The following is a 63521-nucleotide window of genomic DNA, read 5'->3' on the forward strand; positions in this document are numbered from 1 at the left end:
AAGGCACAAAAGCCAGGAAGGGAAAGACTGGCAGGTCTGAGACCACGTTGGTGGCGAGACGATTGCATTTGGAAGAGGGAAGGAGCATCGGGTCAGGAAGGAAATAATCAGAATTGTTTGTGCAGCTTTCCTCTGGAGAAATCTCCCAACCAAAGCTCCGACTCTCTGACTCTCAGATTACAGAAGTCAAAGGGAAGGGCCCTTGGGCCGAGTCCCATTGGCAGCCCTCTCTAATGAGCTTTAGATTTAGGAGGGAAATCCTCCTTCCTCCCCGCTGTTTCTGGTGTGGCAGGTTGAGGAAGTCTCTGGCAGGCAGAGGGAATGCTGTTATTGGTTCCTCGGTACAGCCCTGGAGCCTAGTCTTGGCCGGAAGAACAAGGGGCTCTTTTCTTGTGATTTTCATATCTGAGCTGACCTGGGTGACATTTCCTCCAGCATTGGGAGCAGCTGGGAGCAGCTATTGCCGGCCAGGCAGCTGCTGGTCCCTGCACACCAGCCACCCATCCTCTGTCAAAACGGTGGTACGGTGTGGCTCTCTCTGGTACCTCAAGAGACAGAGCTAGAGAAAAATTTTCAGCACCACACCCAAAACTCTGGTATTTAGCTTCCCTAGAGATGTATGTAGTTTTATGGCCAAACCTCCAAGGAATATTAAAAATTCAAGTCCTAGCCAGTTTGGCTCAGTGGACAGACGTTGGCCTGAGGACCGAAGGATCCCAGGTTCAATTCTGGCCAAGGACACATACCTCGGCTGCAGGCTCCTCCCCGGCCCTGGGCCCTGGACCATGGGCCCTGGTCCGGAGCACATGCAGGAGGCAACCAATTGGTACGTTTCTCTCACATCGATATTTCTGTCTTTCCCTCTCTCTTCCACTCTCTAAAAATCAATGGGAAAATATCCTCAGGTGAGGATTTTTAAAAGGAATTAGGATAGCCTGTTTTATTTTTTTTCAGCATGACCTTGCGTTTCTATCTCCAATAAGGAATGTATCCAAATAGTCATGTCCTAAGAATATACATTTCTTGTAGAGTAAGGAACCTAAGAAAAATCTATAGGAAGGGCTAGGCAATGCTCTCTGCCACCCATTTGATAGCATAGCCACCTGGTTGCATGCTCGTAGTATCTCTTTTTATGGAATCAAAGACACTTTCCTTGAGAAGGATAGCCAAAGCCATGTAAAGCACTATATCAGAGCCGGTCTAGAGTGGAAAAAGTCAGAAGACCTGAGTTTGAGTCCCACCTGGGCAGTGCGGCCTTGGGTAGGCCGCTTGACCTCTTTGAATCTCAATTTCCTTAGCAGTAAAATGGGTATAATTTATTCATTCAACAACTTTTTAATAAGCTCCCATTATGTGCCAAATCTACAGTCTCTAAAAGCCTCACAAATTTTATGGAAGAATTACATGAAATGGCCCATGAAAATGCCTTGAAAACTATAAATCACAGTATAAAGACTTCATTAGTTATTGTTTAAAAAAAAAAAAAAAAAGACTAGTTGTTAAGACTGAGGCCAAGACCAAAATAAGGAAAATTTTGCCAGAAAATAGAACAACTAGAGGAAAAACCACCATTTGAACTCAAAAAGGGCCTAAAGGCTGGTTTGTAGGGACCACACCCAAGAAAACGTATATGCTATAGATTTAGCCCTAAGGTTACACTGAGAAGAGAACCCTGGGTGTCCACAGGGCCCATGGAGAAAGTGAAGTGATGGGAATTCAGACAGAAGAAGATGACCAAGTGCCCCCTCCCATGCCCGGCCTGGTGGCTCCTGAAGAGAAGACTCGGCACCCACCCCACGCTAAGGATCCAGGCTGCTGCAAACCCTCCCAGCAAACCCCAAGCCAAGGTTTCTACCTTCTTCTCCCTCTGTGAGCTGACGTCCTGTTGTTTATCTGTTCTGAGGCGTGCTATGCATCAGGACAGCAAGGAGATTTTTATTGAAAACAAACACCTGAAGAGAAACCCATTCTGTTCTCAAAGCCATTGTTAGCAACTGGAGACAAATATCAGCAGGAGCTGCAATTGGAATGGTTTGGGGCAAAACCCACTGGAACACCCCCCCCAACCCCCAGCGGGCCAATGAAATAATGGATATAGAACATGAATATCCCCGAATGACAAGAAAATTCAATAATTAAGTCTTCAAGAAAGAAAAGCTATGCTATTGCCCAATGGATATACAAATCAAGTTCAGTTTGTAAAAAAAACAAAAGGGGGGGTGGTATTTTCAAAAGAAACCAACAAAACTCATATATTTAAAGACAAGATTGGATGAGATCAAGAATAGAAACACAATAGCCATAATCCCCAACCCCTAGCCCCCAGATTACACCATATGTCCTGTGCAATATTTTCATACTCTCATCACTGCAAAATGTTTACGACTGGCTAAATAGAGGCCACAGCCTACAACTCCAGGGTTTAAAGCATATTATTTTATCATCAGTATATGTTCTACACTACTTCCTGGCCACACCCTGCCCCACCCTGAAAATAACAAGAGATTGAAAATATTTCCCTTTTGGAAATGGAGCCAGGTCTCCACTAAGGCACTAAAAATATCTCCAACCCACTGACACTGTTATAGGTATAGCCCATGGCAAGCCTCTCACCTCCTTTAACTCTCACTCACTCATACACCTTAAACATCTTGACTATATCTTTAATGTGCCATTTGCTCGGCAATAATCCGCTGTACAAAAGCCTGCTGCCTCTCCGATAAGTGCATCATAAATCAGCCGGCAGTGATTATTTTTCCCAGCTCATGCGCACAGCGAGCTGCTAACATTTCATTTTACTTCGTCTTTCCCAATGCCTCAGCAGTCCTCCCCTCCTCGTTCTGCTACGTCCTCCTGCCCATCCAGCCCACCCCGTTGGCATGGCTCCCTGCCCGGGTTTTGGGTTTTACCACCGCACTCCGCCCGCGGTGCCGTCCAGGGAAGGAGAGCAGTCAAGAGTCTGGAGCAAGAGCATCCTTCTGGAGACAGGCTCTAGCTCGACGGGGCGGAGGAAGGCACTCGAAGGCCTATTTGCATACGCTTTTATTCCATTTCCACACCCTGCCCGCAAACGCTCTCTGGAAAGTCCCTTCTGAATTCCCTCCTGGGCGCACCGAGGGGGCGGGGAGGGCAGGGGGAGGGGAGAGGCTGGACCGGAATAGAAGGTCCCAGCCTGACAGTGTGTCAGCGTCTCCCTGGGGGAGGCCTCCCACCCCCTCCGGCTGCCGGCCGGGTGCGGACACAGGGGTCGGACCAGGGACCCTCCCCAGGGCGCCCCCGGGAGCACAGGTCTGCGCGGGCCCGCGCGCTCTGGCGAGCTCTGGGCAGGATGCCCGAGCTGGGCTCCAGCCTCCCCCGAGGAAGTTCTGGTCAGGCGCTGGGTCCCAGGCTTCCTGTCTGTACTCTCCGCAGCCCCGCGGGGAAATCCCGAGACCTGCATTCACTGCCCAACGACCCTGGAGGCTTTTCAAGTGTGCGCAGGCCGAGTTTCGGTCAGAACCTCAATGTAACGTTCGCCAAAAATAAATAAATAGCATGTGCGCATGCATTTCTATATATTGTGGGTTTTTTAATTTTAAAAAGAATCGGCCTTGGGGAAGGGTGAGGGTCAGGCAGAAAGCCCTTTTTCTTGCTGCAGATCCAAGAGGCCTGGATCTGCTCAGCGTGTGAACACACAGATGCTTTGATCTGTACACAAGCTGCTTGAAGCGAGCGCCGACCAGGGTAGGCGAGAGATGCAGAAATTTCCTTCCCAGTGCTCTTCTCTAAAATGCGGCTATTCAAAGCAGCCTTGCGTCTCACTCAGCTCATGATAACAGTAATACAGTGGGGCCTTGACTTACGAGTTTAATTTGAGACCGAGCTCGTTAAGGAGCTCCTTAACTCCAATTACTCTGTCAACTCAATGCAAAAAATCGGCTGAGAGACAGCTGGTATCTCAAAAAACTCATTAGTCGGGACACTCGTAAGTCAAGGCCCCACTGTAGCTACATTTGAAATGGGCACTTACTCTGGGCCAGGCACTCTGCTACTTGTTTCATAGGCAAGGTCTTTCCTAATCCCACAGCAAGTGTGTCAGGTAGCGAGTATTATGATCTCCATTTGGCTGATACAGGAATTTTATCTCCCACGAGGGTGGGTGACTTGCCCAAGGTCACACAATTTAGTAACTGCTTTCATGAGGGCCCTTTGCTGCTCTTTTCCCCAAACTGGGAAGGATTTAGGAGGCTGGTGGAATGTGCACTGCAAATGAAGATGCCCAGACAAGATAAATAAAACCTCCCTCAGACCCTGGAAATTTACCCATGGCCAGAAAATAGCAGTTCACAGATTTCTGCTTCCAGGCAGAGTTAGCCTTTCCTGACCTTCCCAGAAGATATTTGTTGCTCACCTTGCAGGGCTCCCAAAGGGTTTGTTTGAACTTCTATTATAGATAACTTATTTTATTTTCCAACTACAGTTTACAAGCAGTATTATTTTGTATGAGTTTTGGGTGTACCCCACAGTGGTTAAACCATCATATGCTTTATAGTGATCCCCGATATTTCAAGTACCCACCTGGTACCATGCATAGCTACTACAATATTATTGATTATATTCCCTCTGCCATACTTTATGTCACCATGACTATTTTCCAACTACCAAATTGTACTTCTTTTCATCTTTTTCACCAGTCTCACCAACCCCCCTCCCCTCTGGTAATTCTCTGTGTTTATGAGTCTGCTTTGTTTGTTTGTTTTTGTTCTTTAGATTCCACATTTAAGTGAAATCACATGGTATTTGTCTTTCTCTGACTTATTTCACTTAGCATAATACCTTCTAGGTCCATCCATGCTGTCCCAAATGGTAAGATTTCATTCTTTCTCATGGTCAAGCAATTCAATTGTACATTTGTATCACTTTTTTACCCACTCCTCCATTGATAGGCATTTGGGTTACTTTCCATATCTTGGCTATTGTAAATAATGCTGCAGTGAACATAGGTATGCATTATTCTTTCAAATTAGTATTTTGGGTTTCTTCAAATATATCCCCAGAAGTGGAATCACTGGGTCATAAGGCAGTTCCATGTTTAATGTTTTGAGGAACCTCCATTGTTTTCCACAGTGGCTGCACCAATCTACATTCCCATCAATGGTGACTAAGGGCTTCCTTTTCTCCACATCCTCGCCAACTCTTGTTGCTTGTTGCTTCACTGATGACAGCCATTCTGACAGGTGTGAGGTAATATCGCATTGCGGTTTTAATTTGCATTTCTCTGATGATTGGTGAGGTGGAGCATCTTTTCATATGTCTATTGACCATCTATAAGCCCTCTTTGGAGAAGTGTCTATTCAGGTCCTCTGCTCACGTTTTAATTGCATTGTTTGGTTTTTCGGTATGAACTGTATGACGTTGTTGTTTTTTTAATAAACTATATTTTTATTGATTTCAGAGAGGAAGGGAGAGGAAGAGATAGAAACATCAATGATGAGAGAAAATCATCAAATGGCTGCCTCCTGCATACCGCCCCCCACCCTCCCCCCAACCCCCACTGGGGATCGGGCCTGCAACCTGGGCATGTGCCCCAACCAGGGGAAATCAAACTGTGACCTGGTTCATAGGTCAACACTCAACCACTGAGCCATGCTGGCCAGGCAAATGGTATGAGTTCTTTATAAATTTTGGGTATTAGCCTCTTATCAATGTACCATTGGCGATTATCTTCTCCTATTCAGCAGGCTGTCTTTTTGTTTTGTTGATGGTTTCCTTTGCTATGATGTAGTCCCAGTTGTTTATTTTTCGTTTGTTTCCCTTTCCCCAGCAGATATGTCAGAAATATATTGCTACGAGAAATGTCCGAGATTTTACTGCCTATGATTTCTTCTAGGAGTTTTATGGTTTTGAGTTTTACATTTAAGTCTTTAATCCACTTTGAGTTTATTCTTTATAGAGAACTTTTTAAAAAGCAAATACTTATTGAACACATATATGCCAGACACTGTACATACATACAGGCTCTTATTCAACCTTCCCAACAACTCTAAAAAGTAGGTACTATTATCATCCCTAGATTACCAATGAGGAAACCGTGGCTCAGAGAGATTTAAAAACTTGTGCAAGGTCACACAGCTAGAAATTCGCAGAAACAGGGTTTGCACTGAACTTTGCTCTCCTCCAATCCCTGACCCCCATACCCTGCGTTACTCTGCCTCTTCAGGAGGTCAACATCAAAACTGTTTGCTTGTGTGAGATTTTTCTCATGGGGAAGGGAGCTCCTTGGGGGTGTGGGCCAGGCGCCAGGCAACTAACTGAGTCAGCTCTCAGCCCCCCGTCCGGCACTATTCAACATTGGCTGAAACACTGGATGGGACGAGAAAGGATAAGGTGACCAGAAGAGTCAAGGAGAAAATGACCTATTTGAGGCTTTATAATGTCAATCAGTGACAGTCTTGTCTACAGAAATCCAAAGTCACGTGGACCCATTAACTGGGGCTGCTAGACTCAAATGGAACGAACAGGAGGAGCCCAAACCTGGCTGGTTTCTGCTAAGTTCATTACCATGCTATAGTTAACTTGACTTCTGCATTCCTAAGGGCTCCCTCACAACACTTAGGGCTCACGTGGTGGGGTTTTCCAGAAACAGGCAAGTGAATTCACAGAGCCAGGATTCAAACAGCTATCTGCCGCCAGCTGTATGCACCTCCACTGTCCGACTAGTGCCTCGGTAAGAACAGACCCTCAAATCTTGAGCCAGGTTTTCACGGATGATGTGGGAATTTAGCCTCCTCTTTCTATAATCAAAATTTATATAATTCTTTTTTTTTTCTTTTCTTTGCCTTCCTCTTCAGTGTAGATTTTTTTTTATTGTCTAAAGTTTTACATATGTCTCATTTTTCCCCTGATTCCGCCCCCCCCCCCACACACACACACAAGCCATTCCTACCCTGGGCAAGCCCCCACCGCCCCAGTGTCTGTGCCCATTGGTTATGCTAGTATGCATGCATATAAGTCCTTTGGTTGCTCTCTAAACCCCCACCACCACCACCACGCCATTTGTCTCTGGATCCATTCTTGTTCATCAAATTATGTTGATCATTATATCCTACATATGAGTGAGATCATGTGATATTTATCTTTCTCTGACTGGCTTATTTCGCTTAGCAAAATGCTCTCCAGTTCCATCCATGCTGTTGCAAATGGTAAGAGTTCCTTTTTCTTTTTACAGCGGCGTAGTATTCCATTGTGAAGATGTACCACAGTTTTCTAATCCACTCATCTGCTGATGAGCACTTAGGTTGTTTCTAAATCTTAGCTATTGTAAATTGTGCTGCTATAAACATAGGGTTGCATACATCCTTTCTGACTGGTGTTTCTGGTTTCTTGGGATATAGTCCTAGAAGTGGGATCACTGGGTCAAATGGGAGTTCCATTTTTAACTTTTTGAGGAAACTCCATACTGTCTTCCATAGTGGCTGCACCAATTTGCATTCCCACCAGCAGTGCATGAGTGTTCCTTTATCTCCACATCCTCGCCAGCACTTGTCCTTTGTTGATTTATTGATGATAGCCATTCTGACAGGTGTGAAATGGTACCTCACTGTTGTCTTGATTTGCATTTTTCAGATGATTAGTGACTTTCATATGTCTCTCAGCCTTCTGTATAAAATTTACATCATTCTTAATTTTGTTGGGGATGGATGAGCTTAAGCACCATTTCTGGAATTTATATGCCAGGCAGAGTGCTAGGCACTTTACCTACATTATCTCATTAACTGCTTATAAAATGGGTATTACCGTCTCCATATTACAGATAACTGAAGCTCAGAGAAGGTAACCAACTTCCCAGAGTTACAGTATTAGTAAGGCAATACCAGGAGGTGGGGAATTAAATGACTATAAGCCTTCCTGGGTTGGGAGCCACAATCTAACCACATGCCATGCTACGTTCTTTACAGGCGCTCAAACATGCAAAAATTGATGTGATTCCTGGGCTGGAACTGTTTCCTACCCAGTTACTTGGAAGGCAGAGGAACGACATCAGGGCAAAAATTTTTCAGCCCTGCATTATTTTATTTTAAAGCCAAGCAGGGCCACCATTCCTTTTGAATAACGCGCTCACTCCCTCCACCCTCTACCCTTGTATTAAACATTTCAAAACCCATCCATAGTCCACAGTAAATATTACATAAATGCAGTCCTTGATTTTGCACAGTACTGTGTTAACTGAAACTAATGTTGATACATGAGTTGAGTTGAAGTTCATGATTGATATACAGTTATGACGTTATGTTGGGGAGGCGCTTAATTAAAAATTGTATTAGCTTTGATTTTTATCATTTTCTTTTTGAATTTTGGAGCCAGTCAGCTTTTCCCCCATGAGACCTTGAAGAGCACATACACACAGCGTCTGTAGTCTCTGGTGCATCCGTTACCTGGTTCCATGTTTAAGAGATGGCTTTGCTCCATGTTGAAGGGGTGGCTTTGTCTCACAAGGCACTGGCAGGAAGCTTGAGAATCTTGTAACTATCCACCCTAAATATCAGTGTGGGGTCCGGGGTACAAAAATGTCAACCTGGAAAGAGATGATCTTCAAGCATACCCTTGTGTCCTATGGAAACGTCGCCACCTGAGTTCTTTGACCCTCAGACTCACTGGTTTGGTACTAGGAAACTGTGACATACACGGCTGTGAACACTACCCCCAAGGGTCATGATGATGCTTGTGTTTCCAGCCCACTCTGCAGCTGAAGTGCTAGGGGTTCTTGAACCCAGGAAATCCCCAGACAGCCTCTCTTGGGGTAAGAGTTAGAGCCATACCTCGGTCAGCTCACACTTCAGCTGAAGCCCAGAATCAGGATTCAAATCACACTTGTGTCTGCTGGCTCAGGTGGGGGTGAGCTGTGCCTGGTGGACCGCCTCTCTCCGAAAGAAAAGCCCCCGAAACCACTGCCCTGCTGCTTTGGTGCCACGCATGGGGCAGGGTGAGCAGCAGGAGGCCACCAGGGTCACCACCCCAGCTACCCCCTGCCTTCATCACATCACATTACTCTCTGGCATGCATGCCTTGTCCCATGTTTTAACTCTTCATCTGTGCACACTGGTCTCTCCACCAGTCTAATGCCTGTAAAGGACAACAGGGAGTAGCTGAACGTGCCAGCATTGGCCTCCAGCTGAGAAAAACTAACAGTGTCTAATTCATTTCTAATACAATGGGGGGAAACGCCTCCCTGACAAGGTTGCATGCAAGCTTACATTTACAGTGGGGCCTTGACTTACGAGTTTAATTCATTCCGTGACGGAGCTCATAACTCAAATTACTCGAATGTCAAATCACTGTGACGTTCGCTGTGCCAACTAGCAGTGGGGTATCTGAAGCTGGCTCGTAACCCGAATTTTTTTGAACTTGCAACTCAAAGCAAAAACTCGGCCGAGAGATGGCTCGTATCTCAAAAAAACTCGTTAGGACACTCCTAAGTCAAGGCCCCACTGTATTTTAAAATGCCAAACATACATGGCCCACAGCAAGCCCTGAGAATGACAGAGCAAAATGATCATCTATTAAATATCTTTGTGTTTCTAGTGCGGCTTTCCCCAAGCTGGACAAGGGCAAGAAAGCCTATTGAAGCCAGTTGTGTGCCTGCATTCTGAGAGTCTGTTCCTGGAACTGAAAATGTGTATGGGGAAGATCAAGCATCTTTGGAGGTGAGCCTAGAAGACATATAGGGCATCCCTAACTCTCAAGTGGACACCTGCTAGAATACTGACACTTCCCGACCCAGCAAATGAAGAAAGGCATCAATGATGTAGAGCAGTGGTTCTCAACCTTCTGGCCCTTTAAATACAGTTCCTCATGTGGTGACCCAACCATAAAATTATTTTCGTTGCTACTTCATAACTGTAATGTTGCTACTGTTATGAATCGTAATGTAAATATCTGATATGCAGGATGGTCTTAGGCGACCCCTGTGAAAGGGTTGTTCGACTGCCAAAGGAGTTGCGACCCACAGGTTGAGAACCACTGAATAGAGAGATTTAGCCAAATGGTGCTGATGAGTAAAGCTGTTTTAACATCAACATACTGTACTGACAACAAATCAAATTGTACCAAATAAGGAACTGGTTAAGGGGATTATGGTGCAATCTATCACATAAGCATGTCCACCGATTTAAATTGATAATACTATAATATTGAATGTCCACTGTAATTAAAAAATAAGTTTTTAAACAATGGTGACGATAAAAATGCTTGATAACACTTTCAAATCCTCTATGTATCTTTTAAAATGAAAATAATACTATAAAATGCTCGCTGTCGTGTGATTTCTGTAAGAAAAAAAGTGAAAGCAACACACCCCAAAAAGTAGTTACTTATAGGAAGGAGATGGGACCACATCAAGTCTTTCTTAGCTTTTCTCATCTGTGCTTCCATATCTAAAAAATAATCCTTTGACTTTTATAAAAGGGGAGGGGGGAGGTTGGGGGAGAGAAAGGGAGAAAGAGAGAAGGAAAAGGAAAAAGGGGAAGGTCAGGCAGGGAGAAGGGGTCATAAACTCCTTCCTACCAAGCTGGTTCCTCCACAAACCTTTCTGCTCTCTTCCTTCAAAGCTTCTGGCTGAGGAAAAGCAAAGCTGGCCATGCTGCTAGTAAAAGATGACAGATAAAAGACAAGGAATATTTACCCAATGCATTAACAGAGAGAAAATATTTAGAGATCAAAGATAAGTGAAACTTACAGGTACTTTAAGCAAAAATTACTTTGTCTTTCCCTTGTATTCCTAAAAGCCTGGAAGGAACTTCGAACTACCCAAAAACTTTCAACTAAGTGGAATGATCCAGAGCAACATAGGGGCATCCTCCCCTTTGAAAAGCACTCAAGACAAAATACAGTTTTCAGCAAATAATATGAGGGAAATGATTTTGTGGAGCAGGATTACATTAGTACCAACGTGGGTCTAGAAAAAACATGGGTGTGATGTCCAAGCAGAGAGTCCGGAGGCAGACAGCCTGGGTTGAATTCTTTTGCTTCCGCTTACCAAGTGGGCAACTTACTTGATCTATTTCTCTCTCTGTTGCCTCATCCTAGAGACAGAAAAAATAGTAGTACTTCAGAGGGTTTTCATTAAATGAGTTTGTACGTGTAAGATGTTTAGAACTATCGCCCTGACCGGTTTGGCTCAGTGGATAGAGCGTCGGCGTGCGGACTCAAGGGTCCCGGGTTCGATTCCGGTCAAGGGCATGTACCTTGGTTGCGGGCACATCCCCAGTGGGGAGTGTGCAGGAGGCAGCTGATCGATGTTTCTAACTCTGTCCCTCTCCCTTCCTCTCTGTAAAAAATCAATAAAATATATTTTTTAAAAAAAAGAACTATGGCTAACAGATAGTAGGTACTGCATATATAAATAACTGATTTTCTAGTAGACAGTTATTATATACTGGCGGCCTAGCATCCATTTCCTTCCGAACACTGTTCCAGATCTCCTTTATGAAATCACTACTCCTCTGTTCTCAACCCTGTTGTTTTGAATGGAGTTGATCCCACACTCTCCTCCAAAGGTGGTCTTCTGAGCAATGATGACCAGCTCAGGAAGGGACACATGACCCAATTCAGGCCAATGAGAGAGAAGCAATTCTGAGGCTTGTGAAGAGTCAACAGAAGAGACCCTCTCTCCCCCTAAATAATGCAGTATATGAGTGTGGGGCTGCAGCTGCCATAGCCACTGGGCTACCTTAAGGTGGAGTCTGCAGCTGCTAGAGAGCCCATGTAAGAACTGAAAATTAAGCCATCACTAAAGAAAGCACTTGATGATATCCCTGGAGTCCCTGGATGGGACTTCATCTGAGGCTAGCTCTACTGCTAAACAATTCAGTTATAGGAAGCAATTAACTTTCAGTTATTTAAGCCATTGGTTTGGCCATCTGTAACTTGCAAGCAAGAAGTGTCTATTTTAAAAAAAAAAAAAAGTGTCTATTGCTTCACTTCTCTGAGATGAGTCGTCCTTTGCATTTCCTTCTCTGGAACCTGACTGTGTTCTAGGCATTCTCTACATCAACAGAATTTGATTGAGTCTCAGACTCTCTTTCTATGAAGAAAATGAAGGAAAATAAGCCTTCAGCTGCCTATACCCTTTCCGACCTCAACTATTTCAACCCACCCCCATTTCCAAGCTGCCCTCCAAAACCAGCAGCATGACTTGAAAAATGGTCCAGGCATTTGGAATGAGAAAAACACAGAACTAAATCAAATGCATAAAACTCTATTGTGTATATGTGCCTTTAATGCGGTAACTACCCAAAACCAGAACTATGACTCAAAATGATATACTTAACCAAACTGATGAATTTTCACCATAAAGCTGATGTTTTTGAGATTTTGTGATGAGCTACTTGAAGGACGTTATCACACAGCTTTGAATCACCCCAGCACCTAGGCCGGTGTCTCCCAACAAACAGATACCAACACTCACTTGCCAGAATGAACTGCCATTCATTTAGGCTACACCTGGCTCAACTCACAACTGCAACTATTTATTGAACACCTACTTGTCCACCAGGAATTTTGTTAGTCAATTTTCACATATTCTCTTAGATAATTGACCTCAAAGCACATCTGCATGGTTAATATTGAACTTTCATTCCTATTTATAGAGGAGGAAAGAGGGCCGATTTGCCCGAGGCCACGCAGGTAGCAAATTATGGCACTAAGATCAGAACCCTGGCCTAATATGTAAGAGATACATCGACAGTGAAACATACATCACATGAGTATCAGTAGAAGAACAAAAAATCATGTGGTTGCAAGATGTAAAGGTCAAGGGCAAAGATATCTAAGCGGTGGGAGGCAATGTGATGTAAAGGAAAAAAGAAACAAGAGCTCACACAACTCCGCCACGACTGAGCTTCACAACATTAAACAAGACAAAGAATCCGTCCACGTGTTCATTCAACAAATACCCATTGAGGGTCGTGCCTAACACTCAGGAAACAACAGTGACTAAAACAAACACAGTCCCTCTCCTTGTGAAACTTGTAATCCCATGAAGATCCTATAAATGGAAGGGCCATTCAGGGTCACAGAGCCTAACTCTCCCTTTGACTGAAGGAAAGACTAAGACCCAGAGAGAGGGAGGGACTTGCCCAAAGTTACACAATGAGTGGGTTCCTGGCAGAGCTGGACTAAACCCAGCTCTTCATGTGACCCACTGCAATGCTTCACAAATGGGAAGAAGGTTGGCTGCCTGCCCCCACCCCACAGCACTCCCAGAGCAGCTGAGAGGGAGTTTCTGAAAGCAGTTGAAAGGCATACAAAGACACATGTGGTCACCCTGTCGGAAGCAGTGTACACAAGCACATGCACGCACGTGTGCGCGCGCGCACGCGCGCGCACACACACACACACACACACACACGCACGCACGCACGTGCGCACACACACAACTGAAATGTGTTCCGAGTAGGGAGTTGTTAAGGAAACTATGGCACATTCATATAATGGGTGCTTTTGCTACTGCTACTACTAATAATAAATACTCGTTTTGTTGGCTTGGTCTGGAGAATGGCATGGTATTTTTATGAACCATGAGGAAAGTTGTAGACCAATGAATATAACATAATTCCATTTCTTGGTCTTAAGAAGAAAACATAATGAGTTTAGATGTTTTGTACATTTGTGTTTAGACAGAGAAAGATATGAAAAGATATACATTTCTGGTTTCCTCAGGTGGTGGGACTGGAAGGTAGAAGCGGCAATTATTAACTTTTTCTTTATACAAATTGTACCACCTGATTTGGTACACATGTGTGTACTTTTTATTTTTTATTTTTTTGTCCTCACCCAACGTTATTTTTTCCATTGATTTTTTTTTTTTTAGAGAGAGAGGAGGGGGTAAAGGAGGAAGGAGAGAAGAGGGAGAGAGAGAGAGAGAGAGAGAGAGAGAGAGAGAGAAACATCAATGTAGAGAGACAGATTGATTGGTTACCTCCTGTTCATACCTTGACAGGGGGCAGGGATCTAGCTTGCAAATGAGGAATTGAACCTGTGACCCCTCAGGCTGAGGGCCAACTCTCTAACCCCTGAGCAAAACCAGCCAAGGCTACGTCTTCTTTTTGACCATACTCTTTTGAGTAGGTGGTATATTCACAGAGCTCAAAATCCAAGAGGCAACGGCATGGAGCAGGGGTGGGCAAACTTTTTGACTCGAGGGCCACAATGGGTTCTTAAACTGGACCGGAGGGCCGGAACAAAAGCATGGATGGAGTGTTTGTGTGATCTAATATAAATTCAAAGTAAACATCATTACATAAAAGGGTACGGTCTTTTTTTTTTTTAGTTTTCCCGCGGGCCGTAGTTTGCCCACGGCTGGCATGGAGGGTAAAAAGTGGCACCAGGCTCCAGAGTCTCTACGTTCCCACAAGCTATCGGTTCCCTAGGTACCTTTGCAGAGACGGTTCAAGCGAACACAGAGACATGATACAAACACCGTACCCATGCTTCTTCCCCTGACACGTGTTGGATTTCACATTGTCTCCGTCGGCTGCTGTAACAGAAGACTGTAGGCGGGGTGGCTGAAACAACAGGCATTTGTCTCTCACAGTTCTGGGGGCCGGAAGCCCGAGAGCAGGGTGCCAGCATGGGCGGGTGCTCCATAAGGACCCTCTTCCTGTGCGCACGTGAACAGACACCTGTTTGCTGTGTCCTCATAAGAGCAGAGAAGGAAAAAGTGAGTTCTCTGTCTCTTCTAAGGACGCTAACCTCACCACGAGGGCTCCGCCGCGAACACAGTAACTGGCGCAAAGGACGAGCTCAGCGAATGTTTGTTGAATGAATAAATATGAATGAGTTGCACATGTGTTATTTTATCGCACACATATTTTTAACAATTATAATATATTTAAGTATAAGAAAAAGGAAACGCGTATTACATTTGGAAGAGGGAGCAGGGCATTGTAGATAGTATTTATCTTTCAAAACAACCTCTACTTCAGTGGTTCTCAACCTTGGCTGCACATGACTAGCATCACCTGGGAATCTCTGGGCCCAGAAATCAGGATTTTAAAAAGATTCCCAGGTGATTCTAATGTGCAGCCAAGGTTGAGAACCACTGCTCTACTTATAACCATCCGGCCTATTTCCTGGGATTTGTTTGTATCCCTTTAAACACACGCCTTGGGCAGTTCTCACAATAACCTGAGTTAAGTAAGTACTACTTACCCCGTTTTAGGGTTGAGGGAACTTGAGCACAGAGTGGTACAGTGACTTATCTAAGGTCACACAGTGTGGGAGGGGGGAAAATCCATAGCAGAGATCCGAACCAGGCTCTCAGCTACCAAGCCTCAACTCATATTTCCACTCAGGCCAGTGGCCAGTGAAATCCTAGAAAGCGACTAATAAATCCCTGTGGTCCACAATTCCTCACTTCATTTTCACATGTGCACGCAGCACAGAGGGAACCATAAACCTCTCCAGGCTGAGGACCTTGAGGTTGAAGAAACTCAAGGTCACACTGCAGTGTGCAATGGCGGCATGTTTTGAATCTAGACAACCCTCATTCCTAAGCTCACCCTGAAGCATCACACCACACCACCCACACCACACTTGGGCCAAAATGAAGGAAAAAAGACATAGGAAGGTCGCGGGCATGTAAAGACTAAGGCGCTCCCAGGAGGGTCTTTGTCCCCAAGGACTCACATCAGCCACCAAAACCGCCTTGCATGTCCTCTGGAAAGTTTTGACTTACAAGGTTCTTTCGACAGGAAGTGTCGCCACTCAGATCTTACCTTGATCAGTGCCGTGGCTGGGAGCTGCATGAACACGGCATGAGAGGGATAAAACCATGGCAGCCTTGACATATTATCTAAGAGGCAGCTGACGGTCACCCCCCAGGCCGTGGGAGTGTCTGAATGATGGGCAGTGTCAGCACAATTAGGCCCCTGAGACCCACTGTCTGTTGCTCTCTGTGTCTCCTAACAGCACATCGTAAATCACAGTTCATCTGGGGTGATGCCTCCTCTCGGGGCGGGGCGGCCGACATTTACATGCCTTTGACCTAGAGCAGGCTCATGAGTCTCTAGACGCTGCCTGCTGGCACTTGGGAAACAGAAATGAAGCATGAGGGCTGCATTTATTTATGAGTGGCCGCCGAGGGTTTCACTTACTGAAAAATGCCTCCAGCCTGACAGTCAGGAGACCTGTGCTAAGGTGATCTCAGCAAGCTCCTGACTGACGCATGACGTCTCACTTGCTGGGTCTCGGTTTGTTCATCTGCAGAGTGAGCGAGCGGCTGGGACGAGGGCCACGAATCCAGGCCCAGTTCCACGCTGAGCCCTGATCCTGGCCAGTCCCAGGGCCTGGGGCCCACTTTTCCCCGTGTGGCTCCCTTTCTCGCTCCAGCTGCAAGGACACCAAAAGGAAATATTTAAACAGCAAGAATACATCAACCAAAACATTGTGGGCGACCAGCTAAATATTTTGCTAGACTATGACTGTTACTAATGGGGGGAACACCATAATCTCTCTATGCTTGTAATAACCTTTCAATTGACCCTGTTCTGAAAATGTAGAGGGCTTCTGACCTCCTCCCTTCCTCCCTCCATTTGAAAGGATTCCTACAAACATCTGTGTCTTGGTCTCCCATTTTTAAAAGAGGGGCGATTGCCCAAGCCCCCCACAGTGGCCCACATGTACACGGAGGGAATACAGACCACTCACCGCCAGGGCAATGGTGTGTGTGCGAGTGGCTTCCTCTTGGCGGCATTGTTCGTAACAGCAAAACAATCTAAATGGCCGTCGACACAGCACTCGTTAACCCCATCACAGGTGTATCCATTCCATGGAGCATTAAGTACGTGCAGCAGACCCGTGAGCGTGAAATGGAACCTTCTCCAGAACCCATTTCCAAAGGAAAGAATCGGGATGCCGGGCGATGCACCATGGCCCCCACCTGTGTCTCTTTTAAAGAAACCTGTACTCACCTATGCTGACTTATACAGGGACGATTTCCAGAAGGATACACAGGACGCTGTGACCAGCTGTTGCCTCTGGGGTTGGACTGGTGGCCGGAGTGAGAGGGAATGAAACTTCACTTTCAATCTCTATGTTCTTGTGCTATTTAATTTTTCTTATCACGCACGTGCAGAACTTCAATTTAAAGCAACAAAAGGGCCAAGTTATGTACCATATTTTTATCAATATTAATGAGGGAGCCAGGCCAATGTGGCTCAGTGGTTGAGCATCAACCTGTGAACCTGGAGGTCACAGTTCAATTCCCAGTCAGAGCACATGCCTGGGTTGTGGGCTGGATCCCCAGTGTGGGGCACACAGGAGGCAGCTGATTGATGATTGTCTCTCATCATTGACGTTTCTCTCTCTCTCCCTCTACCTTCCTCTCTGAAATCAATAGAAATATATTTTTTAAATAACATTTATCCTGTGCACTGGCCATGGAGAAACGCCTGAGACGGCTTTAGGAGGCCCAGCAGCCACCAGCTCAGGCTCTCGAGGGAAGCAGAGTACACCCAAGGCGCACCCGGGATCCACCACTTCCCTGCTGGTAACTGTGGGAAAATCAGGCCACCACCCTGAACTCTTTATCGGCACCATTAGGATATTTAAAGAGCCTACTCCACCCCCTCCCCAAAAGCTGTGATGAAGGATCAATAAGGCAGATAAAATGCTCAGCCCTGGCTCTTCGTAAATGGTGATGAGCGCAGGCCATTGTTACGACTGTGTCTCTATTTGAACGCTAGCTGCCTGCTCTCTGCAAACCAGTAAGCTCTTGGTTTTTGATAAGACACTATTCCTCCCTACACACACACACAAAAAAATCTATGTGAACTCAGGAACAAAACAGATTCTTAAGAAGCTTAGAAGAGGAATCTAAGCTTGTAAGATATGTAGGCAGGTCCAAATGGTAGGGGCTGGGGGAAGAGAAAAGGTGGGAATTCCTTCTGAGGAAGCAGCACGAATTACGAGAGGGAAGCAGTAAAGATGTCTGAGGAATGGTCAGGAGCCTGGTGTGGTCACCTCATCGTGAGAGACCAGTGGTGCGTCAGGGGAAAGGTCTAAACGCTGGGATGGGGACCTTCCAGGACAAAGTCGATACTGAAAGTTGAGGAGCAATGGAATCTCCTGACGAGGGCAATGGGAGTGAGAACGGAAATAGGAAGATGGAACCTAAGACAGACAAACCACCTGGATGTTTAGCGAGGGAAGGTGAAGCAGCAGCACAAGACAGATTCCAGATTCTAGTTAACGCAATAAATCTCATCTTCCCATAGCAGATGCAGGGAGAAAGGAGGTCCGTGTGAGTGTGCATCGCGTCGCCAAACACAATGCATTCCTCTTGTTTTCATATCCGAACTTCCAGGAGACCTGAGCAAGCTTCTTTTTAATTCATTCAATAAATATTTATCAAGCACTACAGTGCATTAACTACTACACTACGAGCCAGAATGTAACAGTAAAGAAAATACAGTGCTTGATCTCAGAGTCCTTAAACTCCACCGTGGAGTCCAGGCAGGCTAAGTGGACCACAGAACAGGCCTGGGGTGCTGGGATCTCGAGGAGGGACACCTGCTCCACGCTTGGGTGTCAGGGAGGGCTTAGGAAGTGACTTCCAAACTGGGCACAGAAGGAGGAGCTGGTTTTAGGAAGACAAATAACCAGGAAAGAATATCCCCAGCGGGGCAGACAGCAAACATGATGGTCAGCAGATCCAGAGGTGAGCAGGGGGCAGAGAGGAGACCACGGGGGGCCAGGTCACCACCTAAGGTGTTAGGACTTCACGCACAGGCATCCCTCTCTGGGTGTTTCTCAGCACCAGACCCTGCCCCTGCAGCTCCAGTCTGTACACGGGGTGGACTGCCCCCGGGCACAGGGGGCTGGGAGTCTCCCCCAAGGCCTGTGGCAGAAGCACAAGTCAGGCCAGTGAGTCGGAACCAAGTTTGGATTGGAAAACGATGACTTTGCTTTTGTATCAGATTTCTAAATGGGGAATTTTTTTTGTCAGCCCCAACAATGTCATGTGCACTGGTTCCTCCTTTCACGCCCTCTAAAAAAAAAAAGGCCATGCAAAATCCCCGTGAAGGTGGGTGTCCTGGTGTGATGGTGTGGACGTTGGTAAATACAGAACCTTGTCTGCAGACTTCTCCCATCGCCTCATCTGGCGATAACAATGTCCAAGGTCCTTACGACCATTATCTCACTCTCAGGACACAAAAAGTCAAGAGCCCATCTTAGTTTGCTGTGGGCTCTAATGCTTGGAAATATTTTGTAACTTGCCTAAGTTTATCTGGCAAGGCAGCTTGGACTAAGGGCAAGGCAGCTTGGTCTATTCCAGTGGTCGGCAAACTGCGGCTCGCGAGCCACATGTGGCTCTTTGGCCCCTTGAGTGTGGCTCTTCCACAAAATACCACGTGCGGGCGCGCATGTACAGTGCGATTGAAACTTCGTGGCCCATGCACAGAAGCTGGTATTTTGTGGAAGAGCCACACTCAAGGGGCCAAAGAGCCGCATGTGGCTTGTGAGCCACAGTTTGCCGACCACTGGTCTATTCTATTTTCCCACTTATCTTTCCCAATCTCTTCCTCCCCACACATTTTTCTCTTTCCTTTTACTGTTTGCCTTAAGCAATGGGGGGGGGGGGGGGCGGGGGGGGGAGGGAGAAAAAAATGCCAGGGAATGAATAAGGATGGTCATGTAGGGGAACTTCAGACCCGCAGTGGGGCAGTGGGAAGGGCTGGAGCATCCCACAGACGCTGGCCCTGGCTCCAAGGAGGCCCCAGGGACACTTGCCCTCGGGCCTCTGCCCCACATTCCTGTGATTCAGCTGTTTTCGGGGAGTTGGGTTCCTTTTTCCTCTCCCTACCAACCAACTTTACAGGAGTGTTCCTCAAAATGTGGTCTTTGGGACATTAACACATTAAGCGCCAGTCAGCCACCGGTGACTGACACTATACTTTCCGTCCGGAAGACAAAACAGGCTGGGCGCTTAACATGTTAAAGACACATGGCAATTAAGTGGAATTCATGGGCCGGATACAGACACTAACAAGGTGACTGATGAGATTAAAAGATGGACAGAAGATTAGATCATAGGTTGTATCAATGTTAAGTTTCCCAAATTTGATCACTCTACTGTGATTGTGTAAGAGAATGGCCTTCTTTCTAGGAAATATACTCTGAAGGGTTTAGGAATTAAAGCAGTTAATGTATGCAAACTACTTTCAAATAGTTCAGAAAAAAAATTGAGTGTGTGTGTGTGTGGAGAGAGAGAAGCAAATTCAGTGGGTGAATCTGGTTAAAGAATATACAGACATTCTTACAATTATTCGTGCAAATTATTTTAAGTTTGAAAAAGAATTTTTAAGGGGGTGGGAGGAGACATTGATTTGTTGCCCCACTCGCTTATGCATCATTGGTTGACTCTTGCATGTGCCTTGACCAGGAATCAAACCTGCAACCTTGGCGTATCGAATGACACTCCAACCAACTGAGCTACCCGGCTGGGGCAAAAGTATTTTTTTAAGCTAAGAAATAAAATTACAGGAAACAGAATGGACATGTCGCATTATTATCTCAAGTGACTCCTGTGCACCAAAGAGCGTAACCTGCACCTGTCGCATCAGGACCACTCCAAGTTCCTTACAGCTTCAGCTCTCTCATGTATTTCATATTTTTAACATAATTTTCTTTTTATGCAATATAAGGAAATCAAGTATATACTTGCCTTGTCCACACAATCTATCCCCAGCTAAGAAATTGATCTTTACTAAATCAATCTTCAAGCTCACCCTTTTCCCATTCTTTTTTTCTGGCATTTCTTTTTATTTTTAAGTGAATTTATTGGGGTGACATGAGGCCATGAAAACAAATGAGGCAGCCCCACATGTAGCCCAGCTTACTGCCTTCTGTGACCTTCCAGGCCATGACACAGACAGGGGCCCCCAGGCAGAACCTAGGGAACACCTAGAAGTGAGGAGACAGAGCTGTGGCTGCAGGTCACAGGAGAGAGTGCCCACAGAAGTTGCATGGAGAGAACAGGAGAGGACTGATCATGGCATGTGTGGGGGAGAACTATCCAGGCTGGGGTAAGAACCTCCTGAAAGGGTTTGAGGGAAGAGTATTGGCATGCACTTCAGGTCAGAAATAGCACCTGATCAAAATAAAAAATAAAAACAAAAACAAAAAATAAAATTAAATTTAAAAAAAAAGAAATAGCACCTGATTGCCCCAACCAGACTGGGAGACCTCAGAATTCATGGCACATTGGTAGAGCAACAAGAAGGGTCTCGGTTTAGGAGAGGGAAATGCTGTTCCGGTCCAAACAAATATTGAAATATCTGAAAGTTTTCAACTGCTTGTAATGTAACTGCATCCCAAAGGAGAGTGCAAGCAATTTCCTAGAGGAAAAGAACACTATCCAGAACCCCCCCAAAATTAAAATTCATATGTCTGGCATCTAGTAACAAACTACCAGGCATGCAATAAAGCAGGAAAACAAGTCCCATAATGAGGAGAAAGATCAATCCGTTCAAACTGGTCTAGAACTGACACAGATATTAGAATTAGCAGGTAAAAGTATTAAAACATTTATTATCTGGCGTGGCTCAGTGGTTGAGCATTGACCTATGAACCAGGAGGTGACAGTTCAATTCCCCGGTCAGGGGACATGCCCAGGTTATGGGCTCAGCAGCCAATCAATGATTCTTTTTCATCATTGATGTTTTTATCGCTCTATCCCCCTCCCTTCCTTTTTGAAATCAATAAAAATATATTTTTTAAAAAACACCCAAAAAACATTTATTATAATTATATCCTATATATTCGGAGTAAAGGAAAGTCATTGAATATATTTTTCAAAGACTCAAATCAAACTTCTAGATGTGAAAACTACAATATCTAAAATGAAAAATACACTGGATGGGATTAAAAGCAGACAAGAAATATGGAAGAAAAGACTAGTGAAATTGAAGACACCATAATAGACACCATACAAATGCAAATACAGAAAGTAAAAGGCTGGAAAAAATGAAAAGAGCATCCGTGAGCTACGAGTCCCCAAAGGGGAAGTGGGGCAGAAAGAAAAAACTATTTGAAGAAATAGTGGTTTCCTGATTTATGAAAAATAACTCAGTTATGCTCATCTAGCCCTGCTAGAAGGTTATTCAGTATATTATATCGTGTGTAATAAAAATTAAAAAGTAAAAAAGAGGAAATTTTCTTAATTTGATAAAAACTATAAACACAGAGGTCCAAGAAGCTCTGCAAACACAAAAGGACATTAAGAAAACTACCCAAAAGCACATCGTAATCTAATTGTTCAAAACCAGTGATGCGGGAGGCTTCTAGAAAAAAAAGACATTACCCATAGAGCAACAAGAATAATAATAGGTTTCTCCTCATTGGAAAAAACAATGCAAGAGAAGAAGTATCTCTAAAGTACTGAATGAAAAAAACTGTCAACCTAGAATTCTACACTAAAAAGTTGTTCAGCCATCCAAAAGCTGAAAAGATTCTTCACCATCAGACATGTTAAAGGAAGGTCTTCAGGCAGAAGGCAAAAGACACCAGGTGGCAATCTGGATCTACACAAAGGAAGAAGAGCACCAAAAATATTAAAGGTGTTTTCATATTAGTTCATAATCTCTTTAAAAGATAGTTAACTATTTAAACAAAAATAATGGCAATGTGATATGGGGTTCATCACATATTAGAAAGTACAAAACTTTTTAATGTTTTTATTGATTTTCGAAAAAGAGGAAAGGAGAGGGAGAGAGAGAAATATCAATGCAAAAGAAAAACCTCTTTCGGCTGCCTCCTGCGGGCCCCCTACTGGGATCAAGCCCATGACCCGGGTATGTGCCCTGACCGGGAATGGAATCGGTGAACTCTTGGTGCATCGGTCAACCCCCAAACAACTGAGCCATACTGGCCAGGGCAAAAGTACAAATTTTTGACAATAGCACAAGGCTGGAGCGGGGGGAGGGACAGGGGGAGTGTACTGTTCAAGGTTCTTACACTTTATGTGAAGTGGTACAGTATCATCTGAAAGTAGACTGAGATAAATTAAAGATGTGTACTATAAACTCCAAAGCAACCATGAAAAAAAAGGTTATAGCTAATAAGCCAACAAAGAAGTTCATTTAAAAAACAAATACTCAATCCAAAAAAAAAAGGAACAAAAAACAGATGAGACAAATAAAAAAAGCAAATAGCAAGATGATAAACTCTACCATATCAACAGTCAATAGTCAATAATCTATAATTTCTGTATCAATATTACAGAACAGTTTCAAGAATAGTACAAAGAACTCAAGTATACTCTTCACATAGATTTACCAACTTTTTTTAAATACCAATTTTTATTTATTTATTTTTTTTAGATACAGAGAGGAAGGGAGAAAGAAAAACATTGATTTGTTGTCCCATTTATTCATGCATTCTTTGGTTGCTTCTTGTATATGCCCTGACCAGGGGTTGAAACCACAGCTTGGCATATCAGGACAATGTTCTAACCAACTGAGCTACCCAGCTAGGGCAGATTCACCAACTTTTAATGTTATTCCATATTTGTTTTTCACTCTCTCTATATACACATTTCTCCGAACCTTTTAAGAATGCATTGCAAATATCATGCCTTTTTATATCTACACACTTCTGTGGGTATTTCCTAAGAACAAAGATATTGTCCTACATAACCACAGCCAAGCTGTCGAAGTCAGAAAATTGAACAATGATGCAATACTCATCTAAAAATAGTACATTTCCCAATCTCATCGGTTACCCCAATAGTGTTCTTTAGAGCGACTTTTCTCAGCCCAGGACCGAGTCCAGGACCACACGCAGCATGTAGGTGCCACATCTCTTCAGTGTGGGGCTCTTCCTCAGCCCTTGCATGTCTTCCATGACCCTGACATTTGTCAAGAGTACAGACCAGTTAGGTGATCTTTGTGGTTGTTGTTTACTTTTGTTTGGTTGTAGAATGTCCCTCAATTTGTGGTTCTCTAGAAAAAAATAATTTTTTACTCTAAATCAGATCACAAGGGCCCTGGCCGGGTGGCTCAGTTGGTTAGAGCATTGTCCTAATATGCCAAGGTTTCATGTTCGATCCCAAATCAGGACACAAAGAAGAAACAACCAATGAGTGCATAAATAAGTGGAACAACAAATAGATTTCTCTCTCTCCCTCCCCTCCTCTCTCTCTCTAAAAATCAATAAAAATTAATTTAAAAAATAATAAATCAGATCACAACACTGTCCTATCTATATAAATGGCTCCCAGGGGTTCCCCACCCCTTGCACTTAGAATAACTATGTCATTAAAAAGCCCTTCCCTCCACCTGCATCCTCCATCACACTCATCCCCGTAGTGTGCCGGCCACAAAGCCTTTCTTTCCCCTTTCTTTTCTTTCAGAGTTTTCACCATGCTAGTCCCTCTTCCCTCAGCTCTGACGCTTCATTCCCAAGTTCATGATCACCATCTCAGAAGCATCTTCCCCAAACTCCATGCCCAGTAGCCCTCCCCCGGAGCCAGCCCTGCCACTTCTCTGTTATTTCCTTCAGAGCACTGACCACCATCAGAAATTACCTTGTTGGTTTACTTGCTTTCTACTGAAAGAAGAGCCTTGGGAAGACAGGAATCTCATTCACAGATGAAAGACCACCACACCAAAGGCCTGCAGTACTTATTTTTTGGAAAGAATGAATGAAGAAGGGACAGGGGGAGACAAGAAAGAGAAAGAGAGGAGAGAGAAATAGGCTTTGGAAGAAAAGATATCCCAGTGACATAAGTAACATCTACTGAGAGTTTTCTACATGCCAAGCACCCTTCTGAGCACTGCATATGTGCCAACTACTTCACGGGACAGTCGGGACCTGTGTCAGTCCGTTTCTGAGACCCCAGGCCCTCTGTCAGTAAAATAAGGAAGACCTGACTTTCTGGGAGTATCTGAGCTGGTAACCGCAGCCTCAGAGAGACGCGGGAGGGATGCTCGGTTGTCCAAGGGCACCTCCACAGTGAGTAAAAGCGCTACGGAACAGCAGAGACCCTTTCTCCGTGGCATGAATGAAGGCACGGAGGCAGAAGCCACCCCTGTAGTGAATGCCTCGCTCCCCTTCTTGGCTTCAGGGACCCTGAGAGCCACAGGGCGGCCTCCAAAGGCCCCATTTTCGCCCTGTGATTTTTGCCCTGGACTGGAAAAATAACATGTCAGAACGCAGAGAGAGAAAATGAAGAAGGAGCACAGAGAAGCAGAGGTGAGAGCTAGAGAAAAAGTTCATTGATTTTCAAGTATCTGGGTCCAGGCCACGCCTGAGGTCTGGGACCCTCCTGCTCTTGGTTTCATAAAACACCCTGTACTAGAAGAGTCTTTTATTTTTTTATTGGTTTTGTTTGTTTGTTTGCTTTTGGTTAATCCTCACCCAAGGATATTTTTTCCATTGATTTTCAGAGAGTGGAAGAAAGGGAGAGAGGGAGGAAGAAAAAAAAAATCAATGTGAGAGAGACACTTCAATTGCTTGCCTCACACACGCACCCCAACCAGGGTGGGGCACAAACCAGCAACCCAGGTATGTGCCCTTGACTGGGAATTGAACCCACTACCCTTTGGTGTGCGGGCCCTACCACTGAGCCACACTGGTCAGGGCTAGAAGAGTCTTTTTTACTGATGCTAGCTGTGGCTGGTTTCTGTTCCCGCAAAATGTGTGTGAACTTTGGTGGGCTGCCTTCTATTGTTTGGGGACCACCCCCCATTTAAGAGTCTTGGTGGGGAGCAGAGCGCATCTCCCACTATAGAAGCTGAAGATGTCAGTCACTTGTTTTCCCAGCATTCCTTACACCTAGGATGGTTGAGCACAAGACCCAGTCCAATCAATTAGATTTGCAAGTGCAATGAAATGAGGCCCTAGAGAGTTCATTTTAACTGCAGTGGCGACAGCAACACCTCCCACTCAAGTCCACCAGTGGCAGCAGCGTGAGCTGGCTTTGTTTGATGGCAGTTGCATCGACGCCAGACTGGGGCTGCGTCATCTCTCACACAGCTGCTCTGGCTGAGGCCCGGCCCCCTTGCCGCTGCCCTTGATCTCGTGTCTGTTCTGCAGCTTTCCTGACGTTTCCATGAACCATCGGACATGCTTTCAATAAGCTCCTTTTCTGCTTCAGGCAGCTGAATTGGTTTCATTGCCAGCAATGGATCCAGATTTTCTACAAAAGAGTCCTCCTGCTCCAGCTCTGCAGGTGAAAGAACACGACTCCATGCTTTGGGTAGCAGTCACATGATCATGCCAACACCATATCCTCATCAGGAGAATTCTACCTGATCTGGAAGGTAGGTGTCTCCCAGCAAGAACAAAGCATTGTCTCCAGCCCAATGTGGACCCCCTGGGGCTAGAACAGGCTTGCCTTTGTGGAAGAGCAGATCATGGGCCACCAGGGGTTAACTCTGTCCCCCTACGGCTCCCCCAAACTCTCTCCTATCCCACTACCCACTTGCAGGCCTCTGTACCTACCAGCCAGGCACAGACGCAGGAAACCTGTGGGCTAGGAAGCCACAAGTCACTGAGCTAGTGCTTTTAAACAAAAATTTAAAAATTTTTTCAAACTCTTAAAACCCACACAAAGACACCCAGCCCTCCCATTACCACCAAGGCCATGGGTGGGTGGGACAGCCTTGTACATTCACATTCACCACTATCAGACAAGACCTCCCCTTCTTGGTGTCTATGGTATTCATTTCACCTGTTTAAAAATATTGGGGACAGGGCCACCAAACAGGGTCCCCCCATGGCTTACTCTGGGATACCTCAATTTCATTTTTTTTAAATCTTAGGAATCAGCAGAATAAGCAGGAGTAACTGCTAGCATAGGGGCTAGGCACTGTAGTGAGCACTTGACATGCATGTTATTTCATGTTCACAGTGAAGACAAACACTATGACTGTCCCGAATGTATAGAGAGGAACTGGGGCCAAAGAGGTGGAGTAACTGGTTCAAAGTCAGAAAACGAGGAGGTGGCAGAGTGAAGATTTACTAGCAAATCCGATCTCCTGGACTCCGGGGTCTCAGCTCTTAGCTGCTCTGCTGTTAGGCTAAATTGCCTCTCAGGAGAGAGGGTGCTGGTTGAGATTTCTGAGAATCTTGGCTTTCTCTAGGATTAGACCCTTCAACGGGTCTAAGCACAAAAGAGGAGGACGTCCTCCCAAAGACCCGGGTCCCCTTCCAGTGAGAACCAGGGCTTCAGCGAGTCTTAAACTATTAGAGCCAGAAGAAGGCCCTCATTTCACAGGTGAAGACAGAGAAGCCCAGAGAGGGCACGTGACAGGTGCAGGACACACAGCTAGTAAGTGGTCCCTTGATTCCAAGTCCAGGAAGCCACCACCGAACCAATGTCTCCAGAGTGAGGGACGTTTTGTCTACTGTTGTATGAGAGATGATTTTAGGGGCACACAGTGAAATCTTTGAAATAATGTGGATGTTCTTAAATAGTAAGAAAAATATTCCCACCCAGCCAGAGTGGCTTAGTGGTTGAGGGTTGACCTATGAACCAGGAGGTCACAGTTCGATTCCCAGTCAGGGCACAGGCCCAGGTTGTGGGCTTGATCCCCAAGTGGAGAATGTGCAGGAGGCAGCCAATCGATGATTCTCTCTTATCACTGATGTTTCTCTCTTTCCCTCTCCCTTCACCTCTGCAATCAATAAAAATATTTTTAAAAAGAAATATTCCCTTTCACTTTTTTTTAGATTACCCTCTAATTAAGCTAAGAGATACATGTTTTCCATTTATATATTAAAGTTTCCATTTAAACATATGCATTTAAAGAAAAATTTAGTCAATTTAAAGAAAAATTTTTAATGAATACGTATCGCTTGCTGTAGTACAAACCTCAAAAATAATTTCAATGAGAGTAAAACAAATATGTTACTTCCTAATCACTTTTAAAGCAAATGACTCAATAAACAAAACTAAGATTTTAAAGCATATGACTCTCATCGGGTGTGCTCATGTGCTAGAAACCTATCAAAATGACTTGAGGGTCAGCTCCATCCTCCGTGACTTCCTCTCTTTATACCCCACTTCCCACCCTTACCTCTCAGGGGACCTCAGGCAGACAATCATGCCACATTAGTACGCTAACATGAGGCCATTTCAATGGCAGAGGAAACAGGCCAATGTCACTGGATCAGACTGTGGGCAGTTTGCAGGCGTGGAAGAGGTATGCCGCCCCCTGGTGGACACTTTGGAAATTTGTGCAGGTGGCTTTTTGTGTGGGCAGACTTACATATGTATAAGTAAGTCTGATATTCAATTGTTAGTATTTCCTTTCGTATTATATCCAAGCATATCTAGATAGATGATGATAGATAGATAGATAGATAGATAGATAGATAGATAGATAGATAGATAGATAGATAGATAGATAGATAGATAGATAAGATAGATATATACAATGCCTTTGAATTTCACTTCAGAATAGTAAAGGGAGAGTTACAAAAAACTTGTTACAGAAAGGGGTTTTGTGTCTGGTAAGGTTGAGAATCACTGTCCTCGAACAGTAAGACCTGCTACCTGCTTAAGGTGTTACGATCCCCAATGGAGGCCATTTCATAGTACAAGTGTAATTCCCCTGCCTGACCAAACTCTCTCTGGTCTTCTCCTTCTGTCCAAATCCTGCCTCCAGCCAGCCCAGGCCTCTCTCCCTCCAGCTCACAGCCTCTGCAATCAGCACACCCCTCCTGGCTGTGAACCACCACCTTCTAGCCGGATTTTGCACCAGTTACTTAACCAATCAGAGCTCGGGTTTCCAGCTATTAAAAATGAATGCCCATACCCACCCCCCATGGTGTTGCTGAGATTCCATGAGACATGCACGTGAAGCAGTTAGCACAATCCTGACATAAAGTACATGCTCACTAAATGTCAGATGACGGTGGTGACACCCACAATCTTCCTCCCACCAACCCTTCCTGTCCCAGGTTCACTTAAAGAGGTCTCTGTAAATATGCATTGACTGATACAAACAGAGTTAGGTTTCTCGGGCCAAGCTTACCACACTCACCAAGCTGAGGGTGCCCTGAAGACATCATCTCAGCCAAAAGACCATTTCCAAATTAGAGAAAGCAGCAAGTGAGTGACTAGGAAGGCAGGAGGCGCCCTCTAGTGGCACGGCTTATGTTATCTCGGGAAGAAAAGAGGGTTCTGGAAATAGCCAAGAAAAAAGGACTTGGTGTAATTTTCAAGGAGAAAAACAAAACCAGGTGTGAAACTGAGGCAGCAGCAATGAGGCCTGAAAGATACAGGGGGAACTTACTGTCGCCTCAGTGGACCAGCTGGATGCCTTTATTACTTGACTTTACCCCACAGGAAGCGGCTTGCTCAAGGTCAGGTAGAGCTGGGAAGTGAACACAAACGTACCAACTACAGAAATCCGGAAATCTCTCCCCTCTGGGACAGTAAACCCCTTCAGAATAAGAACTGTGACTTATGCATTTCACATCCTTCACAGCACTTAGCACGGGGTTATGCATATACTATTATATGTATTATTTGATGAAATCAAATCAATTATTTGATGAAATAATCAACACTTATAAAATTATAACTGTGCCCAGCACTGTGCAAAATACTATTAACACATTCCATTTGTTGTTCACAATTAGTGTATGAGGTAGCCTAGTTTGCAGATAAGGATATTAAGTTCCAGAGAGGTTAAGTAACATCCTAAAATATAAAGCCTGGCCCGGCTGGCATAGCTCAGTGATTGAGCATCCCAGGAGGTCACGGTTCGATTCCCAGTCAAGGCACATGCCCGGGTTGCGAGCTTGGTCCTGGGTGGCGGGCATGCAGGAGGCAGCAGGTCGATGATTCTCTCCCATCATTGATGTTTCCATCTCTCTCCCCCTCTCCCTTCCTCTCTGAAATCATTAAAAAATAACAAAAAAGCAAAGCCTGGGTCTACCGCTAGCACATCTCACCCACTCGACCGTTTGGTCTCAGGGTTCCTTTACACTCTTAAAGCTTACTAAGGACCACAAAGAGCTGTTATTTATAAACTATTGAATACATATCAATAGTTAGAGTTATTAGAAATTAGCAGGTTTGGCTGAGAGGATAAAGCATCGGCCCAAAACTGAAGGGTCCCGGGTTCAATTCCAAGCAAGAGCGTGAACTCCATTGCAGGCTCAATCCCCAGTTGGGGTGGGTGCAGGAGGCAACCAATCAATGTGCCTCTCTCACAACGATGTTTCTCTTTCTCCGTCTCTCCCCTTCCCTTCCACTCTCTCTAAAAATCAACAGAAAAATATTATCAGGTAATGATTAATTTTTTAAAAGAGAAATTAAAATGGGAATTTAAAAAATATTTACTTATTTAAACATTGCAGTAACAACCCCTTTTAATGTTAATATAGTTAACATGTTCATGAAAAATAACTCTTTTCCCAAATAACATTTAGCGAGAAGACTGATATTGTTTTACATTTTTGCAGGTTTAATATCTGGCTTAAAAGAAAACAGCTGGATTCTCGTCTCCACTTCTGCATTCAATCTGCTGGGAAATCACATTTCACACAGCTCCTACGAAACTCCAGGATGCACTTGTGAGAGAAGGTGTGAAAATGGCAAATAACCTGAGTACTACTGTTGAAACAGCCTTGATGTCACACACCCTTTCAAGACCCCGGGAGTCTCCAGCCACCCCTGGGGAAGCACTGCTCTGTAACGCTGCCTGCAGGGCAAACGAGAAGTGCATCCAGATGAAACCTTCCTAGTGGCTCCGCAAACGCCGCTTCTTGCTCTTTTCCTCCATTCTTGTTCTTCTCCTGGCAACTGCCTGTCTTCTAAGCCACCTTTTCCTTCCTCCGTGCCCTGATGCAGCCTGTCGGGGCAGTGGTGAACCTCGAGGCAGACTCCCACGAGCAATGAAAAGGGGCGGCCTTAACCCTGGATGCCTCTCTCTACAGACCAAGGAGCAGAAACTACTAATTCCTAATTATTATTCCCTTCCAAGTAAAAGAACTGAAAAATCCTCACCCAGTTTCACCCAGGCTAAGAAACCTGGTATTGGGAAGTGATACTCCCATTTACGTTCCGTTAAAATCAATAAATGTCGCCCTAACTGGTTTGGCTCAGTGGATAGAGCGTCAGCCTGCGGACTCAAGGGTCCCAGGTTCGATTCCGGTCAAGAGCATGTACCTTGGTTGCGGGCCCATCCCCAGTAGGGAGTGTGCAGGAGGCAGCTGATCGATGTTTCTAACTCTCTATCCCTCTCCCTTCCTCTCTGTAAAAAATCAATAAAATATATTTTAAAATAATAAATAAAAATAAATAAATGTGTCATTAATAGCAGTATCCTAAAATACAGTCATATTGCACACCCAGAGGGAACCTTGGCTCCCTGGCTGGCATCCCTGCTCCAGTCACCAACCCTCCCCTGGTCTCTCATCCCCACCCTCAACAGGGACCCTCATTGCTGCCTCCAGACCACGCTCCCTCTCTCAGCCCTAAAACCCTGGAATCTCAGGTCATCTGACTGCACCTTCCATTGACAGTCTTACTGCAAACAACCAAGGCATTCATTCCCTCTCCTCGCTGAAGAGTTTGGCTCCTAGCTCACTGCCATTCTCTCTACACCACGCCTTCATTCCATCACCTCCAGGGCCCACTCTCAACACTCCTTAACGATTCTCCTCCCATGAGCTTGTTCTCCACCGACCTGCCTCGGTCACTCACTCCTGTGGTCATCTCCTAGACTTGATCACTGCCCATAACTGCAAACTCTCCATAATCTGATCTCCGAGCACCCACTCACCAGCTTCCTAGCTCAACACTACCCTGTCCCCAACAATCGTTTGCTCCCCACCCAGGGGCCTACACTAAAGATCCAACTCATCTCCATGGCCCTCCAGATCTGACCTGGCCCGATCTCTCCCTCTCTGCTCTCTGGCGTTGTCTCCCAACCCTCTTCCTCTCACTCACTGCCTTGCAGTCCTGCTGATCTTCCTGCCATTGCTCAAACGCACCAAGGCCACTCCTGCCTCGGGGCCTCTGTGCCCTTGCTCTCTCCTCTGCCTGGATAGTCCTAGCCCTGGATATCCTCAAGGCTACCCCTTCACCGCCTTCAAAAGTATCTTTGTTCAAAAGTATCTCTTTTCAAAAGTACCTTCCCACTGAGGCCCTCTATAACCTCTCTATTTAAAATTTCATTCATTCCCCTTCTTCCCTGAAGAGTTTGGCTCCCACCCATCCACTCACTCACCCACAGACACACCCCCTCCCCACTTGGTTTTTTTCCATGGCACCTATCTCTTTCTAGCATATCGCGTAACTTATCTATTATTTCATAGATAATCTGTTCCTCTGGCTAGGGTGAAGGCGAGATTTTTATCTGTCTTGCTCAGTGTTATATCCTTAGTATCTAGAACAGTACCCAACACAGTGACCCCTCAATAGATATTTTTTGGCATCAATGAAGGGAATTAGACAATGCAGATTTGAAACAATAAAAATAAAAAGGATTAAGTCATCTACATACACTTTTTGTCAGTAAATAATGAAAACAGAATATTTACCTTCTGAGTACCTATTATGTGCCAGGCATTGGGGACACAAAGGTCGGTGTTTCAGTGGAAACTAGCCAGCAGCCAATTACAAGACGATGTGGGAAGGGCAATGGTGGAAGTGTGCACAGATCTTGCTGACGCACAGGGAGAGCTCAGAGCAGACTGTGGTGTCAGGAAGAAGGGAGAGATTTGCCACAGGATGGACTTGGGGCCTGTAAATCCAGCTTCTCAAAGTCTTTTTCTTTTTTTAATATATTTTTATTGATTTCGGAGAGGAAAGGAGAGGGAGAGAGGGATAGAAACATCAATGATGAAAGAGACTCGGTGATTGGCTGCTTCCAATCGAGCCCACAACCGGGGCATATGCTCTGATTGGGAATCAAACCATGACCTCCTGGTTCATAGGTCAATGTTTAACCACTGAACCATGCTGGCTGGGCTCAAAGTCATGATTTTTTTTTTAAAGACTTTTTGAAGATGAAAATGTGTCACAGGAAATTTAATTCAGATCAGTTGTCAAACACACACACATTTAGTTGAGGAGCAGAATATAACTTATGCTAAAGAATAAACAACAATTTTTGCATCTGAGTGAAGTATGAAGAGAGGCACTAAGATCACTGAGGGAAAATCTATGCTACGTGGCTTACATTATCATCTTTCTAAGGGAAGGGAAGATAAGCTGCTACTACCAAGTTTGCAAAACACTATTTGATGATTACAATTCATTTTCTCTGGCATAAGGAAACAGTCTCCTGCTAACATTGGTAATATAACCTACATTACGCAATAAATAAACAAACAAACAAACTACATTACGCACAACTGAAAACAGGTAGCCAAAGAATCCTATATGATAAAAGCCTAATATGCTAAGTGTCCAGACAGCCATTCAGTCAATCAAAGCATAATATGCTAATGATATGCTAAGGCCACTCAACTGCTCACTATGACTTGCACTGGCCACCTGGGGGCAGACACTCTGACCGGTAGGTTAGCTTGCTGCTAGAGTCCAGCTGATCGGGACTGAGCGAAACAGGCTGGACACGCCCTGGAGCCCTCCTGTGGCCCCTCCCTGGCCCCAATCATGCACCAGTGGGGTCTCTCAGCCTGGCCTGCACCCTCTTGCAATCCAGGACCCTTGGGGGATGTCAGAGAGCCATTTTCAGCCCAATCCCACAGGCCAGGCCAAGGGACCCCATTGGTGCACAGATTCGTGCACTAGGCCTCTAGTCTATCATAATTCAAAAGCAGCAGTCTGTCCCAATAGCACACAGAAGATATACTGTATTTTCTATTCAGGATATGATGATTATCCAGTCACTCTCTTCTATTCTGTATTGTACCAATCAATTTGCCGTAGATCCGGCTTGTAAGTTTAGACCCACTCTCCATAGATGGACCATGGAGTGTCACCCTGTGCAGTATATCAGAAACTGGGCAAACAAGACCATCAAGAGCGCCAATGTTGCTAAGGGTGTGAAAGGGCTCACAAAACAATCTCAGGCAATTGAACAGGAGAAAAACTTGTTGATTGGATAACCATAAAGCAGTTAGTCAGTGCTAGCATTTCCGAGGCAGGGATAGATTAAAAATTCACTTAAGGCTAGTAAGGGGTAGTTTGATAAATTTAAGGAGTGCTTATTTGTAGGTTAAACAGTACATTAGGCATATACTGTACATAAAAAGGTTAAAACAGGGAATCCTTTGGGGGTCTGGAACAGATGAATTCAATTTACATTCTTTCTAATGGGAAAAAATGATTTGGCTTTCAAACAAATTGCTCCTCTAAGCCTTCCAGAACAAATTAAGTTTGAGAACCAAGGTTCCACTATGGTGCTGAAAGTGATTCGTTTAAGGCTAGCAGGGGGTGATTCGATGAATTTAAGAAAAGAAGTGCTTGTTTATAGACCGAACATTACATTCGACATATTTTGTATATAAGAAAGGTTAAAACAGGGAATCATTTTGGGGTCTAGAACAAATTAATTCAATTCATGTTATTTCTAATGGGGAAAAATGATTTGGCTTTCGAACAAATCACTTCTCGAACAGCCTTCCGGAATGAATTAAGTTCAAGAACCGAGGTTCCACTGCAAATAGAACAAGCAATAAAGAATGCCTAGCAATAGATACTTAATAAGTTTGAAGTGGCTCTTCTAATTAAGAAATCTAATAACTGTCACTAGTTAATGGCCACAAGAACACAATAAAATACACATTAAGGGGTATAAGCTTCAAGGAAAACAGTGACAACTTCTAAAATAAGCTGTTAAAACAAACCAAAGGGTTTTAAGCTAAAATTTTCAAATCAGACAAATGTCTATTGTCATATTATAAACTTTTGGCTATGAACACTTCTACGAGTTTTTATACTGTCTTAAGCAAATTACAAATACCAACCGCAATATTAAGAAGAGTCTGTTAAAGAATATCTTTATTAATACAAACTATTCATACATGCAAACTATAAAGCACGAAGAAACTTAAATCTCTAAGTCATAGCAAACAGGTGGCAATTCAACATCCAGAGTTGACAGAAGGCTTGAGGGAGACTGGAACGGATCTAGAAAACAGGAATTTCTTAGACAATACCTGCAAACTGCCTTGATTCATTGTCCATCTCAACATGGACATTAGTTATCACTTTAATCATCCACTGTTTTTCCCTTTGTCTAGTGAATCTCTATGCCCATACCACCTACACTCACATGCACTCATTTCCTGGAATGTGGCTGTGGTCCCAGAATTAACCAATATCAGGAAATGAAGTTCCTGAAACTATTGTTCTTATTAGAGGTCCAAGTAAGAGCCAACAACATCACTAATGTAAATGTATGAAACAGTGTAAGTGTCTAAGTTAACACACAGAAAACGTACTGACAACTTCTGACCACCAGTTTGAACCAAGAACACAAACCTTGTGCAGTGAGGTTTTGCCATTCTATGTTATTGCACAAGTGTCTTGATCCTGAACGAGCGAGTTGGAATTCTCATTCCAAGCAAGTTTTACTATACTTCAACGTACAATCTAAGAAACCATATGCTAAGTTCAATCTTGTTTGGCTATATCTGAGGCTCTCGATTCCAGAATGACTTGATTTTACCTGAGCATTTGGAACTAAACAGCAATATCAACTGAGAAGGGTTTTCATTATTCTGAAACCTTGCCCTGAAGTCTGAAGGACAGAAATGTCTTGTAGGCTAACCTCCCCCATAACTCTGTCCCCATGGTAATGCAAGTGTCATGACACAAACTGTCTGCGGCCCTTCTAGGAGGGCCCTTGTTCACTTACCGGACTCCCAGGGCAGAGAGGGCACCTTCAGGGGTGAAGGGGGGCCCAGGTGTAACAGCTTTTCAAGTTTCCTCTCCTCGTCAAGGATCATGAGAGGCACTCCACTCAAGGGGAGCTGTGCGATCTGGTGTTCTTCAGGCAGGTCGAAGCTCTCAAAATCTGCCACAAAGAGAGGGTTTCGTCAGGACAGCAATTCTCAGTATGGATAGTGGACTCCTGGGAGTCTGAGGCCCTTTCAGCGGGTCCACAAGGTCAAAGCCACTTTTCTAATAACGTGAACACCTTTCCCCCACTGTGCTGACACTTGCAATGATGGCACAAAAGCAACAGCGGATAAAAATCACTGTGCCTTAACTGGACAAGGCAGGGGCAAGACACTATATTTAGTAGTCACATATTCCTCACTACCATTCACCTGCAGTAAAAAAGGCAGTTCCACACTTCACTTTACCATATGCATAAAAAGTATTAACCTTCTTAGCTCTCGATCTTTGAGGACATGTCTTTTTAATATTTTGTATGACAAAATGAGGCAGATGTCAGGAAGCACTCTGCTGCCCACTGAAGTACAATGGTGATCTCAAAGAAAAAGGATTTGGGCAAATATTTGCTTTGCAAACTAAACTAGAGGCCTTTTCCCGAACACCAGTCAGGTGAAAGAACACCTAAAAGACAAACTGGTTACTCAGAGCTGGGTGTTGGTTGCATATTTTCTCAAAAGAATGAAAGGAGCCTATCCCTTCAAGGAAAACAGTATTTGTTGCCAGTGATTAAAATTCACAATTTCAAGAAAAAAACACAGGATTTTGAAAAACTTACCTGTGATCATTAGCTTGACAGCTTCCTCATACTTAAGATTTTTCTGATCCGATGAGTGGTGATATTAATGAACATGCTTTTAAAATTGCATAATGAAGCTGCCTTTGGATAATCTACATTTTTCAATAAACCAATATGCCTAGGTGAGCAATGTGTGACGAATGTTAGGATAAAAGATACTTTGAAGTGCAAAACAGACCAATGAATTTTACTGTCGGAGTATAAAATATTCATTGATATGGTTTTCGGTTTCACATTGCATCTATACGTTCAGAAACAGCCACCAATTGAATTTTAGGGTAGTACCAAAGAAAACCATCTATACTGATCTGAAAAGACTATTTAAAATGCTTCTCCCTTTCCTAGCTATTTATCTGCATGAGGCCAGATTTTCTTCATATACTGCAACCCAAACAGATGCAACAGATTGAATGCAAACATCAGATAAGAATCCGGCTATCTTATATTAAGGCAAATTAAGCAAATTTTCAAAATATAAAACCATGCCAGTCTTCTCAGTAAGTTTTTTGTGTTTTGGAAAAGTTATTTTATGTTTTTTCAAGTTATTTATGCTAATGTAATATGTTTATTATTTTTTAACCAAATAATAACTTTAAATACCTCCATTTTAATTTCTGATACAGGAAATATAAACAGAACATACAACCAAAAGTTCTTTGGGGTCTTCACTAATTTTTAAGAGTATAAAAGAGTGATTAAACAAAAAAATTTGAGAACCACAGTGTTAATTATTTAAAACTGGTTTTTCTTGCCCTGGCCAGTGTGGCTCAGTTGGTAGGAAAATTGTGCCTTATACCGAAAGGTTGTGGGTTCAATTCCTAATCAGGGCACATATCCAGGTTGTGGGTTCAATCCCAGGTTCAGGTGCCTATGGAAAGGCAACCGAACCACGTTTCACTCTCACACCAATGTTTCTCTCTCCCTCTCCCTTCTTATCTCTCTCTAAATAAATAATAATAATAAAACTTTTTTCTAACTGTTTTCTAAAAAGCTAAGAATGAAGAACCATCATTTTGTAAAGTGTAAAAAGGTCTCTAAAGCCTATATACTAGAAAGTTGTCTGCTCCTTTTGAATCCTGGTAAAACCGGTCAAGAAGGAATTGAGTGATGGTGACTACTTAATTTAAAACCACTGAATTGTAAAGGAAACCATAACAGAAAAAAGATTCAAGAGGATACAAGTTTGCACTATAAAGAGCTAATTTCCTTTATCCACTAAGATCTCTTTTAAAATAGTAGTCACATTATCAAAGGCAAACAAAGATACAAACAGAAGTTAAAATAACTACAAAAGGCCAATTATCAAATATGCTTTCACTGAGGCACCCCCCCCCCCACACACACACACACACACACACAATTTAAAACAAAAAGATACCCATTGCCTTTCTGATCAAGATTAGTGTTAAAACATTTGCAGTTAGAGAACACGGGGGAAGCAGGCATCCTCATCCACAGGAGGTGGGTTCGCTTACACATGCTCCTGTTTAAAGGACAACTTGGCCGTGTCTCTTCCCTGAAACACAGCATACTGTAGTCCTCCTTCCTGGCCAATATGCCTAAATCTGCCTTATTTTCCTTGATGAATGAATGGTAATTATTAGCATGGATACTGTCAGAATGTCATCACACACCCTTCGAGGCTCAGCAAGCAATTCTTAAAAGTTTACTCACTGGGTAAACTCACAAACTCGCAACAGTGTAATTTCCAGAATACTAATTGTGGAATTGTTTTTAAGGTAGGAAAGCCAGAACCAATCAGGATGTGTACCAGGAGAATGACTAACTGCCCTTAGAATGAAAGGGCAAAAAATCCAGCTGAGAAAGCAGAAGGCCCTGCTTGATCAGCCCCCACTGCTTCACCTGTGTCTTCCTTCACTCTGCCTCTCGGTTCCCCAGAACCACTCCACTCCTTCCTTCCACCTCAGGATCTTTGCACACACTGTGTCCAAGGCTCTTGCCTTGCCCATCCCCTTCTTCATCCAGCTGTCTCCTTATAGCCTTTGTGAAAGCTTCCCTGCTGTTCCCCTAAAAGGCCGTATTTTTTGTTTGTTTGGTTTTTGGTTTTTGCTTGCTCACACTCACTGTAAGATGATTTGTTCACTTTCCCTCAGAATCATGGGCTCCCTCAGGGCAGGGCCTGGCATACAGTAGCCCCTCCTCAAATGTGAGCAAATTAAAGCGAAACAAGCTCGTTCTATAAAAGAAAATATTTCAGATACATGTAGCAGTTTGAAGGAGTAAACAAATCATGTTTTCACTGGCATTGTTCAATTTGACATAAAGCCCCGTTTCTAACAGGCTTGCTAGAGCTGTCCACTGCAGACTTTTTCAAGGTTAGTGAACACATCTCCTCCCTAGGAGGTAATTTCTTGAGGAAAGGAGAAAATGTTCTCCACATCCTTGCTCCAATTCCCCTTCTGACCTTAGATGGTACCTTAGAAATAAATCTACCAACAAGCATATTTGTTCAAAGCAACCCAGATTCAGACAGTCTGGTTATAGCTTTGGGTCGTGTATCATATTGATAGCCGTATCAAGTTGCAGCTACATTGGGTTCTAAGAGAAACTCTAGGCTAAAGAATTTTTGTAATACCAAAAGATACTACCGAGAGGATTGAAGGGAAAGAATTTTTCTATTTCTGGATAGGTGTCATCTGAGGCAGGAGCAGAGCCTTTTGCTTTAACAGTCTTCTCGGTCACCTAAAACAATCCAAGAAAACATGAGTTAGCGAGAGGGTTTCTTCAAGATGTGTGAGGGCTTCTTCACCACATTTTAAATTTTTTCATTTTCATGCTGACTTCTAAGAACCATAATCCTTATGATTATGTTCTCATGATTACACACAAATACAATTCAACAATTCTAGTAGCATGGCTCAACCGTTACGTTTGAGATTTAAGTCAGCCTAACTCATCAAGAATGTGCAGCGCTGGTAATTAACTCAATCACTCAAGCTACAAGTGAAGGAAAGGGGCCTGTCAGCTGGAATAGAAGTTAATCCTAAAAGCCATTTTTGGCTTTTGGAAGTGTGATTTTCCATGTGTTTCCATCAGCCTTATCTTAATTAGTTGTTTTTTCCTAATACACGTTAAACAAAACAATTATCCAAACAAAGTGGTCATCCACACACCCCAGTCGTTTTCTCAGCCAAGTTCTCTCAGTCTGGGATGCACTGACCTGCAGCCCCAGCTCATCACAAACACAAAGTCAGCATGCTAGCAAATTACCACCTGAGGAGCTGGGGCTTGCTCTGGGAGGTGCGGAGGAGGACAGCGGCACCTGAGCTATTATATTAATGTGACCTCTTGCAAAGTACCTCCCTCTCAGTACTTACAAGTGTAAGTAGATACAGACATTCCTCATTTTATCGCCGTTTGCTTTATTGCACTTCATACTGTTTTGGTGGATTTCCAAATGTTGCTTTTTTTTTTTTTTTTAAACAAATTGAAGGTGAGACCCTCCCCCATTAAAACGATGACTCGCTTTATGGTGATACTTGCTTTATTATGGTGGCCTGGAACCCAATTATTAGTATTTTTTAATTCTTTATTGTTGAAAGTTTTACATATGTCTGCTTTTTCTCCCACTGACCTCTCCCCGCACCCGCTCCCGCCCCTGGAACCCAATCCTCGACCTCTCTGAGGTATGCCTGAGCTACCAACAAATCTGCTTCACGATATTAGTTAAGGGTAGGTGAGGCAAAAATATTCACCTGCTGCTGCAGGCTGCTGATCTCAAGGCACAGAGGAAGTCCACCAAAACAGTGTGATTCTCTCCTGCCAATCTGTTTGCCAGCCTCTATTTAACCTACTCACTGGGAAGAAAGCCAGAGAGGATGCCAATCGTCATTTTAAGAGCCAAAAGTGCTGACGTGTTTAAACAGTGTCATTATAGACAGCACTTACCGTTTTAGCAGGGAAGGTGGTCTGTTTCTCTTTGACAGGTGCATTAGTCTTTACTGACTTTTCTGTAGCTCTGTTGACAGTTCCCAAAGCCTTTCTGGGAGCCTTACGCAAGGCTGGAGGAGCATCAAACGTTTTGCCAACATGTGGTGCTGAAACCTGAGATCTCCCATCTAACGCTTTGACTGCTGGAATAAAAATTTTTTAGAAAAAAAAGACCATAAGATTATTCAAGCAATACATTAGCTGTGCAACTAGAAAGCTGACTGTGTATAAACTTGGCCTAATTCTCACCGCTAACTCAACCCCCATTTTTGACAGTGGCATGGCCATTGTCAATATCATTGCACTATTGAACATGAAAAAGAGACTCATAGCAAGCATGTTGTAACAGGAGCACAGACGATATTGCGAGTTCGGTTGCAAATCAAAGCAATGAAGCAGTTGCCTCAATAAAGTGAGGCATAAGCCTTTTGCTACTAGAGGGTCTTGCCTTCCATTTGTGAAAAATGCAACATCTGCGAAGTGCAATAAATAAAAGGAGGTATCTATGCCTGTACTCGGCAAACTTGACTGCAGTTGCCTACGCAGTACACCTACGCCTCCCTAACGCCTCCCTAGGCGCAGGCCACGTTGGTCCACAACCCCTGCGTGTGACTGCAGCCTGTATACTTACAGGGCCGGGAGCCCAGCTTCGGCCGGTCCTTGGGAGTCGCACGAGTGCCCAGTTCTCCATTTTCCTTATCCACAAAGATCACAGTAGCCATTCTGAATTAACTAGGGGAGGGAAACACATATGAACAAAAAGGTAAGGTCCCTGGCGTATGTCTTAGAGATTTCTATGCGGTACGCAATGTGTTAAACCCTGGGGGTTAGGGAAGACGAGAGAACCTAAGGGGCAGCACCGACCAAACTCTCCACGCGGGGCACGTTCACGCAAAAACGGCAAGAGCTAGGCGCAGGGAGAAGCGCGAGCTCGAGCCCACGGGCACGAAATCCAGCTCTTAACTCTTCAAGGCCGCGTAAGAGCCTCTAAATTCCAGACGAGTTGGCGGTTTGGGGCCGGCAGGAACCCTGGTTCTCAGAAGAACCGAACCGTGGAGGGTCGCCGTGCAGTCAAGGCCGACAACCGGGCTGGGCGCTATAGACGACCCCGGGGAGTCCCAGCCGCAACCCCACGCCCCCAGCCCCTGGCCCTCGCCCGCCCCACCCCCTGCCCCCGACCCCGACCCCCCGGGACCCGGTCCCCAACACGCCTTTTTCTTTTTCTTCACCAGACCACCACCCTCCCCCACCCACTCCCGTCCCCGTCCCCGTCCCCGTCCGACCTCTCCATTCACCCACGTTAGGATCCACAGCCAAAATCTCCCACGACTCAGCCTCCAGCGGTCGCGCCCGGCCCGGCGTTTGAACCACAACTCAAATTCCTATTGGCTCACCCGCCCAGTGGGCGGGACCGGAGTGGGGTGGAGACTCCCAGGAAGAACCAATGGGAAGAACCTACGTTCCTCAGGCTCCGCCCCGAAAGCTTTTTCCCCAAGAAGATTACAGCTTGTTTCTTGGGAAGAAAAAAAAAAAATCAAACCACGTGACACTTTAATAATGGACTTTTAGGTGTGTTTTTTACTAACAGATAGAAGGGGAGTGAATATGGTCACCATTTGTTATGATATTAAGATACAGAGTTTTGTTTTGTTTTTCCTGAGACACTGGAGGGGCCAAGACGTTTTTAAATGAAAAGATTGTGAAGTTTAAAAAGTCAAGGCGAAGTGGCAGCTGAACTATTTGCCTAAAGTCTTCAACTAATCAACTATTTGTCCAGAGAGTAAATACACCGGATCAAATTCAAAAAGAAGAGGTATCCTGGAGAAAAGGCATTATAGTCTTCAGGAAAATAACTGAGGAAAAATGGATACATAACCAACAGTTGTATATAATTAGAGATATAAAAAAAATACATACATAGTCGGGTGGGAAAACAACCCATTAGGTCTAAAGAACACTAGCAGAGCAGAATTAAAAATTAAGAAAAAATATAAGTACCGATAGATCAAACAGCAATATTTGAGTTATTCTGTTATGCTTGTGATTAAGAATGGACTGCTTATTCCCTCACTGAAGGCCTTTCCTCAATATTTCAGGCCAGGATGCTGTTTCTAGTACTGCAACAGAAATCTCTGGCTTAGGAACAAAATAATGATGCTAATAAATACATAATTCAGGCCTCCTTAAAAATTCTATAATAGGGACTGTCGTAGATATGGTTCTCAATATATGCCAGCTCATCGGCTCTTCTTCCCTGGCATTTCAGGACCAAAATTGACCACGAAATGATTCAGTCACTAAACAAAAAATTATTGAATGCTGTTTAACACATCAAGAAGAATCCTAGCCCTAGCCGGTTTGGCTCAGTGAATAGAGCCTCAGCCTGCGGAGTGAAGGGTCCGGGGTTCGATTCCCGTCAAGGGCACATGCCCTAGTTTCGGGCTCGATCCCCAGTGGGGTGCGTGCAGGAGGCAGATGATCAATGATTCTCTTTCATCATTGATGCTTCTCTCTCTCTCTCCCTCTCCCTTCCATTCCAAAATCAATAAAAATATATTTTTTTTTAAAGAAGAAGAAAGGATCCTAACTCAAGAAGGCGAAGAAAAAAGAGAGGACACAAAATGCATAGCCCTAGCTAGTTTGGCTCAGTGGATAGAACTTTGCCTGCAGACTGAAGGGTCCTGGGTTTGATTCCAGTCAAGGGCACATGCCTGGATTGTGGGCTCAATCCCCAGTAGGGGCGTGCGGGACGCGGCCAATCAATGATTCTCTCTCATCATTGATGTTTTTCCCTCTCCCTTCCTCTTTGAAATCAATAAAAACATGCATGCTTTTATTACCCCTTCCATGTCCTGTCCTTTTTCTTTTGAACCCCCACCCCTTCCCTTATTTTTCCCCAGTATCACTTCCTACATATCTCAGCTCCATATTATATCAATGAGACACCAAAGTGTTGATTTTTAAAACCAAATCCATACAACACCTACAACTTCCAAGTGGGGGTTCTTTCTCCCAAGGTTTTTGGTTGCAAGGTTTATATTTCCCTAAGGTAAACCTTCCCCTTACAACAGGAAGCACTGTCTCCCAAGGTCATTCAGTAACTGAAAATGCCATAACCACCTCCTCTTGGAGTGACCACTGTTTCCTTACCAATGAGCCGCAGACCCACTTTGTTATTCCAAACGATTAGTGGGCTATCCAATTGACCCCTCCCTCACCTCATACGGGTACTTACATCCTAACCAACCCCAGTGTAGACTAATTCTGATTGACAAGCAGCGACCTTCCAGAACTGCTTCCTTAAACCCTCCTCACAATCAGTCCTCCAGGGAGGAACCCAAACCCCACAAAAGATTCTTCTGGCTTGTCCAGCACATTCTATGATTCCCCTGGGAGATGAGCTCCCTGGCTTGTGCCTGGTGATTTGAACTTAATAGACCTCAACTCTTCCAAGTAAATTCCAGTAAATATTTTAAGAAGATAAACAAGTGTGAGTGCTTCCTAGACTGTCAGGCTATTCTCTGACACTTTCCATTCCTTCATCTATTGCCCTGTAGAATCAAAACATTTACATTCCTAAGCTCTAGACACTGCAAATTCTTAATAAGAAAAAAATGACATTGTAATGGGCTATCTTATTGAGGTAAGAATGTTAGCTATTTTCACTTTTACCTTTTAAAGGAATATAGGTTATTTGGGGGGAAAAATTTTAAATGTGACCAGAACAGATGGAACAAAAAATAAAAATTTCAACTGAGTAAATTTGGAGATCTAATTGGCTCTATTAAATGATTCGTGGATTGGGCAGCATCCCATCTAACAACTACAAGAGCATTGTGGAAGTTTTTATAGGAAGAAGGATGGAGCAAGGAGATATTAACAAAAACAAACGGTTTGTTTGGGGACCAGGACATCTTTTTTTTTTTTTTTTTAAGGGGGTGGGGGATGCTGGAGGAAGAAGGGGAGGACATCTTTTTTTTTTTTTTTTTTTAAGGGGGTGGGGGATGCTGGAGGAAGAAGGGGAGGATTTTTATCATGCAGATGGACTCTCTTTCTGTGGGGGTCGTGGATGAACAGGGCCCTTGTGACAGACAACCTTACTGGTGCCTGAGAAAGGAAAGGATGTCTAAGCTGCTGCTGGGACTTGATCAGTAACCAAGGGAACAGAAAATTCCTAACCACGCCACATATCCTTTCCAACAGTATCCATTAAAAAGAGAAATGATTGTAGAAGGCAGTGACTGTTCTTTCTACATCCTGATAAAAATATAAACATAACTGCTTCCAGAACCCTTCCCATAGCTCCAGATTCCAGTGCTCAATGACCCTTCCTTATCTGTATATTCTCTCCACCTGATGGAAAGCCATTACTCCTTGACTATATGTAACTAACCAAAACAGCTGTATTCTTCTTTGTTCCCCCCTCTCCCGGCCTATATAAATATCCCTGAACTCTGCTCTCAGGCAATGTCCTCAGATGTGCCCAAATAAATCTCTTTTCCTAAGTCTGTAAAAGTTCAAGTCTTCTTTTTCTTTTTTCTTTTTTTTTTTTCTTTTTTTAATATATTTTATTGATTTTTTACAGAGAGGAAGGGAGAGAGAGAGAGAGAGAGTTAGAAACATCGATCAGCTGCCTCCTGGACATCTCCCACTGGGGATGTGCCCGCAACCCAGGTACATGCCCTTGACCGGAATCGAACCTGGGACCTTTCAGTCCGCAAGCCGACGCTCTATCCACTGAGCCAAACCGGTTTCGGCTTTTTTTTTTTTTTTTTTTTTTTTTTTTTTTTTTTTTTTTTAAGGTCTTCTTTTTCTTGATATGCTTGATGAGAAAGTCCAGACTGAATGAGATTACATTTCTGGGAAAGGTGAAACTGCAATTAAATCCATTTGGAGGGAGTGGGAGGGGCATGGGGAAAGGAAGATAAGGCTGAAGAACTCCGGGTCGAAAGCTTCCAATTCATAAATATATCCTCATCGGGGAGACAAACGCCAAGCTGAGGAGGGAGCAGAGAACGGGGACCTTGAAGGAAGCCGCCATCCTGAGCCTCGGACATGGTTCCAGTCAGACCAGGACTCTGTCTCCAGTTGTTTTTAAAGTAAAAATTATAAGATGTTATATCAGATTTTAAAGGCGTTTTGCCTTTTTTCTTACGGCGAAATGATGTGCTGGATATATTGAGTTAAACAAAATATTGCAAAAGTAATCTTATCTGTTTCTATTGTCTTAATATGGCTACTGGAATGTTTAAAATGACATCTAGGGTTGGCATATTACTCTTGGACGACGTTGCATTGGAGGGTTTTAAGCTTGGGTGGTGGGACGTGATATGAACAAATTATGGTTTTGAAAAAAATATCACTACTGCGTGGACTACTGATTCAAGGGAGTGGGAAGAGTGGCAAAACTCGAGATCTCGCGAGACCAACGTCTCGGGATCCTGCGACCCAAAGAATTGTTACTGCGCATGTGTCCCGCGGTGGCTGCTGGGAAGCGCTGAGAACCGGAAGTAAACATTGACGTATTGGCTCTGTTTCAGTCCGGTGGTTTGGGGGTCCGCTGCGACAGGACTTGGTGAGGAATTATTTTGAGAACCTGGGTGGGAGGTTGAGGAGGCGAGCGGGAGCGGAACGGTGCGAGGGAGTGGGCCGGGCGGGCGCGGGGAGGGGGGGGGGAGTGGGCCGGGAGGGCGCGGGGACGGTAGGGGGTAGTGGGCAGGGAGGGCGCGGAGACGGTGCGGGGGAGTGGGCCGGGAGGGCGCGGAGACGGGTACAAGAAGAGGAAGGTGAATCTAGGTCGGAGAACCCCGGAAAATTGGCCGGAAACTTCTAATTCTGAAGGGGCTGATGAATATCAGGTTGAGGAGGGAACAGGGAAAGCGGGCCAAAAAGGAAGCCTTAGACGTGTTCTGTGCCCAGTCAGACCAGGACTGTGTCTTTCGTGGTCTTTAAAATAAAAGTTAATGTCATTGGAGCTGCACTGCCCAGTATAATAGTTATTAGCTGCTTGTGGCTCTTAAGCACTAGAAATCTGGCTAGTCTAAGTGTAACATCCACATCAGATTTTAAAGACAGTTTATTTTTTTCTTATGGCGAAATGATATACTGGATATATGGGGTTAAGTAAAATATTGCAGAAGTAATTTTACCTGTTTCCTTCTATTGTCTTAATGTGGCTACTGGAATATTTAAAATGACATATCGTAGGAAAAAGTAATAACACTGCGGTGGTAGCTTTGACAGGTGAATATGGATGATATTCAGAAGGTGAAAAATTTTTTAATGATGAAATAGGTGTGGGAATTAGCTGGAACAAGTAAAGGGATGAATGGTGGTGTTTTTTATTAAGAGAGGAAACTGGAAGGAGACTAGATTTCATAGAGAAGATCATGAATTTGAGTTAAGATTTGTTGAGTTTACGTGTCTCTGAGATCTCTTAAGTGGAGATGCTGTGAAGTAAGCACTTGGAATATATGTATTTGAAGCTCAGATAAAAGGTCTAGAGTAGAGAAATAAATTGGAGCCAAGGTTGGAATGTAGCTACTAAAGCCTTGGACATAGATGAGCTTGTCCACTAGTGGGGTTCACAGTGATGAAAGAGGCTCTAGGATTTGCAGAATCCAAAATTAACTAGGCAGGAATGGGTAAACCTGCACAGGAGCCAGGAGAAGGAGCAAGAGGGGTCCAAGAAAAACCAGAAGAGTATAGTGTGCCATGAGCCAAGGGATAAGAATACATAAAAGAGAAAGGGAACAGAACGGAAAAGAATGTCCACCTAGCAGTAACTCTTCAGAGTGGTAAGGATTGGAAGCTAAATTAGAGTGGTTGAGAAGGGAAGTAGATGACCAAACAGAGGTAATAAATATAGATAACTCTTTTTTAAATATATATTTTTACTGATTTCAGAGAGGAATGGAGAAGGAGAGAGAGAAACATCAATGATGAGAGAGTCATTGATTGGCTGCCTCCCACAGTCCCCACACGGGGGGATGGAGCCCGCAACCCAGGAACATGCCCTGAGCTGAAATTGAACTGTGACCTCCTCATTCATAGGTCGACATTCAACTACTGAGCCATGCCGCTGGGCTAGATAACTCTTTTTTTTTTTTTTAATATATTTTATTGATTTTTCACAGAGAGGGAGGGAGAGAAATAGAGAGTTAGAAACATCGATGAGAGAAACATCAATCAGCTGCCTCCTGCACACCTCCCACTGGGGATGTGCCCACAACCCAGGCACATGCCCCTGACTGGAATCGAACCCGGGACTCTTCAGTCCGCAGGCTGACGCTCCATCCACTGAGCCAAACCGGCTTCAGCTAGATAACTCTTAAGACATTTAGTCTTTAAGGGTAATAAAGATCAGACTCTGTTTAAGAGTTTGTGTGGTAGAAAAGTTTAACATTTACATAGAGAGGAATTCAGGAATGTATATGAGAGAGTCTTATGAAATTTTAAATCTGTGTCTTTGTCTCTCCATTTGTAAATTAGAATTGAGGGAGTAACTACTACAGTAGAGATTTTTATTTACGGGAAAGAAAACCTTCCCTTACAAATACTATGAAAGAATAAGAATATATGAAACTTTATTTATAACTCAGAGTATGTATTATTAAGATATACTTTTGATAGTTTCACTGATGAACTCATGAAGGCCTAGTTTATACTAATACAGATTTCTTCCCTTTTAAAGAGGAGGCCAGATAACAATGGCGGCTGCAGCTGTGGACACAGTTAATGCCGCCCCCGTGGCAGGGTCCAAAGAAATGAGTTTGGAGGAACCAAAGAAGATGACCAGAGAGGACTGGAGAAAGAAGAAAGAGCTAGAAGAACAGCGAAAACTGGGTAATGCTCCTGCAGAAGTTGATGAAGAAGGAAAGTAAGTAAATATTTGTATGATCTTTTCATTCACAATTCAGATTCATGTCTAACTTTATCAATTCCTCATCCTTTGGCAGGAAGCTATTTTTACCATTTACGTCATGTTTGTTTTATTTATTTTATCAAACTCATGTGTAAGGTTTAATAATCAAGTAATATTGAAGGATTTATAATGAATGGCTATAGTCCATTTCAACCCTTCCCACTCCCTGCCCCACTGTAAAAAAAGTGACTAATTATAAATCTTTGTATTTTTGAGTTTTTCTGGCTGATACCTACACATGTCTAAATAATATACCTAACCCATTATTTTAATCAACTCTAAGATATTACTAGTTTACCTCTTTCTCTGATACAAGATTTTTTTTTTTTTTTTTTTTTTTTTTTAGTTAAGGTATTACAAATGTGTCCTCATCCCCCCCATTAACCCCTTCTCTGATACAAGATTTATCTCACTAAAATACATCTCTCTTCTTCCTTCAGTTATATCACTGTTCTTAATTTATTTGTGGGAAATTTTTCACTCTAAATTATTTTTTATTGTTTTCTTTTAATTATTTAAATTATGTTATAGAAATATCAAGTGTATCCTTTACCCAACCCACCCCCCACTGCAGTATCTCTGTTCTTAGATTCTGTATAGGCTATCTTTAGTAATTTGTAATATCAATTATTTTCGCACTTTATTCTTTTAAAAAAAATCTTTTTTTTTATTACAGAGACATCAACCCTCATATTCCTCAGTATATTTCTTCAGTGCCATGGTATATTGATCCATCAAAAAGACCTACTTTAAAGCACCAGAGACCACAACCAGAAAAGCAGAAGCAGTTCAGCTCGTCTGTTGAATGGTATAAGAGGGGTGTAAAAGAGGTATGTAGGCATCCTGTATAGATCCCTGTAGAAATGGAGATTAAGAACTTAATATAACAACCTTTAATACAATACTATATAAAATAGCAATAGCTTATATAACCTTCCATCTGGTATTAAAATTCACACATATGACATTAGCTTCTGTATTTTATTTTATAAATTTTGTATTGCTGAAGTCCTTAAACTTTCTCATTTATAAAAGTATAGGAGACTCTTAACTGGTTATCCTCTTCATAAATAAATCAATTCATCAGACAATATAATGAGAGCCAGTGTTATTTCTAACTTATTCAGATAAATGAAATATTTCCTTTGTTTTTCTTTACATTCATTTATAGAATTCCATAACTACTAAGTATCGCGAAGGAGCGTGTGAAAATTGTGGGGCCATGACACACAAAAAGAAAGACTGCTTTGAGGTAAATTCACCTTTGAGAATTGTGGAAACTGTTGTCTGGGTCTTTCTTTCTTGATTCCTTACCAGAAAGCTTGATTCTATTTTTCTAAAATTATCTAAACTTAGCTACCAGTTAGATAAAAATTAATTTGTGTGACATAGTTCAACATTACCAAGTTTTTCTGCTGGAAGACTAACTGGTGATTTAAGAACTAGACAATAAAGACCCATGGTATGTTCATAACTGCTCTGTAAAGATTATAGGAAGTTTTCCTCTGGGCTACAGGTACTTCGGGAAAGATGTAATCTTACTCTGTTTTCCAGAGACCCAGGCGAGTTGGAGCAAAATTTACAGGAACTAACATAGCTCCAGACGAACATGTCCAGCCTCAGCTGATGTTTGACTATGATGGGAAGAGGGATCGGTGGAATGGCTACAATCCAGAAGAACACATGAAAATTGTAGAAGAATATGCCAAAGTTGATCTGGTGAGCAAAATTCCCTGTTTTCCTAGTATCCTTAAAGGATGAACATACTGCTCTACCACTAATTCAGCTCCTCTATTTTTCAAGCCTTCAAGCAGTTTAAAAACGGAGGCATTTTTATGTAAGCTTAATTCAATAGTGAACATAAACAGTGTACTGGCCCCATTTAGTAGCAATTTCTTTTTATTTGATTCTGTGTTGTCCTTTACTCCCTGACTTAGGTTGTAAAAAAAAAAATACTGGAAATGTGAGAACAGATTAGTGTCCAGGCTTTTGGCTTTTTGAGGTTATAAAATTGTTTCCCATACTGTATCTTGCCCAGAGCCTATTTTACAATTGTCTCAGAGCATTTAGAGGGTGGTAGAATGGGAACTAAGATAACCTGTTTCAGAAAATTGAATTTTTCTTTAACTAAACTTCAGTTTTCTTCTGTTATGTTTTTACCTACTCATCCTCATTCTTTAAAATCCATAGTCACACTGCCTTTTTATTTTTCTAAGGGGGAGATAACATTTAAGAATCATGGGTTTTCACATAATCTGAATTTTGTCTTTTCTTGAACAGTGAAATATATGGAAATACTGGGCCTGCCTGACAAGAGTCAGTCAATGGAGTCAGGTGACAGCTGCCCCTTTTAGATAGGGCTTGCTCTCTGCTGTTTACCACAGGTGCTGTCTGGCTCAGTTTCCATTCATGCCTACTTCAAACAGGAGTTTGTAACTCCTATCCCTTAGAGAACCATAAGTCTGGAGCTCCAGGAAATCTCAGGGATGACCTTGTCCACTGAGCTTTTCTGAAAACAATAAACTTACTCTCTTTAAATATATTACAAAATTTAAATGTTCATTTGAATGTTGTAAGTAAATTGCAAATGTTTTTTTTCTTTTTTTTGGTCAGGCAAAACGAACACTGAAAGCCCAGAAACTCCAAGAAGAATTAGCCTCAGGAAAGTTAGTGGAACAGGCTGTAAGTAATAAAAATGATCAATAAAATTTCACATCTTAGTAAAAAAGAAAATTGAAACAAACATTTAATTTAGTCCCGGCCGGTATTTCTCAGTGGTTAGAGTGTCAGCGCTCACACCAAATGGTTTCAGGTTCAGTTCCTACTCCAGGGCATGTACCTAGGTTGCAGGTTTGATCCCCAGGTCCCCAGTCAGGGTGGTTGTGGGAGGACACCAATTGATGTGTCCCTCTCTTCCTCCCTACTTCCCTTCCTCTCTCTCTAAACATATCCTCTGGTGGGGATTAAAAGAAAAATTATATTTAATACTGCAAATCTCATTCTTGTATATACCTCTTTATATAATTGACATATTGTTTGTTTATGATAAATTCCTAAAAGTGTAATTGTTGATGCAGTTAATATGTTTATTTAAAATTTTGATGACCTGTCACTTAGCTTCCATTCAGAAAGGCTATATGATACATATATAGTAATATACTATATACACTAGAGCCCCGGTGCACAAATTTGTGCACGGGTGGGATCTGGCCGGCCAGGTGGGGGCTAGGGGGAGGGAATGCAGGAGGTTGGCCAGCTGGCCCCGCCCACTGGTGAACTCCCGGTCAAGGGGACAATTTGCATATTAGCCTTTTGTTATATACTAGAGGCCTGATACTAGAGGCCTGATGCGGGAAATTCGGGCAAGAGTAGGCCTTCCTTCCCCCAGCTGCCAGCACCAGCTTCCTTCTGGCACCTGGGACCCGGGCTTCCTTTGCAGCCCCAGCTTCGTCTGGGAGGACGTCCAGAAGGACGTCCTGTCTAATTAGCATATTATGCTTTTATTATTATAAAGGATTTCTCTTTTTTACTCTTATTTATTGATTGATTGGCTTTAGAAAGAGAGAAGGGAGAGAGAGAGAAACATCAATTTGTTGTTTTATTTATGCATTTATTGGTTGATTCTTGTATGTGCCCCAACTGGGGATCTAACCCACAACCTTGGCATATCAGGACAATGCTCTAAACAACTGAGCTACTCAGCTGGGGCCCACATACACTTCTGTGCTCCCCTACTAATGCTATAAAGTGTTCTTTTTACCTTTGAATTCTTTAAATGAACATGATGAAATACTGATTACTTTGCCCTATAGGTGTTCTGTGGAGTTAGAAAATCCTGAACAATTGCTAATGAAGAAAGTGTGTCTCTGTAACAAAGATTTCATACTCTCCTTAAATCACAATATGGTGTTACTTCAGTAGATTTCTTCATGGCCTAAATTTTATAAGAGGCTCTTTGGGCTCTAAAAATACTTTTTACATGATCCTAGTAACATTTTCTTTTTGGACTTGGTAGAAAACTAGTGAGGTATAATGAAAATGGTATGTCTAAGATTAACACATATGAAATGAATATTTATTGTGTACATTGGTCATTTTAATCTTTCTATTTCCTTTGTGTGATTATAATTTTACTAGAGGCCTGATGCATGAAATTCATGCAAGGGCCTTGGCTGCCACGGCGGGCTCTGCCTCTGCCACCTCTGCCTGAGCCCCCGCCCACTATGGCTTTGTCCGGAAGGAAGGACGTCCGGTCTAACTAGCATATTACACTTTTCTTATTATAGATATCGACAAATTCTCTAGAAATTTTCTGGCTTCTAATAAGATAAACTATTCACAGGGACATACTTGTATTAAGAACTATGTGCTCATTATAAGTGAGAAATATGAGAATTTGTTCAGTTAGAGTTATTATATTATCTTATGTTTTTAAAGTGTTAAATAATCAATAGGTTTAATAGAATAAAATACATTTTTTTCCTTCTGTCATAATGCAGAATTCTCCAAAACACCAGTGGGGAGAAGAGGAACCAAATTCTCAAATGGTAATGAATATTTGCCCTATCTGAGTATACGTTAAATGTTTCCATTTCTGATGGCAATTATAATAATACCATTATTACTAATTATATTAGCACAATTAATAATAGCCTTAAAGAACACAAGTGAATAAGGGTATGGTTAAAGGGAAATGAAAGGAAAACAACTAAATGCTATTCTTTTTTTCTTACTATTTTTTTTCTCTCCCTCTTTCAGGAAAAAGATCATAATAGTGAGGATGAGGATGAAGATAAATATGCAGATGATATTGACATGCCTGGACAGAACTTTGACTCTAAGAGACGGATTACTGTTCGGAATCTCAGGATTCGAGAAGATATTGCAAAAGTAAGCCTGGCCAACTTAATGTACACATTCAACAAATATTTGTCTTCCCAGCTTAAATTTTACCTACTTGTCTGATATCTGGGCAGTATGTGGGTAATATAATCAGTCATTCCAAAATTAGGTATCATTCTGGATTTTTCTCTTCATCTGTGCCCCAGAATGCATTCACATATATAATTGATTGTGATCAACTTCAGAAAAATTTAGTGTTGGGAGTAAACGTTAATACAGCCTTCAAACTTTTTTATTCTAGTATTTGCGGAATTTAGATCCAAATTCTGCTTACTATGATCCCAAAACTAGAGCGATGAGAGAAAATCCCTATGCCAATGCAGGAAAGAATCCAGATGAGTAAGTATTGAGTTAAATGTACAGATTCCGTGGTTGGGTGTGTGTGTGTGTATTAACCGGGGAACATATGCATAGCCCATGGACACAGACAGTAGTGTGATAAAGGCTTGGGAGGGGCAGGTGTAGGGAGGAGGGAGTCAATGGGGAAAAAAACAACAAAACAAAGGGGACATTTTCAAAAACCACTCAAAACACCCAAAAAAAGTATAGATATCAAGATAATACTGAATCTGAATTAAAATGAACATTATCTATGATTGGATCAGAAAAGAGTTAACTTTCCTTAAAGAAATCAATCTCTGAAACTTTTTTTTCCCAATTTTTATTTACAGAGTGAGCTATGCAGGAGACAACTTTGTTAGATACACAGGTGATACCATTTCAATGGCTCAGACACAGTGTAAGTATTTGCTCCTTTGTCAAGGCATTTTATATCAGCCCATAAGAAATTTGGGGGCATTTTAAAAACACTATAGAACTGACGACTTATTAAGATGTTTTTAATTGCCCTAGTGTTTGCATGGGAAGCCTATGACAAGGGATCTGAAGTGCATCTGCAGGCCGATCCCACCAAACTAGAGCTCTTGTATAAGTCCTTCAAGGTCAAAAAAGAAGACTTCAAAGAACAGCAGAAAGAAAGCATCCTGGAAAAGGTACTTTTGGCTAAAATGTTAAAGAAAGTTTCTTAAAGATAAATGACCAGTAAATAATCACTTGATCTACATTTGAAATACAATCCAAAGAGAGTCCCTTTCAATCCATCAGGAATAGTACTTTCTTTCCATTGACTTAATCATTTGGCAAATAATATCAGTATAGCCGTGTCCCTGAGTTTTGGTAGCAAAACAAACCACCCCAAGACTTAGTAACTTAAAAATGCACATTTCTTTTCTTTTTTTTTCATGAATCTGTGTATCAGCTTGATCTTCTGATCTGGGCCTGCTCATGTGAGGCTGGGTGGTCTAGAATGGCCTGACTCTGATCTCCAGCAGGTAGCAGGCAGGTTGTCCTAAGGGGGCTCATCTCTGCCCCACCTGGGCTCTCCTCTAGAAGGCTAGTCCAGCTTCTTTCCATGGCATTCTCTGGATACCAGAGACTAGTCACAAAATAGGTATGCCCCAGTGCATGAGCGATTTCCAGGCCTTTGCATGCATCACATTTGTCAGTTTTCCATAGGTCACAACAAGTAATGTGGCCAAGCCCAGATTCAAGGGATGGAGAAACAGACTGTCTCTTCAGGGAAGGAGCAGCAAAGTCATGTGGCAAGCGGGCACGTGTACAGGATAAGAGGAATGTACTAGTGTAGCCACATTCAACAGATAAATAGCAACTGAGACATCTTGTATTTGCCTATGAAAATTTGGTAGCATTTTTTTTTCACTGTGTTTTGTATAGCAGGGCCTATAAAGAGTGTTTCTTTAATCTTTCTGATTGGAAATAAACCCATCAGTAGAGAGTTAAATGCAAATCTTTATTGTAAAATGTATTTAACAATGTTTAATTTTTTTTAGTATGGTGGCCAAGAACATTTGGATGCTCCTCCAGCTGAATTGCTTTTAGCTCAGACAGAAGACTATGTGGAGTACTCAAGACATGGGACAGTCATTAAAGGACAGGAGCGGGCTGTCGCCTGCTCCAAATATGAGGAGGATGTGAAGATCCACAATCACACGGTATGTGTTAAGCCAGAACCATTCTGTGTCCTTGTTGGAATTATGCTCTGGATTGTATTTTTATATTATGACTTCATTATTGAATCATTGCTGTGCTTTTCTTTTTTTTACATTTTAAGTTTATGAATTTTTTTCCAAAAAATAGAAACACTGTAAAAGAATACTCTTCTACTCACCCATATACCCACCACCTAGATTCAGAGTTTTTTTTACATGTTGCCATATACATGCTTCGTCCAGGTGTGTGCATGTACACATACTAAAATATGTGTGTGTGTGTATTTTTTTTACTGAAACATTTGGAAATTACACATACCATGACAGTTCACCTATAAACACAATATTATGTAGCTCTTAAAATTAAGGATATTCTTTTTTTGTAGCTACATTAACAATTCAGAAAATTGACATTAGCTCCTAGTATCATCTAATCTCTTGGCCTTATTCACATTTTTCAAAACACATTCCAAAATGCCTTAAAATAGCTCTTTGGAGTTTTGTTTTATTTTAGTCAGAATCCAATCAAAATTTATTTTGGTTGTTATGTCTCTTTTTTTCAGAGTGTATCTTTCCTTTTTCATAACAGTGATTCTTTAACAGAGCAGGCCAGTTATCTTGTAAACTGTCTCATATTCTGTACTTGCCTGGTTTCTAGTGATGTTATAACTTTTCCTCTATTTCCTATATTTCCTATAAATAGGAATTCAGACTTAAAGGTTTAATTAGATATGTTAAATATTTTGACAAGGACACTTCATAGGTGATACAGAATTCTTCATATTACATCTCTTTATAAAGCTTATAAGGTCACTTGCTGTACTCTTGAAACACGCAAGCTACAGTTGGCTCTCTAAGTTAGGGGTTAAAAGTTTAACTGCCTGGAGGAGCCAGGCTGGTAAACATACATAAGTGAGGTGAGCCAGGCACATTGTACAAAGTAGAGAGCACAAACCCTGTCTAGTAGGACCACTCACTGTTCAACAACAGCCAATTCTTTCCAAGCAGGAAAGTGGGTCCAGGATTTCCTAGTCCTTAAATTTTCAGGGGAAGTCATTTATCCAAATTTTTTAATATGTTTTGGGAATAGAATATAAGAGCATTGTCCTGTAATGCCTGCTTCTCACACTTGAGGTCGGGCCAGCCTTTGCTTGTTAGCTAGCCCTGGAATCCCTATAATTTTCCTTCCAAATTACCTTTAAAGGGACTGTATTTTATACTTCTATCAACAGTATGTGAGAGGCCCTAGTTCAGGTTCCATTTTAAGTAACATCTCTCTTTCTCTCTTTGTAGCATATCTGGGGATCTTACTGGAAAGAAGGCCGATGGGGATACAAATGCTGTCACTCTTTTGTCAAGTATTCCTATTGCACTGGAGAAGCTGGGAAGGAGATTGTTGTAAGTAATTGTCCTCTAGTTCTTAAAATTGTAAAACAACCAAATCTCCTAAGTCAACCCTTTGTGAAGCATATATATCCTCATGCTTCAAATTTCAACTTTTTCTTACATGATTCATAACTATGATACTCAAGTCCAATTACATGTATTTTCCCACAGAATTCAGAGGAATGTATTGTAAATGATATAACTGGAGAAGAATCTGTGAAAAAACCTCAAACGCTCATGGAGGTAAGTCTATCATAATTTGTCCTGAGTTTTTAAATCTCTGAGGCAGGACTTTCAAACTTGCACTAGAGCTTTGTTTTTGCATTAAAAACACTATATTTTAATCCTCCCTGTCAGATACATCAGGAAAAACTAAAAGAGGATAAAAAGAAGAAAAAGAAGAAGAAGAAGAAGCATCGAAAGAGCAGCTCAGATAGTGATGATGAAGAAAAGAAACATGAAAAACTGAAAAAGGTACTTTGTGAAGTCTAAATAGTAAAAGTGACACCAGTATTCATTAAAAATGAAGAAATGAGCTCCTCTTCTGGGTGATTTGCTCATGTCACCTTGTATCAGGTCTAGAACGAGAAGGAAGATTTTGTGTGTCTCCGTATTGCCTGCTTTTTGGAATATTTGACAAATACACTAAAGCACAGAAAAAAAAAACTGCCGTGTAATTTTAGAATTATTAACATGTTTCCTTCGAGCTCTATAACCTGTAAGTTTCATCAACTCCTTGGGAGAAGTCAGAGTTGCATTCTTCACCAGAAGCATCATTTGTGGGCTTCTGCCAGTAAAATGAACATCATTCAATTTTTGCTATTAAGTAAAAGTTCTTTTTTTTTTTAATTAACCCTTTATTTTACTAGAGCAATTTTAGATCCAAGTAAATTGAGCAAAAGGTATAGCTATTTCCTATAATAACACATTTATAGCCTCCCATATTATCAACATCCCCCACCAGAGTAGTACATTGTTAAAATTGGTGAAACTGTATTGATGCATCATAATCACCCAACATGTATATAGGTTTCAAGTGTACAATACTATAATATATCATCTGTATATTGTGTGTTTACCGCCCCAAGTCAAGTCTCCTTCCATCACCACTTACCTGCGCCCCCTCCCCTTCATCATCTTAAGTAAAAAGTCTTTAAGATTGAAAATACTGTAGAATGGTTGGGCTCTATGAAAATAATCATATGAGCCAAATAGTGACTAGTTGCAGCTTGATAGAGGAAGGCTGACTCCCAAGCCCTTTCAGGTCATCTAGGTTTTTGATGTAGCAGTTCATATGCAGTGGAGTCCTTTGGTTTTCTGCCACTTTGGAACAAAAGAGAACTGATGTAGAGCCATGGCACTCACGTTTTCTCTCTTTCTGCAGGCACTGAATGCAGAGGAGGCCCGCCTTCTTCATGTCAAGGAGCTCATGCAGGTTGATGAGAGGAAACGGCCTTACAATATCCTGTATGAAACTCGGGAACCGACCGAGGAGGAAATGGAGGCCTATAGAATGAAGCGTCAGAGGCCGGATGACCCCATGGCCTCTTTCCTTGGACAGTAGTAACTAGTTGCAGATGGTCATTCATGATAAACACAGCTGAAGATATATTCTTTCCAGCTTCTTGCCAGTGATTGTAGATGGAAAAGTCAAGTGTCTGCTCATCTTGCTGCCTGACTTTAATAAAGTCTCCAGAAGTTTAATAGTAAATTCATTCCTTGCCATGCTGAAGGAATAGAAGAAAAACAAAGAGGAGGTACATTAAGAGCAGACTAAGATTTTTACTTCCAATTTTATATTAGTGATATGGAAAGAGGCCCTGGCTGGCTTGCTCAGTATATTTATATCTTTCTGTCTCTGTGCCCGCCCCCGCCCTTTCTCTCATCTTCCACTCAATAGTTAAGTCTTAAACTTTATTTTTAACGGTAGATTAATTTTTCTCAAAACTAGGGCTTCATTTTTTTTTTTAAATTGCTAGTAACTATAATTGTTATTTTATAGTCATTTGATTTTTTTGCTTTCTAATGTTTTCCTGGTTTGCAATTTAAAAAAAATTCTATCTGAAAGGAAATTTGTAGAACATGTGAATAACTTTATCCACTTTGGTGGTAATTCTGTTTTTCACTCATTTATAAAATTTTGATTTTTAAAATATTTTTTTATGTCTTACACCCAGAACTAAACGTGTTAGCCTGTGAATGGAAAAATAGCTGTTTTGTCATTCTTGAGTCAGAGTTGACCAATCAGTTGACCAATTAGGTCTCTTACCATTCTATATAATAAAAGTATAATATGCAAATCTACCAAACGGTGGAATGACCGGTCGCTATGATGCGCACTGACCCGCACTCAACACAGGAGCTGCCCCCTGGTGGTCAGTGCACTCGCACGAGGGAGTGCTGCTCAGCCAGAAGCTGGGCTCACGGCTGGAAGTGCAGAGGTGGTGGCAGGGGCCTCTCCCACCTCCGCTGCCCGCAGGTGGTAAGGAGTGAGGGGTCCCGGACTGCAAGAGCCCCGGACTGTGAGAGGGATGTCTGACTGCCAGCTTAGGCCCAATCAGGTGGACATCCCCCGAGGTGTCCCGGACTGCAAGAGGGCGCAGGCCGGGCTAGGGATACCCCTCCCTGCCCCCAGTGCACAAATCTCATGCACCAGGCCTCTAGTTTTGATAAAAACGTTTAGACACGGAAATCCTTTCCTTTATCCTAGAGGATATTCTTTGTGATACTATATTTTATTTTAATTGTGATTGCTTTTATGTAACAATCATGAATACTAAATTTGATTTTAAAAGCGTTTAGAATTTCCTTGTACCTAATCTTTGTAGCCAGCAGGTGTCACTGTAAAATTTGCAAAAGCAAAACCTAAAGTTAACGGTTTCTTCAAAGAATTATAAGGATAGCCTGTAGGGCTACTCGCAACTGCAAATGCCATGATCCTCAAGCCTCTTTTTAGAACATTGTGAAAATACAAGGAGAACAGGGTCTGTGAAAAAAAACTAGTTAAAACCTTTGACATGAGAATATTGACTTTTAACACCTCGTTGGATTTTCTGAGCTACCAAAGTCCACTAGGATACTGCATTAAGTTAGCATCTTAGAAATAATTCTGGTGGGAGAGTAACTGAATTGTCAAGTACTATGGATATCTGCATGGTATCTAGATTCAGGCTGGCATGAAATTAAAACAGCAATGCAAATAGATCTAATTCTTGCCCACTTTAAGAATGTCAAAAGTTCATTTTTTCATATTCCTACTTTAACGTAGGATAGTTCAGCATAAATCTGAGATTGGTGTTTATTTTTTATCTTATTTACCTTCTGTTAATAAAGATTTATAATTGAGAATACTTAACTATGAATGCTTTGTAGCATTATTTCAAATATTTGGTAGAAAACTGGTTGCTGATAGGGCTCCAAGGAAGCCTGTGTTAGCTTATGTGAGTTTGAATCAGAAATTTTCAGGGTTCTTTAACTCAAAAAAAAAAAAGTGTCACCTATCCTTTCTGGGCCTCTGTTCCCTCTTCTGTGAAGCCTAATTTACTCTGATTTTAGGAAGAATTCTGTAATATCTGAAATCATGTCTTATTTCTGTTTCAATTCAGAAAAAAAGGTAATACCCAAAATATTACTCAACATAATGTGCTTTGATTTTATCAAAAATGGCTGCTTTTTGATAGCTGCTTTTTGAGTGCTGGCACTCTGTGCTGTAATTTTCATATATAACATCTCCTCAAAAGAACGGCATGGGGCCCTGGCTGGTGTGGCTCCTTGGTTAATGGGTCACCCCCCCCCCCCCCACACACACACACACACACACACACAGACACACTGAAGGTTCCTGGATTTGATTCCTAGTTAAGGCCACGTACCTGAGGTTGCAGGTTCAATGCCCAGCCCATCCTGATGCATGCAGGAGGCAACCAATCAAGGTGTCTTTCTCACGTCAATGTTTCCCTCCCTCCCTTCCATTCTGTCTAAAATCAACGGGGAAAATATCCTGGGGAAAGATTAACAAAAAAGAAAACTGCATGGGGTAATGGATGGTATCCCTACAATAAGCACTTTGGCTTAATGAATCCAAGTCATTTGCTCAGGACCTAACAGTTCAAAGTGTTGGCCCCAGGACAGGAAGCCAGGTATCTCTTGACTCCAAAGCCAACTCTTCTCTAGTATTTAAGCTCCTGGTTCCTGGGCCAGGAATGCTATCTGTTGCAATTTCTTCCATTAACAGAAACCTTGAGCAGGCCCTCAGTCTTGACCAAGTTCACCCTCAGCACCTGAAAAGGCATCTGCCCCACACTCGAGCACTTGCTAGTCCCCCAGCCTTGTGGGATGCTTCCACATGATTGACTATCCAAAAAACGAAATGTCATTTCCTGAAGAATTCTGGATGAAAATACCATCCAAATAAGAAAGAGGGTTATGCCGAAACCGGTTTGGCTCAGTGGATAGAGCGTCAGCCTGCGGACTGAAAGGTCCCAGGTTCGATTCCGGTCAAGGGCATGTACCTGGGTTGTGGGCACATCCCGGGTGGGGGATGTGCAGGAGGCGGCTGGTCGATGTTTCTCTCTCATCGATGTTTCTGACTCTCTATCTCTCCCTTCCTCTATGTAAAAAATCAATAAAATATATTTAAAAAATAAATAAAAAATAAAAGCAATTAAAAAAAAAAGAAAGAGGGTTATAATTGGGTCTGTGGGTTTTTTTAAAATATATTTTTATTGATTTTGGAGAGGAAGGAAGGAAGGAGAGAGAGAAACAACAATGATAGGAGAGAATCGTTGATCATCCGCTGCCTCCTGCACGCCCCCCACTGAGGATGGAGCTGGCAACCCTGTTCTATCCACTGAGCATAACCGGCAAGGCCTGGGTTTGTTTCTTTAAACAATGTTTTCTAGTTTCTCTGATCTAGCTTACTACTTTAAAGTTCGATTTAAGAGAAGTATAAATAAAAATCTTTAAGATGGAGGATAATTCTCAGGAAATTCATCCACACTCAAATGTATGGAAGGATGGGGGGGTGACCAGCGTGGGCAAGAGGACCTAAGCTCTGTCCCCTTTGCCTGAATGTTTGATTTGGGAGTATAATGAGCCTCCTCTTATTCGTCACTGATTACACGTAGAAAATGGTAAATTATTAGAGTTTACAAGTTCAAAGCTTGACACGCTATAAAATTTTATTTCCAGTGCTCTGAAGAACTGTGTAGACTATACACTGCCTGCCATTCTTTTAGACTCTACTTTTCTGGCACATTCAATACACACAAAATTTCCAGCTCCACGTACACAGCCTAAGAAAAGCGGGTGGGGGAAGGGGGGGGGGGGGACGGCCAGCGCGCATGCTCCTTACCCGAGCCAGCCCGGCCCTCAGCAGGTTGCTAACGCGCCTGCGTGCCCGGAGCCGCCTCGCCCAGTCTGCGGGGCGAGAAGCCACCGCAGGACCCGGATGGAAGCCCGGAGCGGCTGGGGCGGAGGTGGTGGCGGGCACGTCTGTGTCACCCGGGTTCCTGCTCCGGGTTCACACCTAAGGAACCGCCGCCTGGACTGGTTCCGGCGCCCAGAGGCTTGGGCCTCAGACTAGCGGACCTGGGGCCTGAAACGGGCGCCTCCGAGAAGCCCGAGCGTCCTTTGGGCCTGCGCCTCCCGCTCGGAGACGGGCGGGTGCAGACCGAGCAGGTCCTCCTTCCTCGCCGCCGGCGCCCTTCGCTCGTCTGGGCAGCCTCCAAAGCAGCGTCCGTAATAATAGCACCAACAGGTCCTTCCTACCACTTCCGAGCTGCGTGTGCTTTCCGCGCATGCTCCTTATTAGACATCCCAGCGACCCTCCCAGGTAGGTACTATTGTCAGCCCAGCCCCAGCCTGTGGGGGACAAAGCCAGGACCGCAGGCTTTTGCCTCTGGAGCGTTTGCTCGTCCCTTTTCTCCTGGCTATTTGCTTTTAACTGTAAAATGAAATGATTTAAATCCTCTGCCTGCCCAGACACCCGCACCTCCCGCGGACTCGCATAGACTAATAGAAGTTGAATGGAATTTGGTTTGGAGTTTTAGGTTTACAGCTGTACTTTGGTGTTGTCACTGCTGAGATATGTATGTGTTAGCATTCCCCAAATATTTCTGTTATGTGACTGTCCACCTTTTAACTGTTTTTTTTTTCTCTCTCAATCGTAATACTTTTTCATATCTACCCTTCTGCTTCAAAAACCTGCAAAAAAACATTCTACTTTGTTATATCAGATCTCTCGTTTTGAGTCTCAAAAGAAGTCTGTGTTACAGAATTTTGGAAACTTTGGGGATCACTTATATTTACCTGGGAAATAAAATTGTTTCTAAGGTATATTTGAGCCTACCTTTGTGTTATACCTTTGCTCATTGTTCAGGAGGGAAAAAAGAAAGGAAGTTGTCATCAATTCAGAAAACTTAAATGCCTATTAAAGCATTTAGACTGTTTACTTAGCAACCTAGAACACCTGCCAGCTAGAGACTGGCCCGAACGGCATGTTTTCATTCCTCTCAGTCTGACTGTATAGTAGGATCTGTATCAGAATCGCCTGGACAACTTCCTTTTTTATTCTTTTGTCTTATTCTGGAGATGATCTGTTAGTTCTAAGGTAGGACATGGGCATGCATACTTTCAAAGGGGATCCCAGTGATTATGATGGGCATCTCTTGTTAGAGATTA

At 42.9% G+C, this 63521-nt stretch overlaps 2 protein-coding genes and 1 long non-coding RNA gene across 5 annotated transcripts in view; 1 reads left to right on the forward strand and 2 right to left on the reverse strand.

Moving 5' to 3' along the window:
• Positions 1-3012, reverse strand: part of LOC118659236 — a 14364-nt gene extending 11352 nt beyond the window's left edge. The window contains exon 1 of the long non-coding RNA XR_004968476.1: positions 2910-3012. This is a non-coding gene — a long non-coding RNA (uncharacterized LOC118659236). The remainder of the gene's footprint in view (positions 1-2909) is intronic.
• A 31940-nt stretch (positions 3013-34952) lies between these two features.
• PTTG1 (PTTG1 regulator of sister chromatid separation, securin) lies at positions 34953-41990 on the reverse strand. Of its 2 annotated transcripts, none has more exons than XM_036315179.1 (6): positions 41903-41990; positions 41251-41351; positions 40578-40762; positions 39278-39371; positions 35829-35987; positions 34953-35098 (listed from the first exon to the last, which is right to left on the reverse strand). In XM_036315179.1, exons 2-6 carry the CDS (start codon positions 41339-41341, stop codon positions 35019-35021), a joined length of 609 nt encoding a protein of 202 aa, XP_036171072.1. In that variant the 5' UTR covers positions 41342-41351; positions 41903-41990; the 3' UTR covers positions 34953-35018. The 2 variants fall into 2 exon arrangements, with proteins under 2 accessions (XP_036171072.1, XP_036171073.1); XM_036315180.1 differs by having other exon boundaries at positions 41919-41987.
• A 4097-nt stretch (positions 41991-46087) lies between these two features.
• Positions 46088-58544, forward strand: SLU7 (SLU7 homolog, splicing factor). Of its 2 annotated transcripts, XM_036314186.1 has the most exons (17): positions 46123-46194; positions 48153-48221; positions 48313-48498; positions 49220-49373; positions 49715-49795; positions 50098-50262; positions 51157-51225; positions 53043-53090; positions 53302-53433; positions 53687-53784; positions 54117-54184; positions 54298-54437; positions 55296-55457; positions 56748-56852; positions 57012-57083; positions 57198-57314; positions 58225-58544. In XM_036314186.1, the coding sequence occupies exons 3-17, from the start codon at positions 48329-48331 to the stop codon at positions 58402-58404; spliced, it is 1761 nt and encodes a 586-aa protein (XP_036170079.1). In that variant the 5' UTR covers positions 46123-46194; positions 48153-48221; positions 48313-48328; the 3' UTR covers positions 58405-58544. The 2 variants fall into 2 exon arrangements, with proteins under 2 accessions (XP_036170078.1, XP_036170079.1); XM_036314185.1 differs by lacking the exon at positions 48153-48221 and having other exon boundaries at positions 46088-46194.
• Positions 58545-63521: the final 4977 nt, after the last annotated feature.

The sequence above is a fragment of the Myotis myotis genome, unplaced genomic scaffold (assembly GCF_014108235.1).
Source record: "Myotis myotis isolate mMyoMyo1 unplaced genomic scaffold, mMyoMyo1.p scaffold_m19_p_6, whole genome shotgun sequence".
Classification (NCBI taxonomy): Eukaryota; Metazoa; Chordata; class Mammalia; order Chiroptera; family Vespertilionidae; genus Myotis; species Myotis myotis.

Bases quoted from the DNA above. Each gene is read 5' to 3' on its own strand.
- PTTG1 (XM_036315179.1), bottom strand. From the start codon at position 41,341: ATGGCTACTGTGATCTTTGTGGATAAGGAAAATGGAGAACTGGGCACT. The intron at 39,372-40,577 runs GTAAGTGCTGTC...GGATTGTTTTAG, and splicing joins CCACCTTCCCTGCTAAAACG to GTGACCGAGAAGACTGTTAA. The intron at 35,099-35,828 runs GTAAGTGAACAA...CCTGTTTTCTAG, and splicing joins CTCTCTGCCCTGGGAGTCCG to ATCCGTTCCAGTCTCCCTCA.
- SLU7 (XM_036314185.1), top strand. From the start codon at position 48,329: ATGGCGGCTGCAGCTGTGGACACAGTTAATGCCGCCCCCGTGGCAGGG. The intron at 53,091-53,301 runs GTAATGAATATT...TCCCTCTTTCAG, and splicing joins AGGAACCAAATTCTCAAATG to GAAAAAGATCATAATAGTGA. The intron at 53,785-54,116 runs GTAAGTATTGAG...TTTTATTTACAG, and splicing joins GCAGGAAAGAATCCAGATGA to AGTGAGCTATGCAGGAGACA.